Here is a 69,477-nt window from a genome sequence, read left to right on the forward strand (position 1 = left end):
CAGGTCATCTGATGCAGCACTCCATCACTCTCCTTCTTGGTCAAATAGCCCTTACACAGCCTGGAGGTGTGTTGGGTCATTGTCCTGTTGAAAAATAAATGATAGTCCCACTAAGCGCAAACCAGATGGGATGGCGTATCGCTGCAGAATGCTGTGGTAGCCATGCTGGTTAAGTGTGCCTTGAATTCTAAATAAATCACTGACAGTGTCACCAGCAAAGCACCCCCACACCATCACACCTCCTCCTCCATGCTTCACGGTAGGAACCACACACGTGGAGATCATCCGTTCACCTACTCTGCGTCTCACAAAGACACGGCGGTTGGAACCAAAAATCTCCAATTTGGACTCATCAGACCAAAGGACAGATTTCCACCGGTCTAATGTCCATTGCTTGTGTTTCTTGGCCCAAGCAAGTCTCTTCTTCTTATTGGTGTCCTTTAGTAGCGGTTTCTTTGCAGCAATTCGACCATGAAAGCCTGATTCACGCAGTCTCCTCTGAACAGTTGATGTAGAGATGTGTCTGTTACTTGAACTTTGTGAAATATTTTTTGGGGCTGAAATTTCTGAGGCTGGTAACTCTAATGAACTTATACTCTGCAGCAGAGGTAACTCTGGGTCTTCCTTTCCTGTGGCAGTCCTCATGAGAGCCAGTTTCATCATAGCGCTTGATGGTTTTTGCGACTGCACTTGAAGAAACGTTCAAAGTTCTTGAAATGTTCCGTATTGACTGACCTACATGTCTTAAAGTAATGATGGATTGTAGTTTCTCTTTGCTTATTTGAGCTGTTCTTGCCATAATATGGACTTGGTCTTTTACCAAATAGGGCTATCTTCTGTATACCAACCCTACCTTGTCACAACACAACTGATTAGCTCAAACGCATTAAGAAGAAAATAAATTCCACAAATTAACTTTTAAGAAGGCACACCTGTTAATTGAAACGCATTCCAGGTGACTACCTCATGACGCTGGTTGAGACAATGCCAAGAGTGTGCAAAGCTGTCATCAAGGCAAAGGGTGGCTACTTTGAAGAATCTCAAAAATACAATATAATTTGATTTGTTTAACAATTTTTTGGTTACTACATGATTCCATATGTGTTATTTCATGGTTTTGATGTCTTCACTATTATTCTACAACGTAGAAAATAGTAAAAATTAAGAAAAACCCTGCAATGAGTAGGTGTGTCCAAATTTTTGACTGGTACTGTACATTATAGGACTCTGAGAACAGACATTGGAAACTCACTGTGCTGTGCTGAGAACAGACAGTGTTCATTCCTTTTCAGCCTCTGCCCCCTAGTGTTGACTTGTTGTACTACAACACCTGTTCTCTATGTATATTTAGGGTTCATTAGGTGCCATATATATTTATTTGAAAGTGAAACACATACATTTAGTATTCTATACAGACATTATATGCTACAAGGCATAGACACTAACACAATAAAAGCAATGATAATGCCATCCTGAGTTACACAGTACAATGAGGGTCAAAGGTAAAATCATTCACTTTGTCCAGCATGAGACATTCCATCCAGCCGTTTTATATTATACTTTCTTTTGGGCACAACACACACATACAGCTTTCAGTGAGCATGTGCCAAGTTAAGATGGCATCCACAAAGATCAGAAGGTGTGTATGCAAGAGTGGCTGTTCATATTCACATGTTTTACTTCATGCCTCTCAGTGTTGTACAGTATCTCTCACCTTATTAAAGTCACAGAGCAGCCACCAGAGGGTTCTGCGAAGCCAGCATAGTGAAATTAGAGCCTTAGTACAAAGTAGTCAGAACCTATCCATGTGTATCTATCGCTCTGGGCATAGTCCCATTCCTGCCCCTACGGTGCGTTGGTCTTTCAGAGTCTAGAAGGTAACGGGAACATCGAGGTCACCAAGAAGTAATCTGGTCTGGATCCACCTATCAGTGAGCCCCGGTGTAACCTCTGAACTCTGACCCTCTAGGACTGGTTCAGGTTCAGGATCTGGTTCTGGTTGGAGTCAGAAGTTTTTGTCCCAGCCAGAGAACTCCTCATCGGCCTTAGTCTGGTCGAAGGGGAAGCGGTCAAAGTTGATGTAGCATGGACCCTGGAGGAAAAAGGGATGGGAAGAGATCAGATCAGTGGCTGTCTGGGAATGACATTGACACTGGATATGACACAGTGACTAAATGGCAACTACTTACAACTCAATCCGTACCCTGAATTTGTACTTGATCTTTACATATAAACTAATAATTGACCATTTGTAAAATACTTATCAAACCATTTATAAATCCTTTGAAGTATACCTTAAATTTAAAGAGTTACCTGCTTGAGCTTCACAAAGATAACAAAAAAAAGCTGTGTGCTGAGGCTAGACTGACCTTGCGTATGAGTCTGATTGTAGGAGCCTCCACCTGGCCCACACGAAGCTTCTGCCAGTTCATACTACTAAACCACCTGGAGGGGAATATAGGAGAGGGGGATGAATCCTCACAAAAGAAAGGTGACTGACAGAAATATTTACTGTACAGTGTATAGTACAACATTTGCAACAGTTCCAACACCAACAAACACACACCGGACAGTTGGGTCCTCATGGTTACCTGTGATTGCGGACATCTTTGATCCCATTCTTGGTGTTTCCCAGCCTCTGACCCGGCCGAGGTCTGTGGGCCACAACACAACACAAACCATCAATAACCAATCAAAACACGTATGAAAAAGAGTTATAACATCAAACTATATCCTGCACCTAACACATCATCTCTAACCTGCACAGTTTACTGATGAGAGACTTGGCCCCCTCGCCCATGTAAGGGGGGAACTTGAGCAACCCATCCAAAATTTTAGGGTAGATCTTCGCGGGCTCGGAACTGGAAAATGGAGGGCTGAAAGGCAAAACAGTCCGTTGGTAAAACAGTATTTTAGATAATCCTTTACTGAAATAAACAATTGTTTACTGAAATATCAAGCTGCTTTAACCCTTTCCGTGCTGATCTGTACAGTACCTCCCCACCAGCAGCTCATAGACCAGGATGCCCAGGGACCAGAAGTCAGCAGCGAAGTCGTGTCCCTGGTTCTGGATGATCTCTGGGGCCATGTACTCAGGAGTACCACAGAATGAGTAGGTCTTATTACCGTGCACTAACTCCTTAGCAAAACCAAAGTCTACCTACATGTAAAAACACACACATTCAAACATGCACAAATAAACACACAGAGAGTTATCTGAATGCATGAACTCTTTAGCATCGCTAATGTTATTATTAACGTACCACCCACCAGTTTGACGTAGCCCTTGGCATCCAGCATCAGATTCTCAGGCTTGAGGTCTCTGTACATGATGCCCTTCTTATGGAGGTAGGCATAGGCCTCTACTACACAGGCAGTGCAGAACACAGCAATGGGCTCATCGAAGTGACCACTGCCAAACACAGAGACAGAGCAGATAAAATAGTTTTGATCTTAATTAAATGTCTTGAAAAATCTTCAACCTCAGTTGTGTATATCTGAATTTATACAATGGGTGGTTCTAATCCTGAATGCTGATTGGTTAAAACCGCATTCCAGCCTGTGTCTATTCCACAAGTTACCACCGGCTAAATCTATGACGTTAAAATGCCTATTTACTCTGTTCCATCTGACTGCGCAATCCACTGTCTCATCAGCCCAGCCAGGCAATTTATAAACTTGATTTCCACTATAAAAAGCATCTAGACATTATCTCACATTTCTTTTAGACTAACAGTTAGTTTTCAACAGCGGAGATTTGTATAAACCTTGCTGTCTGTCTCTCCGACATTTGCAACATTGTTTCAATATTCAAATTCAATCTCCAGGTGTCCCATAGTAATGAACGTAGCGGGAGTTGGGACGAGACAGACAGGCAGGCAGCGTTTCTCAGCCAGTCGAAATCATGAATCAGCTGGCATTATTTTTATGGATGTATACAAAGAAATGTCAATTGAAAAAATATCAATTGAAACTATGTGCAGCTAGTTTGGTCCTCTGTAGCTCAGCTGGTAGAGCACGGCGCTTGTAACGCCAAGGTAGTGGGTTCGATCCCCGGGACCACCCATACATAAAAATGTATGCACGCATGACTGTAAGTCGCTTTGGATAAAAGCGTCTGCTAAATGGCATATTATTATTATTATTATTATTATTTCCAGCTTCAGTTTGAAGTGATTGTGTTAGCTTTGTTGTTGGCTAGCTCGTCTGAACAACAGTGTCCTGACAAGAGAGCACATTTTCTATGCCAGGCGAAATCGCGCATCATTAGCTCATTGTTATAGATGTATCCAAATAAATGTCACTAGAAAACCGCTTAAACAAATGCAAAGCCAGCTGCTGTTGATATTGTGGCTGCACTGTTTGACGTGACTGTAAGTTAGCCGTTGTTGACCAGCTAGCAAGCAAGGGATAAGAACATTGCCAGCCAGTATGGCAATGGAACATTTCGAACGAATGACTGGGTCGCGTCCATAGATATAGAACAAAAAGACTGAACTACTGGCTCGCATCTCTGGCAACCGAACCGATAGAACGAACGACCAGCTGGTTTGGGTAGCAACCCTAGATTTGTGTCGGGACACCTTCTTGTGGAAGGATAAAATAGTATGAATAAATTCAACAAATTAAAGTTTTTAATGAAAATATGTCAATCATTGTTTGAACATGTTGCTAACCCATTGTATAAAAGGGATAGTGCCCTTGAAGCCAGTGTTTGGAGGATATATTGGCACGGTTAACAACACCCATGCCGATATATCCTCCAAAACAACGGCTTCTTGGGCATTATCACTTAAAGGTAGACTTAGTCAGCCATGTTTCCTCACACTTCTTTGAGCTTTGTCCAGATCTCCCCTCCTACACAGAACTCCATAATCATGTAGATATAGCGAGTGTCTTTGAAGGCATAATGGAGCCTGAACAGCGAGAGAGAGATAACACAGGGTTAAATATGGTACAGTATCCTCAGTCCTCCTGGACCTTGAGGGCCAAAGCAGTGTCTGATGGTTTTCCCTTCTCCCTCGGTACTTTAGTGATTAATGAATACCATCGATTGATAAGGGGACAAAGAGGGTTAATGTGTTAATTTAGATGATGATGGTTGGACATTAAAGGTTAGAGGTCAGGGGTCACCTAGCCCCACAGTCTTAATGAATACCATCAATTGACAAAGGGACAAAGAGGGTTAAAGTGCTATCGTAGATGATGATGGTTGAAGGTTAAGGGAATACCTAGTCAGTTGCACAACTGAATGCATTCAACCAAAATGTGTCTTCCACATTTAACCCAACCCTTCTGAATCAAAGAGGTGCTGTGGGCTACCTTAATTGATGTTATTGGTGCAGTTGTTGTTGGGGGTTAACTGCCTTGCTCAACGGCAGATTTTTCCACCTTGCCGGCTCAGGGATTCGAAAGAGCAAGCTTTTGGTTACTGGCCCAACATTCTTAACCGCTAGGCCACCTGCCACCTAGCCCCACAGTCACCTGACGATGAAGTCACTCTGGATGGCTTTGAGGATCCTCTTCTCAAAGAGGACATGCTCCTCCTGTTGCTTAGCAACAATGTGCTTCTTACTGACCCGCTTCATGGCAAAGTACTTCCCATGGTGCAGCGTGGTCACCTGGGGAAAACAACAACAACAACAACAAAAACAATGATAAACTTGGGATCTAAAAAGAGCCATTTAACTTTGAATTTGGCTTTCAAGCACCTTAAAGGGGACAGTAAACTTTCATCAGTTAGCTTCAGCCACTAACTATCCCTATAAATAGCCAAACAGTACAACAACACCAAACACATGTACCAGTTCAACGCGACCAAATCCTCCCACTCCGAGGGTGACAGGTTCTCCCTGGTAGCGCCCCTCCTGGTACAGCACAGGGATCAGGTCCTTCAGCCTCAGAGAGGAACTAGGACTGGTCTTCTCTGGAGCATCTGGCTCCTCCAGAACCTTAGAGCTGATGGTGGACCACAGACTACAGTTAGACTGCTTGACTAGAGTGGTGAAGATAGAACTAAAAGGACTAGAGTGTCTTTATACTCACTCATCATGGAGCTCCAGGTGTTCAATGGGGATCGTCTCCTCAAATACCCTGGAGGGGGAACATAACAGACCATCAATCATTCCATAAACTAACCGATCAAGAAATAGAAATTGACTTGTTCAGACTCACTCCTTATCGATGGAGAAGCAGGTAACAGGGCCCAGAGCAGTGCAGGTTGCAGTCCTCAGGATCTCACTGTAGGTTATGTACAGATCCACACATATGAGCAGCCACACTAACTAACACTGTACACCAAGGCCATTTTATTGTACAACAGCAAGTCTCTTTATCGCCTTAGGTACCGTATGAGGGCCAATTCCCCGAAATGCTCCCCTTTGCCCATCCTGCGAATCTGTTTCTGCTGGCTGTTCACCTTCTTAGTCACCTGGACCTGAGGGCAGACACACACACATACACACACGTACAGACCCGCACACGCACACAGACTCGTTTTTGTCCTCAAGGCCAGATCCATCCGATAAGCGATTCAGCACCAGTATGACATTGAAAAAAGAGCTGTGCAAATAAAGTTCAACTGACACAGACGGGTCAAAAGGTTGACTCTGGCAATAAACAGATGGGTTGGTAAGCACAGGTAAGAGTATTGTAGACTCCAATCCTCCACTAGTGTAGTTAGTTGTTGTTCACTATGATCATCAAACAAATGGTGCACAGAAACAGTATGTTTTGGATCACAGTAGCCACCAAACATGTCGCCATTACTGTACCTCTCCTTTAAGGATGATGTAGAACGTGTTGCCCTCTGCCCCCTCACGCACAATGACGTCATTGTTCTGGTACTTCACCTTCAAGAAACAACACATTTTATATGGGATTTGTATGTTAATGCTCTGGAAAAGCGATCTAGCGTGGGTGAGGTGTGTAAAATGGCTGAGCACAAACCTCCTCCATGGAGTCAATGATCTTAGAGAGCTGAACATCATTCAGGGCCTTCAGAGTCTGAGACCTGATAGGTAAGCATATAAGAGCAGAATTAGCAGTGTGCATGGGTGTGTGACCAAGAGAGTGTATGTAAGTCATGAGGTTAAGTGTGTAAACTCACGTCTTTAAGAAGCCCATTATCTGTTCACGTTTCTTCTTGGACTTGTTGGTCATGATGGTTCTGTACGTCTGTCTCTCCAAACACCACAGACTCACCACTGTCTTAGCTAAGATGGGGAGTGAGGCGGACAATTCATTCATAACAACAAGCAATATTCAGTTCAGCGCACACGCACAGTACAGACAATAGGAAGGTACACATAGTTAGTTATTGTGTACCACTCAATAGCCAAGTTCTATAGCATCTCACCTTTGACTGTGGCGGTGCGTTTGCAGTTATACAGAATAGCCAACTCTCCAAAGACATCCCCACAGGTCAAGGTTCGAAGGTTACGACCTGCTTGACTGACATAGAGCTCACCCGCTGAAAGTAGCGAAGGAGGGGAGAGGGGGGACGGTTATCGTTTAATTGGGAATAATAAGCAGACATAGCAACACTGAGCAATGTTTGTTGGGAAATTCACACATACCTGCAACGATGTACATGCTGTCTCCCTCACTGCCCTCCTTGATGACATCATTTCCTGGTTTTAAGTCGATGGCCACTAGGAGCTCCACCATCATGGTGATCTGTTCGTCGTCAAGGCGACTCAGGAAGTCGTTCTTCTGGATGGCCATGACGATCAGACTTGTCTCACTGCGGAAGGAGGCATCACACCACCATACAGTACTGTTGTCACATAACTCATGATATTGTACATATGCTGCATGCATAGCCCTAGCCAATCACCTCACAGTCTTCTTGACTTTGGTCTTCATGATCTCCAGCTGCTCCTCTGGGATTAGCTCAGGGGCCATGACAGCCGCTCGGCTCTTCCTGACCTCCGGTTCCCCTTCATTACTGCTCATCTGAGCAGGGAACTCTGGGATATATAGACACCACACACAGGAAATTAGGGTTAATATACATGAAGTTCTATGGTTAGTGATCTGACACAAAATGCCCTTACCCAGGTCATGGTAATGACTGTGTAGCTCCTTCAGCAACTTCTCCTTCTCCTGCAGTCTTCTTTCTAGAGGTGACAGGAGAGCATGGTATTGGTTGGGATAGTTGTGTTTTAAGTCAAGGTTGATTTCATGGCTGCAGTCTTTGTTGTGGTCAAGACAATCATGTTCATGGTCTTGATCTAAGTTATGCTTGCGGTCATGGTAGTCATGGTCGTGATCGTACCTAGGTCCTTGTTGTGGTTCTGCAGCTCCTGGTTGATCAGGGTCTGTTTCTCCAGCTGTTGCCTCAGCTCCTCTAACTGGTCCTCCATGGCTGAAGGGAGGGGTGGAGGCGTGTGAGAGGAGTCACAGGAAGGTAAACACATAAACATGAAGGCATTTTTTTCATACACATTTAATTTAGCTGAAACGTTGATTTTGTAAGGAAAATCACTAACCGCTTACACTATGTGTTTCTAGAGATGCCAAGATATGTGGACTGAAGCCAATTTTCCAATGCTGCCTTTTACACAATGTTCAAAATAAGGAAGAGTATTCTTGACTTTTTTGTCTTCACACTCATACAAGCTGCACAAAACATGCACACATGCACACACACACACACACACACACACAGTATCCCCAGTATCTGTCATTAAATTGGCACACAGTCAGTTCTCAGCGAGAGGTCTGCACTGTCAACATGAATAATGAACACTAATGATGTGCTACCAACTAGGGGCACTATGAATAGTGAATACCACCCTGGGAAGACATCTTATATAGAAACTGGTATCACTAACCCAGGCCTTGTTGGTCATTTATTAATGGTCACTTCGTTTTTATGTTCACTACCACCTGCCAGTATTTTGTGACTCTAATATTTGCGTACCTCTGGTAGTCTCACAGGTCAGACAATTGTTTCCGGAATCGAAGCTACCTTTAGTGTATGTGTGCAGGCATGAACTTAAGCTGGTGCATGTCTTAAAAACACATCCACTCTCTCATGGTAGCACAAATTGTTTGTGTTTTCTTGAATTTGTGTGTCTGTGCATATACATGTAGCAACCCCCTCCAATACTACCCAACTGATGTTTCCATTGACCAGTATACAGTAGCATTGATTGTGAGGGGCTTCACAATTTTAATTTAGTAGTCAATTAAAAACTGTTTTGGTCTCTGTTGACAGAGCATACATTAACATCCATGCAAACAAAGCACATGGTTAGCCTAGCAATTAGCCTAGCACACACATCCACATCAATACAAACTGAGCCAGGGTTAGCCTAGCAATCAGTCTAGTGCCCGCTCTTCACGTGACCACAATTACCTCTCCTTCACCCTGAACATTGGACAGGGCAGAGATTAGGTGTGGTGTTACAGATTGTAAAGTTACCCAGCAAACAACTAACAACAATATAGGAGATAAAGTCTACATTTTCCACTCTGTAATTAAAGACAAAACTATTTAATTTCTAAATGGAAAGGTGAATGAATTGGTTTAATGTAAAGTGCATGTCAATCATGTTGCAACAAACTATTTGCTGATTTTCACTTCAGGCTCTTTTTACCCTTGACATTTAAGGTAAGGAAATTGTCTATAATATTGCTTTATAGGAGTGCAGCCATTCTACGAAAACACTCAAATGGGGCAGATTGGGATCATGACCTCCAATACCTGGGTTAACCATTGAGAAATTATTACCTCACATAACAATCGACTGGCCCCCAAGCCAGTCACTACAATCACAACTTGGCCCATTAAAACGACATGCATATTACTGCAACCAAACTCTGATATAGCTCCAACAGGTCTCATTTTTGCTCAAAGACATTGATTCTACAAGGGAAAAGACTTTAGTCAGACTCACCTGTACGCTGTGTAGAGAGGTGTGGTAGGAAGGAGGGTGAGTCTGTGTAGCTGCTACAGTTCCCACATGGATCGTCACATGAGGCTCAGGACCTTCCTCCAGCACTCCGTAAATCCACCGATACGGTAAAGTCTTGTAGGTCCTGTATCAGGTTGTCTCCACCTGAAAGGGAAATGTGATCTAAATGCTCCTAGGCCCCATGCAGAGTCCACTCATTTGTACAGACACAAACACACTGCCTCCAATCTCTGTTTCACTACAATTACCTAATCCTGTATCTTTCCTCTCCCTCACTCTCCTCTTTCTGACCTCACCTAGGTCCCTCTACGCCTCTATTCTTACTGCTCTCTCTCTCTCTCCCTTTCTCTCTCTCTCTCTCTCTCTCTCTCTCTCTCTCTCTCTCTCTCTCTCTCTCTCTCTCTCTCTCTCTCTCTCTCTCTCTCTCTCACTCTCTCTCTCTCCCTCTCTCACTCTCTCTCTCTCCCTCTCTTACTCCTTATCCGTCTGTCTGCTCAGCAGCTCAAGAGTGTTGGATCATTAACCAGACCCCCGAGGCTCCTCCTATTACATCAGGTAGAGGAAGACAGGGGAACCAAGGAGGAGGAGGAGGAAGAGGAGGGAGGAGGAGGGACGGGTGGGGAGGGACGGTTGGGGGTGGGGGGGAGTAGGGGTGGGTGGGGAGGGGGGGAGGAAGAGGGCAGAGACTCAGGGAGGTGGAAGTAAAGGGGGCAAGGGACAAAGAAGAGATGGAGGTGAAGGGGGGAAATTAGGGAGGGCAGAGGAATGTGGAACAGGGAGATTAAGGAGTGGGAGGAGAAATGGATACTCCTCATACTCCCTCAAAACACCCATGAATACACAGGCCTTGACACAGGGGAAGAGAGAGCGGTTCCCACATGAAAAAAATATATATAGTATACAGTAGTGTTTTTGTGGACTTTACTGTAGTATACTGAAGTATTTACAGGTAACTATAGTATAAATACTGTGGTAAAAGAAAACTGTAGTACTGTGTATACTATAGTAATTGATGTTGTGTTTTTGCGTATTGTAGTATACTGTAGTATTTATTGTCGTGTTTTTGCAGACTGTAGTATATTGTAGTATTTACTATAGTGTTTCTGCAGTATGAAAATGTATGCACTCACTAACTGTAAGTCGCTCTGAATAAGAGCGTCTGCTAAATGACAAAAATTTAAAATGTAAATGTAATGTGTTTACTATAGTGTTTTTGTTTTATTATCTTTGACATAGAAGTGGAGGGCTTTCATCCCACAACCCACTAGTGCCAATAGGCTGCCTAAGTATTGTCCCCAATCAGAGACAACGAGCGACAGCTGCATCTGATTGGGAACCACACCGGCCAACATAGATCTAGAACCCATAGAAAATCACACCCTGACTCAACAAATAAGAGTCCCCAGAGTCAGGGCGTGACAGTGGACTGGAACCGCTGACCGGAGCTGGACCGGGCACCGGTGGAGTGGACTGCTCAGGTTCCGGACTGGAGCCGCTGACCGGAGCTGGACTGGGCACCGGTGGAGCGGACTGCTCTGGCTCCGGAGTAGAGCCGCTGACCGGATCTGGACTGGACCCCGGTGGAGCGGACTGCTCTGGCTCCGGAGTGGAGCCGCTGACCGGAGCTGGATCAGGCACCGGTGGAGCGGACTGCTCTGGCTCCGGAGTGGAGCCGCTGACCGAGCTGGACTGGACCCCGGTGGAGTGGACTGCTCTGGCTCCGGAGTGGAGCAGCTGACCGGAGCTGGATCAGGCACCGGTGTAGCGGACTGCTCTGGCTCCGGACTGGAGCAGCTGACCGGAGCTGGATCAGGCACCGGTGGAGCGGACTGCTCTGGCTCCGGACTGGAGCTGCTGACTGGTGCCGGACCAGGCACCGGTGGAACGGGCACGGGCAGTGCCGGACTGGACACACTCACCACTGGTCTGGTGCGAGGAGCAGGCACGGGCCGAACCGGACTAGGAACATGCACCACTGGCTTGGTGCGAGGAGCAGGAACAGGCCGGGCCGGACTGGCAACCCGCACCACTGGCTTGGTGCGAGGAGCAGGAACAGGCCGGGCCGGGCTGGCGACACGCACCACTGGCTTGGTGCGAGGAGCAGGAACAGGCCGGGCCGGGCTGGCGACGGGCACCACTGGCTTGGTGCGAGGAGCAGGAACAGGCCGGGCCGGACTGTACAATGTTTCCTCCGACACATTGGTGCGGCTGGCTTCCAGGTTAAGCGAGGAGTGTGTCAATAAGCAGTGTGGATTGGCAGGGTCGTGTTTCGGAGGACGCATGGCTTTCGACCTTTGCCTCTCCAGAGTCCGTACGAGAGTTGCAGCGATGGGACAAGTCTGTAACTACCAATTGGATATCACGAAAAAGGGGTAAAAAGTACACACAAAACAAAAAGTGTATTGTTTTTGCGGACTGTAGTGTTTTTGCAGACATTACTGTAGTATTTACTACAATGATATTTTTGCGGATAATACTGTAGTATTTACAATAGCATTCTAGAGTATACTACAACATTCTATAGTAAGTACTACACATGATCGAGGGATACTACAGTGTGTAGCAAGAGCGAAATTGTGGTGTAGATATTGGGGGGGACAAACAGTAGATGGAGTTCCAGGGGGTCCTCCCCCGAAAATCGTTTTGACATTTTTCCTGCAATTCTACACAGTTTGACATGATTTATGATGCCTCTTGATGGATATTTTGAGGGGTATATGGAGGGGTATGTTGAAAACACAGTGTTAGTGGAACGATAAGTGGAATGACCACCAACCAGTGGTGGAAAAAGTACACAATTGTCATATTTGAGTAAAAGTAAAGATACCTTAATAGAAAATTACTAAAGTAAAAGTGAAAGTCACCCAGTAAAATACTACTAAAAGTATTTGGTTTTAAATATACATAAGTATCAAAAGTAAATGTAATTGCTAAAACATACTTAAGTATCAAAAGTCAAAGTCAAAGTATAAATAATTTCAAATTCCTTATATTACGATAACCAGATGGCACTATTCTTTTATTTTTATTTTTTTACGGATGGCCAGGGGCACACTCCATCACTCAGACATAATTTACAAATGAAGCATTTCGGTTTAGTGAGTCCGCCAGATCAGGGGCAATAGATGTTATCTTGATAAGTGTGTGAATTGGACCATTTTCTTGTCCTGCTAAGCATTCAAAGTGTAACAAGTACTTTTGGGTGTCAGGGAAAATGTATGGAGTAAAAAGTATATTATCTTTAAAGGATTTTTACTTAAGTACTTTACACCATATTCTGTTAACTCATACCCAAATAATGTTGTTGACTCATACTATACTTGTATTTGTGGCCAAAACATAAATTGGAGAAAAATCCCATAAATAAACCCACCAAACTTGTATCTCAAACAGACCGTTTCCAAAATGCTTGCTATCTCCTCACAGAGGATGATGTCTTCCTCCTGAGGACGATGAGCTGGCCAATCAACGGTCTACTCGCATTAATATTTTTTATGACCGGTATACAGTATGCCCACACCATTCTGTTGTTGGGGAATGCCCTCACCACTCCAACACAGAAAAACAGCTTTTTAACATACTTAAAGGAATATTCCACCCAAAAAATATATTTTGATATTTGTTTAATTAGTCCATTGTTGATATAGTCCCACATCTTTTTTGCATGTCAGCAATCAAGTTTTCAAGATATATAACTTTCACAATAGAGAAATAGAGCCGGTATGATGCAAAATGCAGCATTATGTGATGCAAATGCATCATACCAGCTGTATTTCTGTATTTTGAAAGTTATATATCTTGAAAACTTGATTGCTGACATGCAAAACTTTTAAGGACTATATCAACAATGGACTAATGAACCAAATATCAAAAGATAATTTTTGCGTGGAATTTTCCTTTAATTAAAATGTTTCGGATGGAAAACTATTTCACTCATTTTGTAATTAATTATAAGTCATATTTCAAAGTAATCTGTAAACACTGGACAGTGCTTACCGTTCTCAGCGTCCATCCAAAAATAAATCTGGTGAAATGACGTCAACACATACTGGAGGAGTTACTGGCTAGCTAGAAGTGGCTGGTTTAGCTGAACTGGCAACTGAGAAAGAGGAGGAATGCACGTTTTTCGTGCCCAAAGTCAACCTTTAAAGCTCATTTCCTGCAATTCTACACATTTTGCCATTGCCTATGACCTGTTCTAATGCTATCTGGGAGATCCCTGACCTCCAGGGACTTTTTATTTAATTAATAAATTATTGTCCCCCAACCCCGTGGCAATTTCACCTATGGTGTGTAGTATATTATTCTACAGTATACTACAGTTAACTATAGAATTCTATAGTAAGCACTGTAGTATTCTATAGTAAATTGTAATATTTCTTCATGTGGGCTAAGACAAAGAGATCAATACCCACATTGTATCAGCACTAAAATGTGCCAGAGCAGGTTTTAAAGATGGGAGTGATAGAAAATTAAGAGTAAAAGCTAGGGAAAACCAGAACAGTCCGCAACAGCACATTACGAAAAACACCACAAGTGACTTTCAACCACCAGTTTCAACCAGCAGAAACTAGCTTTTATAGTACAATAAACAGATTAGATCTATGCTGAGAGGAAAACAAGAGGTGGAAAAAACTCCCCCTACTTTATAAGGTGCTGTTTTTCCACACAAAGCCACTGCGAAGCCATTGGATCTTTTCCAGCCCAGCTCAACATCATTAAAGTAATCTAAATGAGGCTGAAGAGTTCACATTGTGAGTTGGGATTTTTATTGTCTTTAGTTAATTATTGATACCCATCCTGTTAATCAATATCTACATGTAACTACATTAAAGACCTGAGCATGGCTCCAGGATGAGAGGTGGAGCACCAAGCAATACCTGTGTTATTAGTTTTACCTCTGAGAGACTGACACAGTGCTATAATAAAGACAACCAAACAAACTAAGGTGAATTGCTGCTCTTATTTGCGATAAATACAGCAATGATTATTATAATGTCAGACGTGTCTAGGAAATTAAAGACGTGTCTAGGAAATTAATAATTAACATCTTTACCTGGGAAACACCCTAATTACAGTGGGGGAAAAAAGTATTTAGTCAGCCACCAATTGTGCAAGTTCTCCCACTTAAATAGATGAGAGAGGCCTGTAATTTTCATCATAGGTACACGTCAACTATGACAGACAAAATGAGGGGAAAAAATCCAGAAAATCACATTGTAGGATTTTTAATGAATTTATTTGCAAATTATGGTGGAAAATAAGTATTTGGTCAATAACAAAAGTTTCTCAATACTTTGTTATATACCCTTTGTTGGCAATGACACAGGTCAAACGTTTTCTGTAAGTCTTCACAAGGTTTTCACACACTGTTGCTGGTATTTTGGCCCATTCCTCCATGCAGATCTCCTCTAGAGCAGTGATGTTTTGGGGCTGTCGCTGGGCAACACGGACTTTCAACTCCCTCCAAAGATTTTCTATGGGGTTGAGATCTGGAGACTGGCTAGGCCACTCCAGGACCTTGAAATGCTTCTTACGAAGCCACTCCTTCGTTGCCCGGGCAGTGTGTTTGGGATCATTGTCATGCTGAAAGACCCAGCCACGTTTCATCTTCAATGCCCTTGCTGATGGAAGGAGGTTTTCACTCAAAATCTCACGATACATGGCCCCATTCATTCTTTCCTTTACACGGATCAGTCGTCCTGGTACCTTCGCAGAAAAACAGCCCCAAAGCATGATGTTTCCACCCCCATGCTTCACAGTGGGTATGGTGTTCTTTGGAGGCAACTCGGCATTCTTTGTCCTCCAAACAACGCGAGTTGAGTTTTTACCAAAAAGTTATATTTTGGTTTCATCTGACCATATGACATTCTCCCAATCCTCTTCTGGATCATCCAAATGCACTCTAGCAAACTTCAGACGGGCCTGGACATGTACTGGCTTAAGCAGGGGGACACGTCTGGCACTGCAGGATTTGAGTCCCTGGCGGCGTAGTGTGTTACTGATGGTAGGCTTTGTTACTTTGGTCCCAGCTCTCTGCAGGTCATTCACTAGGTCCCCGCGTGTGGTTCTGGGATTTTTGCTCACCGTTCTTGTGATCATTTTGACCCCACGGTGTGAGATCTTGCGTGGAGCCCCAGATCGAGGGAGATTATCAGTGGTCTTGTATGTCTTCCATTTCCTAATAATTGCTCCCACAGTTGATTTCTTCAAACCAAGCTGCTTACCTATTGCAGATTCAGTCTTCCCAGCCTGGTGCAGGTCTACAATTTTGTTTCTGGTGTCCTTTGACAGCTCTTTGGTCTTGGCCATAGTGGAGTTTGGAGTGTGACTGTTTGAGGTTGTGGACAGGTGTCTTTTATACTGATAACAAGTTCAAACAGGTGCCATTAATACAGGTAATGAATGGAGGACAGATGAGCCTCTTAAAGAAGAAGTTACAGGTCTGTGAGAGCCAGAAATCTTGCTTGTTTGTAGGTGACCAAATACTATTTTCCACCATAATTTGCAAATAAATTCATTAAAAATCCTACAATGTGATTTTCTGGAGAAAAAAAATCTCAATTTGTCTGTCATAGTTGACGTGTACCTGTGATGAAAATTACAGGCCTCTCTCATCTTTTTAAGTGGGAGAACTTGCACAATTGGTGGCTGACTAAATACTTTTTTCCTCCCACTGTATAACTGAATAACAGAATATTGACAGAAACAACAACTGTTACTTTGTGTTTTTATTAAGGAATACAGATTTAATATTTAAATTAGTGGCATGGTAACAACAGAAAAGGACAATGGAAGGTCTAGAAAAAAATTACAATAGATTATTATTGCCATCACATTGTCATTGCAGTGCAGCAGGTATAGTGGTCAGTCAGTGTATGTGGGGCCTTCCTCCCAAGTTCCAGGCCGTCTTGTGCCAGCGGATGTTATTACTGAGTAATAACACAAGTGTGTATAAGAGTTAATAGGGTGGGGATGGAAGAGGAGGGTACTACTGGTGATCGCCATGGCAGCATCATAAAAACATCACATCATCTTCCTGTTTTACCGTAACTGCTTTAGCCAGTGTCTCAGTGCAAGATAGACAAACAGACATAGTTGCTCCATTGTCATGACACGCATTGTGCAATATTACCTATATCTGTTACTTAACCACAAGACATTCTGTATAATATAGTCCATAATCATAAAACATATTTACTCAAACTTCCACAATTGTGTACAAATTTCAAACAAGTCAAAGCGGTAAACAATCTTCCAAAACTAAGAAATAAAAAAAGTCAAACGTGAGCTTTCCCTAGGTTTAAACCACTGAGTTGTCACACACCCTTGTGGGTGTCATTGAATTAAATGGTTTAGTCCTTGGGTAAGGTCAGAGCTCACAAGGCATCTTAAAATGTATCATAATTTAGGCCGTCTCAGAGCTTTGTGCATGTATCCTCCATTGAACAAAATACTGCAAATCAAATAAACAACCTCAAAATACTCATCAAAATCACATCTCACAATAATAATTATCAAACATAGGCTGGATTTAAAATAGCATAGCTAGTATAGTGGTACTGGTCCATATTAAACAATCAGGGGTTTTACACTTGTATTTGTAAACCAAGAGAGAAGGACAGCAAGCAGACATTTCTGATAGCAATTTGCACTCCTTTACATCCTTTAATTTAGCATGTCTAGCTTAATATGTGTACAGTACTTTACAGACAAATAAAGATATTGATTTTCTGGGTCATATCATGCACATGAACGTATGCAGGACTAAGCTATGTTGTGGAATGTGTGGGAAACCCCAAATTGTTTTGAAATGGAATTGTGAAAAACTTCAGCATAGGTTTGGATGTTGCAACAAAAAAAGTCAAAAACAATCTCCAACAATATTGATGATAAAAAAACTATTTTTTCAAACACATTTTCCTGGCCGAGATAGGACCAACGCTAAGGCAAGTCTTAGACAGCTTGCATTTTATACATTCTTCGATATAGCCTTTACACAGATAAATATACACAGTATGTATTACATAACATATTCCTTCATGTTCAATATATTTCATCTGTTCTCTTTGTGGTGGAATCAGATGAGGTCAATTTCAGTTCAGTCAAATCTGGATGTGAATCAAAATTCTAATTCAATGAAAAAATCCTAATTGAAAATAAATTGCACTTCAACTTTTTCACTGGAATTTCAATGATCTCCTAAATTGAAATGTAATTGACTACCAAATAATGATTAAGTGCAGTATGTTATACAAAGACATTTCCATTTATTTTATTGTGTATGCTAACCACTATTACAATCACATAACCATATTATATGAGAATAAAACCCAAGTACAGTGAGGGAAAAAAGTATTTGATCCCCTGCTGATTTTGTACGTTTGCCCACTGACAAAGAAATGATCAGTCTATAATTTTTATGGTAGGTTTATCTGAACAGTGAGAGACAGAATAACAACAAAAGAATCCAGAAAAACGCATGTCAAAAATGTTATAAATTGATTTGCATTTTAATGAGGGAAATAAGTATGACCCCCTCTCAATCAGAAAGAACACCATCCCCACCGTCAAACATGGAGGTGGAAACATTATGCTTTGGGGGTGTTTTTCTGCTAAGGGGACAGGACAACTTCACCGCATCAAAGGGACGATGGACGGGGCCATGTACCGTCAAATCTTGGGTGAGAACCTCCTTCCCTCAGCCAGGGCATTGAAAATGTGGATGGATGGATATATATCGTGGATGGCTATTCCAGCATGACAATGACCCAAAACACACGGCCAAGGCAACAAAGGAGTGGCTCAAGAAGAAGCACATTAAGGTCCTGGAGTGGCCTAGTCAGTCTCCAGACCTTAATCCCATAGAAAATATGTGGAGGGAGCTGAAGGTTCGAGTTGCCAAACGTCAGCCTCGAAACCTTAATGACTTGGAGAAGATCTGCAAAGAGGAGTGGGACAAAATCCCTCCTGAGATGTGTGCAAACCTGGTGGCCAACTACAAGAAACGTCTGACCTCTGATTGCCAACAAGGGTTTTGCCACAAAGTACTAAGTCATGTTTTGCAGAGGGGTCAAATACTTATTTCCCTCATTAAAATGCTAATCAATTTATAACATTTTTGACATGCGTTTTTTTCTGGATTTTTTTTGTTGTTATTCTGTCTCTCACTGTTAAAAATAAACCTACCATTACATTTATAGACTGATCATTTCTTTGTCAGTGGGCAAACGTACAAAATCAGCAGGGGATCAAATACTTTTTTCCCTCACTGTAGCTTAAAAACTAAATTAAAAGATACACTTTTCGTTCAAGTTTTTCCAATGTGTGTGTTGTGTGATAAGCTAAAGATATTCTTCAAACACACTCAGTTGCTTTAGTCATCATTAAACATTTTCAAGGGGAAATATTTTCAACGATCGCCCTAATACGTTACCCTTTCTTGTCTTTTTGACGACAGAATGTGAGTGATCTATTCACGTCCTTGTTTACCTCGTCTAAGCCAATGTGATTTATTTTGACAAAGGAAATAGTGGTGAAATTAAAAATTGTCAAATAGGGGGTGTTTATATTTGTCGTTTCACACATGTACAAGTGTGTAACCTGTACAGTGTGTGGTGAAATGGATGTGCCATATTGCATATCCCACTCCCCCTGAGACACCCTCGGAGAGTGGGGTGACGGTTTGTGTGCCAGATTAATTTCAACAGTAAGTCGTTTAAAACACTAAACTTTTCAAGTGTTCCTGGCTATAAGCCCAGATATTTCCTATATTAAAACCTACATTCTCAGTGTAGTAATATAAGGCATCCGTTTGTAAGTCCCTTCCTACCTACAGTGAGGGAAAAAAGTATTTGATCCCCTGCTGATTTTGTACGTTTGCCCACTGACAAAGAAATTATCAGTCTATAATTTTAATGGTAGGTTTATTTGAACAGTGAGAGACAGAATGACAACAAAAAATCCAGAAAAACGCATGTAAAAAATGTTATAAATTGATTTGCATTTTAATGAGGGAAATACCGGTAAGTATTTGACCCCCTCTCAATCAGAAAGATTTCTGGCTCCCAGGTGTCTTTTATACAGGTAACGAGCTGAGAATAGGAGCACACTCTTAAAGGGAGTGCTCCTAATCTCAGCTTGTTACCTGTATAAAAGACACCTGTCCACAGAAGCAATCAATCAATCAGATTCCAAACTCTCCACCATGGCCAAGACCAAAGAGCTCTCCAGGGATGTCAGGGACAAGATTGTAGACCTACACAAGGCTGGAATGGGCTACAAGACCATCGCCAAGCAGCTTGGTTAGAAGGTGACAACAGTTGGTGCGATTATTTGCAAATGGAAGAAACACAAAAGAACTGTCAATCTCCCTCGGCCTGGGGCTCCATGCAAGATCTCACCTCGTGGAGTTGCAATGATCATGAGAACGGTGAGGAATCAGCCCAGAACTACACAGGAGGATCTTGTCAATGATCTCAAGGCAGCTGGGACCATAGTCACCAAGAAAACAATTGGTAACACACTACGCCGTGAAGGACTGAAATCCTGCAGCGCCCGCAAGGTCCCCCTGCTCAAGAAAGCACATATACAGGCCCGTCTGAAGTTTGCCAATGAACATCTGAATGATTCAGAGGAGAACTGGGTGAAAGTGTTGTGGTCAGATGAGACCAAAATCGAGCTCTTTGGTATCAACTCAACTCCCCGTGTTTGGAGGAGGAATGCTGCCTATGACCCCAAGAACACCATCCCCACCGTCAAACATTACATTTACATTTTTGGAGGTGGAATCATTATGCTTTGGGGGTGTTTTTCTGCTAAGGGGACAGGACAACTTCACCGCATCAAAGGGACGATGGACGGGGCCATGTACCGTCAACTCTTGGGTGAGAACCTCCTTCCCTCAGCCAGGGCATTGAAAATGGGTAGCGGATGGGTATTCCAGCATGACAATGACCCAAAACACACGGCCAAAGCAACAAAGGAGTATCTCAAGAAGAAGCACATTAAGGTCCTGGAGTGGCCTAGCCAGTCTCCAGACCTTAATCCCATAGAAAATCTGTGGAGGGAGCTGAAGGTTCGAGTTGCCAAACGTCAGCCTCGAAACCATAATGACTTGGAGAAGACCTGCAAAGAGGAGTGGAACACAATCCCTCCTGAGATGTGTGCAAACCTGGTGGCCAACTACAAGAAACGTCTGACCTCTGTGATTGCCACCAAGTACTAAATCATGTTTTGCAGAGGGGTCAAATACTTATTTCCCTCATTAAAATGCAAATCAATTTATAACATTTTTGACATATGATGTCATAGTGTCTATTGCGTTAAGCTCTGTCTGATTGGTCGACGAATAAGCACCTGAGATTAAAAAGAAGAGGGGGTGCTGGTGAGGTTAATCGGTCAGTCCCAGATCACTCAGGACCTTATCACATGCCCAGGGTGTCTGAGGTCAATCCAGCAGGTCTTCCTTGATGCTGCAGGCCCCCTTGAGGTCCCCAGGGTGATCAAAGGCTGCCTGAATGAACTGGCCGAACAGGCGGTCCATGTAGCCCTCCCCACGTGGGTAAAGGCCCTCTAGGTAGCCTATGTGTCCGCCGTGGGATGTCACCAACAGGGCTACGTTAGGCAGGCGCTTGGCTAGGGCCACCGGGAGGGCTGGAGCGAGAAAGAGGGAGGGGAGCGAGAAAGAGGGAGGGGAGCGAGAAGGAGGGAGGGGAGAGAGAAAGAGGGAGGGGAGAGAGAAAGAGGGAGGGAGAGAGAAAGAGGGAGGGGAGAGAGAAAGAGGGGAGGGGAGAGAAAGATAGGGGAGAGCGAGAGAGAGAGAAAGAGAACAAGGGAGGGGACGGGAGAGAAAACGAGGGGAGAGAGAAAACGAGGGAGGGGAGAGAGAAAGAGGGGAGAGAGGAAGAGGGAGGGGAGAGAGAAAGAGGGAGGGGAGAGAGAAAGAGGGAGGGGAGAGAGAAAGGGAGGGGAGAGAGGGGAGAGAGAAAGGGTGGGGGGGGGGGGTAGAAGATGGAGAGGAAGGGAGTGACACCGAAGGAGGAAAATATCAGTTTGAAGCATTTAGATGAAGACCAACAATTGATCACTATATATACACAGTGCATTCGGAAAACTTTCAGACCCCTTGACTTTTTCCACATTTTGTTATGTTACAGCCTTGTTCAAAAATTGATTAAATTGTTGTATTTTCCTTCTCAATCTACACACAATACCCCATAACGACAAAGCAAAAACAGGTTTTTAGACATTTTAGCAAATGTATAAAAATAAAAGAAAACTGAAATATCACATTTACATAAGTATTCAGACCCTTTACTCAGTACTTTGTTGAAATACCTTTGGCAGCAATTACAGCCTCGAGTCATCTTGGGTATGACGCTACAAGCTTGGCACACCTGTATTTGGGGAGTTTCTCCAATCCTTCTCTGCAGATACTCTCAAGCTCTGTCAGGTTGGATGGGGAGCGTCGCTGCACAGCTATTGTCAGGTCACTCCAGAGATGTTCGATTGGGTTCTGGCAGGGCCACTCAAGGACATTCAGAGACTTGTCCCGAAGCCACTCCTGCGTTGTCTTGGCTGTGTGCTTAGGGTTGTTGTCCTGTTGGAAGGTGAACCTTCCAACATCCAGGCACTTGTCATCTCCCGTCTGGATTACTGCAACTCGCTGTTGGCTGGGCTCCCTGCCTGTGCCATTAAACCCCTACAACTCATCCAGAATGCCGCAGCCCGTCTGGTGTTCAACCTTCCCAAGTTCTCTCACGTCACCCCGTTCCTCCGCACACTCCACTGGCTTCCAGTTGAAGCTCGCATCTGTTACAAGACCATGGTGCTTGCCTATGGAGCTGTGAAGGGAACGGCACCTCCGTACCTTCAGGCTCTGATCAGTCCCTACACCCAAACGAGGGCATTGCGTTCATCCACCTCTGGCCTGCTGGCTCCCCTTCCTCTGCGGAAGCATAGTTCCCGCTCAGCCCAGTCAAAACTGTTCGCTGCTCTGGCACCCCAATGGTGGAACAAGCTCCCTCACGACGCCAGGACAGCGGAGTCACTCACCACCTTCTGGAGACATTTGAAACCCCACCTCTTTAAGGAATACCTGGGATAGGATAAAGTAATCCTTCTTCCCCCCTCCCCCCCCAAAAAATAAATAAATAAATAGTAAGGTGGTTATCCCACTGGCTATAGGGTGAATGCACCAATTTGTAAGTCGCTCTGGATAAGAGCGTCTGCTAAATGACATAAATGTAATGTAAATGTTCCAGTCTGAGGTCCTGAGCAGGTTTTCATCAAGGATCTCGCTGTACTTTGCTCCGCTCATCTTTCCCTCGATCCTGACTGGTCTACCAGTCCCTGCCCCTGCCATTGAAAAACATAATAATATAATAAAAAAACATCTTCACAGCATGATGCTGCCACTACCATGCTTCACCGTAGGAATGGTGCCAGGTTTCCTCCAGACATGACGCATGGCATTCAGGACAAAGAGTTCAACCTTGGTTTCATCAGACCAGAGAATCCTGTTTCTCATGGTCTGAGAGTCCTTTAGGTGCCTTTTGGCAAACTCCAAGCAGGCTGTCTTGCCTTTTACTGAGGAGTGGCTTCCGTCTGGCCACTCTACCATAAAGGCCTGATTGGTGGAGTGCTGCAGAGATGGTTGTCCTTCTGGAAGGTTCTCCCATCTCCACAGAGGAACTCGAGCTCTGTCAGAATGACCATCGGGTTCTTGGTCACCTCCCTGACAAAGGCCCTTCTCCCCCGATTGCTCAGTTTGGTTGGGCGGCCAGCTCTAGGAAGAGTCTTGGTGGTTCTAAACTTATTCCATTTAAGAATGATTGAGGCCACTTTCAATTCTGGCGAATTTTTTTGGTACCCTTCCCCAGATCTCTGCCTCGACACAATCCTGTCTCAGAGCTCTACGGACAATTCCTTCGACCTCATGGCTTGGTTTTTGCTTTGACATGCAATGTCAATTGTGGGACCTTATATAGACAGGTGTGTGCCTTTCCAAATCATGTCCAATCAATTGAATTTACCACAGGTGGACTCCAATCAAGTTGTAGAAACATCTCAAGGATGATCAATGGAAAGAGGATGCACCGGAGCTCAATTCCGAGTCTCATAGCAAAGGGTCTGAATACTTATGTAAATAAGGTATTTCTGTTTTTTTTACATTTGCTAAAATTTCAAAAACAAATCTGTTTTCGCTTTGTCATTATGGGGTATTGTGTGTAGATTGAAAAATGTAATTTAATAAATGTTAGAATAAGGCTGTAAGTAACAAAATGTGAAAATAGTCAAGGGGTCTGAATACTTTCTGAATGCACTGGGGACAATAAAAGGCTGAACACAATTGCATTTTATCGATGGCAATTTGAATGCACAGAAATACCGTGACGAGATCCTGAGGCCCATTGTGAGGCACATTTCTTTTATGGTATCTGTGACTAACAGATGCATATCTGTATTCCCAGTCATGTGAAATCCATCGATTAGGGCCTAATTTATTTATTTAAATTGACTGATTTCCTATGAACTGTAACTCAGTAAAATCTTTGAAACAGCTCATTCAAAAATCATGGGCATTAATATGGAGTTGGTCCCCCCTTTGCTGCTATAACAGCATCCACTCTTCTGGGAAGGGTTTCCACTAGATGTTGTAACATTGCTTCCATTCAGCCACAAGAACACTAGTGTGGTCGGGCACTGATGTTGGGCGATTAGGCCTGGCTCACAGTCGGCGTTCCACTTCAAAAGGTGTTCGATGGGGTTGAGGTCAGGGCTCTGTGCAGGCCAGTCAAGTTCTTCCACACTGATCTCAACAAATCATTTCTGTATGGACCTCGCTTTGTGCACAGGAAAACTCATTTCATAAAGCTCCCGACGAACAGCTCTTGTGCTGACATTGCTTCCAGAGACAGTTTGAAACTCTGTAGTGAGTGTTGTAACTGAGGACAGACGATTTTTACACGCTACGCGCTTCAGCACTCGCCTGTCCCGTTCTGTGAGCTTGTGTAGCCTACCACTTCGCGGCTGAGCCGTTGTTGCTCCTAGACTTTTCCACTTACAGTTGACCGGGGCAGCTTTAGCAGGGCAGAAATTTGACGAACTGACTTGTTTGAAAGGTGGCATCCTATGACGGTGCCACGTTGAAAGTCACTGAGCTCTTCAGTAAGGCCATTCTACTGCCAATGTTTGTCTATGGAGACTGCATGGCTGTGTTCTCAATTTTATACACCTGTCAGCAATAGCCAAATCCACTAATTTGAAGGGGTGTCCACATACTTTTGTACATATGACAAACGTTGAGGGCTGCTTCCAAAATCTAAATAAGAACCATCTATACCCCAGGCACTATCCCAGGCAGTACCCACCATGTTTGGGGGAGAAGGGGTCATCGGCAGCATTGAGGCAGAGAATGGGCACTGTCGTCCTGGGAAGCTTGTAGTTTGGGCTGGCCTCCTGGTAGTAGTCCAGACAGGACTTATAGCCAAACATGACCGACGTGTAGCGCTCGTCAAACTCCCGGATAGTACGTGCCTGAGAGGGTAAACACAAAGGGGCGTAGGGAGAGAGTTAGATTTAAAAAAGGGCACCAGCGCAACAACTAATACACTCATTCTACACACAACAGGATGGCACCTCATAGATAAACCATATGAAACTGGTTCTTACCTTTAGTACATGGTCCACATCCACCACAGTCTCCAACATCTTCCTGTGTCTGACAGAACGCAAGAGAGAGACAGATATGTGGGTTGCAATCACACCAAGGCTAGTAATGACAGGTCTTGTTCCATTTTGAAAGGCCAATAACCATGGCAACAACATTCACAGCAACACGTACATGGAAACCACAACCACAGCGACTAAACAAGTCAGTCTTACCTGTTAATGGCTCGGCACAGGCTGCTGGCGAGGTGTCGGTTGAAGATCAGGCGGTTGATTGGTTGTTCCAGCGAGGCACAGGACTCCAGTGTGTCCCAGCTGACAGACATGGTGAGGCCGGCAACGAGCCCTGCCTCACTACCCTTACGAGCCAGGTAGTTCAACAAGAGCATGCTGGGATACATACGGGAATAGGAGGGAAGGTGAGGGAGAAGACAGGAGAGGAGCGAAAGAGAAGAGAAAGATAGAAGATGGGGAAAGAAGAGTGTTTAGAGAGGGGTAGAAGGGAAGAAAAAAACAAATCGTCACAAAATGTGCTATGAACAGACTTAAGCAGTTATAACCTCTATGTATTTTTATTTATTTATAAGCACTTACCCTCCCAGAGACACGCCGGTGCCCAGCAGAGGGGCTTGTGGGAAGAGTTCCCTGACATGGAGGACCACCCGTTCCAGGTCTGAGGTGTCCGCCGCACAGAAGGTCAGAGGGGTCTGGGGGAGAGAGAGGGGGGTGGGTGTAGGTTACTGGGGTAGGACTGGGATCATCAGAGTCTACTGGGAGAGAAGACAGGTGCTGACAAGGTGATGAGACTACTAGGCTCAAGCACTGCATAGACCATATGTTACATTATTGATGTTTGTATACAATGTCAGCTTTGAACAGTAGTATAATGTCTTATCAAACTGCTTGTAAAATTGCATTGTGTCAGACCCTGATGGAATATGCATGATAGTGCACTTAAAAGGCATTCAGTCACTCCCTGAATTTACCAGTAGTTCTTCTCCTCCAAACCCTCTATTGTTGAAGACCACACATCTGGGAAAACAGAGAGACAAAGATCTAATCTCAGATTCCAAACCTCAGCACAGTGACAAAGAGCCCCATTTCGGTGTTTCTCAACTCCAGTTGACAGAGTCAAGCTACCATACTGCACTGTTTGACCAATCTAGTCCAATCCAGAACCAACAAGAAACTGTTTGAGATTTTTCCAAGGACTCCATATAGCATGACAGGTAAAGTGAAAGGTGAGAGGTCATGGCCTCTCAGGCTGACCTGTATCCGCGGCGTGTGGCTTGGCTGACGGCATGGAGGACGTAGGTCTGGCGACTGTTCCCTGTGAGGCCCGGCAGGATGAGCACTGTGGGACGAGAGTAGCATTCTGGGTAGGCGGCGCTGGCCCCGTTATCTACCCAGTCCAGAGAGATCTGACCTCCGTCAGCTGTCCTGATCAACTCACTGAGGAGAGTGGAGGAGACAGGAGGGTTAGTATTAACAGAATACCCTTTCAAATGGTATACATTAAGTGGGCCCAATATGCAGATGACTAGAGAGGTTACAGGTAGAGAGGAGGGAAGGAAGTTGTGGGTTCTGGGTTGTCTTACTTCCTGTAGTCAACCTGGGGGCTGGACTTGATGAGCACTCTGACCAGTGTCTGCAGCCGGCCGCCCCAGCACCAGGGAGTAGGGCTGAAGCGCTCAGCCACCACGGGACAGTGCCTCTGCAGGAACACACGGAATGCATCGCTACACACCAAGACCGGTGTCTGAGGGTGAAGGCGAGAGAGAGAGAGAGAGAGAGAGGACATGGGTATGTGAGCATGTGTGTATGAGCAAAGGGGACTAAACAAAGGTGTGCACAGGTGTAAGTGTGGGTGTGAGAGAGAGACAGAGGGAGAACAAAAGAGAAGATAGAAATGGGTGAAAACAGAGTAGAATAAGCAGAGGCAAACAAACAGACACTGTGGGCCATATGTTCTGCTAGCTGTGGTGGTTGGGCAATGGAACAAAATCTACATATGAGTAAAAGGTGATAACAATGAGGATGGAGAACACTGGATGATAGCATATCTTACAGGGTACATGCCTAATTTATATCCGATAGGCCTATCAAGTCCAAGATCAATACAATATTGGGTGATAACTTATTTGGTTCCTATAGCCTGCTCTAAAAACTAAGGTGAGGGATGGACATAATGCGAGTGCCCGCAGATAGAGGTATGAAGCACTCAAGAGTAAAAAACTAGATGGTAAATGGGACAGGGGCGCAGAGGCACATGCTCTCAAAGCCAGGAGACAGTACCCCGAAGGCAGCTAGTCTCGGGCCGAGGGACTGACCTGGCCCTCACGGCCCCAGAGGTAGTACAGGGCAGCGGTGATGGTGGCGAGGACCACCGTGCAGGGTCTGGAGATGTACTCCAAACTGACTTTCCATAGGTCGGAGTGAGACAGCAGCATGACAGTGCTGCGATGACACACGGATGCAAACTCACTCGTCTGGTGGGATTTGTGGAGGCAGGATGTCAACGTCCAGAGGTCCGAGGGCGTTTAGAATCTTACTAGCTACAGAGTGCCTATTAATGAAGAGTTAAGCCTAGTTAAAATAAATAAATAAAGTGAAACGTTGTCACAGCAGTTACAGAACAAAAATGTACACTGTTTCGTGTAAATAAGATGCCAATCTGACTACAAAGTAACCGTGTCTGCGTTTTTGACAGAAGCGCAATAATGTTTCAAGTGTCAATCAAAAGTGGGGAAGTTAGGCTGAGATTCTTAAACACTGATAGCCTACTGACCGTGCAAAAATGTTGAAAAAAGTAGCAACTCTGGCCTGCTTTGTCAAGGTGATCCTGGGGGGAAACCTTGTTGGTGTAGCCTACAGCCAGATAAACTTGTTCACTACTCCCAGTAGACGCAAATCGTGGACGAATACACAAACACAAAAACATTAAACGTTAACAATAACATACAGTCGGTCGGCATCACTCTTAACAATTACATAGCCTAGCTAGCTAATGTCATTGGGGACCCTCCAAGTAATATAGCTGTCCGCAAACCTGCCTTGACAAGAAACATCTAAAGATGCGCCTTTCGGGTGTTCTCTTCTCCTCTATTCGTGTCAATCGTGCTTGCTCGTCAAACTCGGTGATTCTGCTACGAATTTTTTAATTTTTTTATTGAATCAACCCATCGAATAAAAGGCAACAACTCAATTCCGGGTCGGCACCGTTATTTTATACGTCTGGTCTACGCATCAGTTCTTCTTCTTTGGCATAATGTTGCAGCTCAGCAGTTAGCTAGATAATGCAATATCTCCAACTGTTGGGCTGGGGTGGGATGGGGATTGAGAGACAGGCCTTTTCTCAATAAGCTTAGCTCTTCTTCCTCTTCTTCTTCTTCTTCTTACATTTTACATTTACATTTTAGTCATTTAGCAGACGCTCTTATCCAGAGCGACTTACAGTTAGTGAGTGCATACATTTTTTTTCATACTGGTCCCCCGTGGGAAACGAACCCACAACACTGGCGTAGCAAACGCCATGCTCTACCAACTGAGCTACACGGGACTATAGCACATACATGTAGGAACTAAAATCTGCACACACAGGGGACCGCTATTGGCCGACAAACAGCCCAGTCCCCACTCCATGGGCTACAACAGAGTTCCCCAACTGGCAGGCCGAGTTTTCGGAGCAAAATAAAACAATTATATATACTTTTTTACATTTTCATTGTTGGACATAGGACTGTAAAATTATTCCCACGCATAATAAAGAGACACGTGATCGTATACAAATGTAAGCAAGGTTTGAAATTATTATGTTTTAGTCAAACATATCTGTTTGGACTTCTTGCAGTGAATTTGCAGACTACAAATTATTTGTAATTATAAACTGGGTGGTTCAAGCCCTGAATGCTGATTGCCAGCAGGCTAGTATATCAGACTGTATACCACGGGTATGACAAAACATTTCTTGTTACTGCTCTAATTAAGTTGGTAACTAGTTTAGAATAGCAATAAGGCACCTCGGGGGTTTGTGGTATATGGACAACATACCACGGCTAAGGGCTGTATGCAGGCACTCTTCTTCTTCTTCGATGAGGTTTAACGGCGGTTGGCATCCAATAAATGTTACATTACTGCCACCCACTAGACTGGAGTATAACTCCCTTATACTTTGCTAAAAAAATAAAATAAACATTAATAAATGATAATAATAATACTAATACCCTACCATCTAACACTACACTCACAAAACATAACAAATAATAATAAATACCATACTCCACTATTTCAATCTATTTAGTCCTACTTCAGGACAACAGCCTGAAAGAATGGGAAACCCTGTAACTCTTCTGATTGGTCAAGTCTCGCACACCCAAATACCTCTCTGCAGCTGCCACCATAACCTCTATTTTCTGCAACTTATGTTCCATCCCTGCAGTACAGTTGATAACCATTGCTATAAATGCCAAAAATCAAATCTTACCGAAACATATATCACTTATTGGTTTATCCCTCTGTACTGGTACAGATCTACTACTCACACCATTCCTCTCAGGATCCCTCCCGCTTGACCCATCTTCCTCTACTTTCTTCACTGTCTCAGCATATGACAACTTCTGCACTACTCTAACCCTGGGAACCTCAACCTGCCTCTCTCGCACAGGACATTTCTGATCCCCAGCCCCATTGGCACCCCTACAATTAACACATACCACTACTTTCCCCAATGCTACATATTCCTTTGTCTCATGCCCTTCTGCACATTTCTCACACCTAGGAACCTCCCTCCTACACACTGCTGCCACATGCCCATAAGCTTGACACCTGTAACAACGTAATGTAATTGGCACAAAAGCTCGTACAGTATAACTTATATATCTTAACATCACTTTGTCGGGCAAAGACTCAACATCAAAACTCAAAAGAACAGACAATGACTATTCTGTTTCTCCACTCACGCCACCCTGCCTGCGTTGCACCAAACGACGAGCATCACAAACACTGTGAATCTTCCCCTTCAGTTGGTCAGCTTTCACATTTATCGCTACTCCAGTAATCACTCCTTTCAATGGCGCCCTTTTCTTGAGAGCAAAACAATTCACATCTCTTGCCCCCATTCGTTTAACACAGAGCACCTGCTCCCTCTGACCAGCAGAAACACAAACAATTATCACAAGACCACTTCTGGTTACCCTCACCGATTCCAAGGCACCCACCCTGAAACCACAAATGGATCAGCCAAAAGGCAAGGGTCCACTTTTTCCAAAAACTTCACTCCTATTGTCACAGACTTTATCCTGACCCTCGGTGCAAGCCTTGGGCACTGAGAACTTCACCACACCTACCACCTCCGCCTCTCTCCTCCGTCCTCGCTCACCTCCTTTTGAAAAAGGTCAAAGATAATTGAGGAGAGGAGGTGATTGGGACGAAGGGGCGAGAGGTCGAAAATGGCGGCGAGTAGTGCGAACGAAATGGAGGAAATTGAGAAAATGTTGGTGAAGCAACAGCTGTGCTGGAATGCGAACAATATGGGTGTCAGTTTTGATGGTATGGAGCAGGATGATGAGGGTCAAGGATGGGAATGGTCGGTAGTGGAAAGACAGGAAGAAGAGAGATCATGATACAGAAAGCAGTGGAGCGTCTAGTAAAGAAAGAGGGCCAAGGTAGGAAGGAAGAGTAGTGATGTGTTGGAGTGGAAAGTGGTGATAGTGTTTGATGAGACCACAGGGCCTCACTTACACCCTATTCGACTAACTAATGCCATAGAGAAAGAGGTAGGTGAAGTGAAATTAGCTCGGTTCATTGGAAATGGTAGATTGTTAATATTGTGTGACAGCCAGGCTCAGCAAGAGAAGATTCTGAAAATGGAAAAGCTTAATGGGAAGAAGATTAAAAGCCATGTCCCTGGTGTGTATGCTACATTGAGGGGAGTCATCACTGGGGTCCCAATATCTATGTCCACAGATGAAATTAAAGAAAATGTGAAGGGAGGCAGAGTGATTGAGGCCAATAGGTTGATCAGTAGGAAAGAGGGTCAAAGAAGTGAAAGCTTATTAGTGATACTGAGGTTTGAGAAAGTCTTGCCGGGAAAAGTACAGATAGGATTCCTTAGTTTCAATGTTAGAGAATTTGTCCCATATGCACTGCAGTGTTTTAAATGACAAAGAATGGGACATGTAGCTGCTCAGTGTAAAGGAAAGAAAATATGTGCCAAGTGTGGAGGGGCACATGATTACGGTGAATGTGGTTAAATGCTGTAATTGTGGGGGAGAACACAGTGAAGCATTTGGTAGATGCCAGGTACAGAGAGAGGCTAGAGAGGCTCAGAGATATAGGATCAGTCATGATGTATCATATGCAGAGGCCGTAAAACAGATTGATAGAACTACAATGCAGACTGATGGAGCTTACATGGATGTACCTGTAGTAAGTGGATCTACTGTCGGGGCTGGTGCTTCTGGGTGAAGGTAGGGATTTATTTGGTTTTGAATTTTATTTCCATGGTAGTACAGAATTGGGCAGATCATGATTGATTGTACATTCCAGCACAGTAGGTGGCAGCATGCACTTGAGAGAAAGAGAAAGACTGGTACTTCCTGTTTGAGTTTTTGCTTGTAAGCAGGAATCAGGAGGATAGAGTTATAGTCAGATTTGCCAAATACAGGGCTTTGTAAGCGTTTCTGTGTCTGGAATTAAGGTGATTTAGAGTTTTTCTTCGCCTCTAGTTCCACAGGTGACATGCTGATAAAAATGAGGTAAGCCTGAGTTCAGTTTCCCTGCATTAAAATCACTGGCCACTAGGAGCGCTGCCTAAGGATGTACATTTTCTTGTTTGCTTATGGCGCTATAGAGCTCCTTGAGTGCAGTCAGTGCCAGCATTGGTTTGTGGCGGTAAATAGACAACTACAAAACATATATTTAAATCTGTCTTGGTAAATAGTATGGTCTGCAGCTTATCGTGGGGTATTCTAACTCAGGTGAGTTAGAGTACCACAGCATGAGTCATAGTACCCATAAACCCTAGCGGTCAAACAAGGAAATGGTTCTAATCGTTTTTTCCACCATAACATTTTCCCATAGTGGATTTTAGAAACACTTAAAATAAGGGCTGTGTTTCGTGTAGGCTTACCCTGGCGTGACCGTTTGATAACCATGTAAACCATAACTTCCCTGTTTGACTGCTAGGTTTTATGGGTATTATGACACCTCCACTGTGGGGCTCTATGTGGCAGACTGAAGAGGGAGAGGCCATGACCTATCCCAGAATGCATTGCCACTAATGACCCTCAATCAGTATTGAGCACAATAAAAGTATCGATCAGAGAGAAGACACATATGAAGATTTTCATGCAGGTGCAATTACAACGGACATTTTGAGTAATGTTACTCAACTGAAGCTCTATTAAAACAGCCAGTGTGAATCCCCCTATGTGGGCCATCCATATCATCCTGCTGTATCCTGGCAGGATCAGGGGCTCAGGCCTCTCTGTGCTCCAAAGCAGCCCGAGAGCTTCAAGTTCCTCGATATCCACATCACTAAGGAATTATCATGGTCCACACATACCACCACAGGAGAGTTTTGATATCTGCCCATAGAGAATGATAGAGATAACATTGTATCGGTCGCATTATGGCGTCTGTGAGTGCATGGGCACAGGGTCATGTTTAGATGGGATCCAGCTTTTGTCAAATTTACTTAAAGTTCCTTTTTATTATTCTTTTTTAGCTAACCCTAACCCTTTTCCTAACTTTAGCCTACTACATTTACCTACATATTGAACTTCCATCCTCTCAGGCCAGAGGCACAATATATGCATTTCTGGTTGGATCAGAATCGCCGTTATAATCATTGGCCAGTACTTAGAATTAAGTGAAACCACAAGTCCAAATCCCTATCTCCGTCCATGGCTAATTTAGGAAAGGGCCAATTTTAGCTAGCTACCTAGCCACCGGAGGACAACAGCACAACAAGTTGCAACAATTCATGTTCTGTCAATGACGTTTGGCTTGATGTGATGTGATGTGATTGGTGTGAAGCCATATCCAAACTGGCTTCCCTTGACACTTTTTTTTGGTGTGCCAGAACCATTCACAGTTGAGCTCACTCAGTTTAGCTCAACGCTGATAGGCTATTATTGTATAAAAATATATAAAGGGAGGACACATTTTCGCTGGATTCCCTTGCATTTAATGCTACTGGCGGCAACATTATCATACTCTTTTTGACCAAACAGCATCAGACAAATTCATCGCTCTGATTTTTTCTCCGGTGAGATAGATTCAGCCTCTTGCGAATTGAAGGAAAATTATGAAACACAGAGACGAAAGATAAATAATTGTGTATGTTTTTTTGTACATTTTCTAGAGAACCCCTGGCATCCATGAATACACGCCACTGTTTCAAAGTATACAATAGGCCAACATAAAAATCTAACAGACATTGTCATCTTCTCATTGGTTTATTGTACAAAAACAAATTCATCCCACCGTGTAGCTCAGTTGGTAGAGCATGGCGCTTGCAACGCCAGGGTTGTGGGTTCGATTCGCACGGGGGGGCAGTATGAAAATGTATGCACTCACTAACTGTAAGTCGCTCTGGATAAGAGCGTCTGCTAAATTACTAAAATGTAATACTTTGTATCACTTGAATTAATTTATTATTTTTAAGCCTAATAGCATACAACACGTAGGTTCCAACATCTGGAACAAAATTAAACACCCAAAAGAAAACAAAAAACATTATCCAATCACAATAAAAAAAACTGCAAATGATTTCTCACCAATGGTTACTCGTCAAATATTAAAAGGTTACTGGGCTTATGGTGGAATTCTGCAAATGTGGAGGTTCTTTACTGGAAGCACATAGGACACTGGCAAAACCACCACCTCTGCTGCCTTCTGCAACTGTGGCATAGCAGAAAATATGATAGATAGAAAATAGATTGCAAATAAAACTTTAAAAATACTGTTTCATCATATTATAGAGTGAATCTAAATTGATTAAAACATTTGAATTATTTAACCTACCTTCTCCTGTAGGATCCTTATAGAGTAGACAAGCGTCACATCCTCTTGGACGGCATGACACACCTTGTCCACATGGGTCAACAGAACCACCTGGGGGATGTCTGGAGAGGATGGTGTCGTGTGTGTGTGTGTGTGTGTGTGTGTGTGTGTGTGTGAGGGAGTGTGAGAGAGAGAGAGAGAAATCAGTTAGGTATATCTATGATCAACTGATATCAAAATTGCTCTCTGAAGTTTTGGGATGAGCTCACCCAGATATGCGATCTCAGCTTGAAGTGTCCTCAGTGTCTCTGTAAGGTCCTCACTGGTGGAAATGACTTGGCAGGCATTCAGAACGAACATCGCACAATGGATTTGGTCATTTATCGATAGATCAGGTCTGTAACCTGGTCTCACGCTTTGAACACGCCGACTGAGTCGTTGTGCAAAATAGTATGCAGCATCATCTAGATATGTGTGCAACAAAAGTTCAACATTCACCTTCTGCTACCATTTCTGTCAACCCGTTTAAGCATACAGTTTGACAAATACATTCGATAAATCCAAAGTACGCACCACACAGAATGCACTGCAACTGCCTCTGCAATGCAATGCTGCAAGGCAAACGCAGCGTTCCATTGGAAATTAATGTACTTCTGGTGTACCAAAACGCAATGACAGTCGGTGTGTTCAAAGCGTCAGCTTTGATGGGCGCATAACTTTGAAACTATTGTGTTGGGGAATCATTTTATTGATGAGAAGCAAACAAAACAGATACTGTACATTAGTATATATACAGTGAGGGAAAAAAGTATTTGATCCCCTGCTGATTTTGTACGTTTGCCCTCTGACAAAGAAATGATCAGTCTATCATTTTAATGGTAGGTTTATTTGAACAGTGAGAGACAGAATGACAACAACAAAAAATCCAGAAAAACGCATGTCAAAAATGTTATAAATGTATTTGCCTATTAATGAGGGAAATAAGTATTTGACCCCCTCTCAATCAGAAAGATTTCTGTCTCACAGGTGTCTTTTATAAAGGTAACGAGCTGAGATTAGGAGCTTAAAGGGAGTGCTCCTAATCTCAGTTTGTTACCTGTATAAAAGACACCTGTCCACAGAAGCAATCAATCAATCAGATTCCAAACTCTCCACCATGGCCAAGACCAAAGAGCTCTCCAAGGATGTCAGGGACAAGATTGTAGACCTACACAAGGCTGGAATGGGCTACAAGACCATCGCCAAGCAGCTTGGTGAGAAGGTGACAACAGTTGGTGCGATTATTCGCAAATGGAAGAAACACAAAATAACTGTCAATCTCCCTTGGCCTGGGGCTCCATGCAAGATCTCACCTCGTGGAGTTGCAATGATCATGAGAACGGTGAGGAATCAGCCCAGAACTACACGGGAGGATCTTGTCAATGATCTCAAGGCAGCTGGGACCATAGTCACCAAGAAAACAATTGGTAACATACTACGCCGTGTAGGACTGAAATCCTGCAGCGCCCGCAAGGTCCCCCTGCTCAAGAAAGCACATATACAGGCCCGTCTGAAGTTTGCCAATGACAACTCGCCGTGTTTGGAGGAGTAGGAATGCTGCCTATGACCCCAAGAACACCATCCCCACAGTCAAACATGGAGGTGGAAACATTATGCTTTGGGGGTGTTTTTCTGCTAAAGGGACAGGACAACTTCACCGCATCAAAGGGACGATGGACGGGGCCATGTACCGTCAAATCTTGGGTGAGAACCTCCTTCCCTCAGCCAGGGCATTGAAAATGGGTCGTGGATGGGTATTCCAGCATGACAATGACCCAAAAAACACAGCCAAGGCAACAAAGGAGTGGCTCAAGAAGAAGCACATTAAGGTCCTGGAGTGGCCTAGACAGTCTCCAGACCTTAATCCCATAGAAAATATGTGGAGGGAGCTGAAGGTTCGAGTTGCCAAACGTCAGCCTCGAAACCTTAATGACTTGGAGAAGATCTGCAAAGAGGAGTGGAACAAAATCCCTCCTGAGATGTGTGCAAACCTGGTGGCCAACTACAAGAAACGTCTGACCTCTGTGATTGCCAACAAGGGTTTTGCCACCAAGTACTAAGTCATGTTTTGCAGAGGGGTCAAATTTTGCAGCATGTCAATTTATAACATTTTTGACATGCGTTTTTCTGGATTTTTGTTGTTGTTATTCTGTCTCTCACTGTTCAAATAAACCTACCATTAAAATTATAGACTGATAATTTCTTTGTCAGTGGGAAAACGTACAAAATCAGCAGGGGATCAAATACTTTTTTCCCTCACTGTGTATATATATATATATATATATATATATATATATATCAAAGTTGGTTATAACAATAAAATAAATAAAAAAAGTAGGCCAACAAGTTTGCATGTGTCAAATGTGGACAAGAGCATAGCAAGCAATTTGGCCCATCTCTTCTGATATTTATCCTCAGTAAGACTGAGGGGTTTGAACATCTTGAAAAGGTAATAATATACATCATGTCCCTCGGGAGCGTGTCCCTTGATAACAGCCAGTAAGTCTGTGAGGGTCAGGCCAGTCGTCTCACCGTCCCCCAGAGCCAACACATCACACAGGGTCAGAGCTGTGGGCTTCCCCCCGCTCTCTGACCGGATGTCATACGACTTCAGCTGGTAGATAAGAGAGAGGAGACAGTGTTTTGCGAGTAAATTCTTTAGACAAACTCAGACGACTGCTAAAGAGACAGACATACAGAACACCCATTCCCTCCCACCACCCACCCTCAGGTCGAGTCCTCACACTCATAAACACATTGATATGGCAGTCCAGATGTTCCCAAGCATCAAGAATGTCTCTGTCTGTTACAAATTATACTCCTTGGATTTCTATCTCAGTCAAGGCATTATCTACAGTATCTTAACGTTGCTAGTGAAAGTCTACACACCCCTTGCACAGTCTTCACATTTTGCTGCCTTAAAATGTAATATTAAAAGGGATTCAATTAGATTTTTTTCCCCTACAGATGTACACAACCTATACCATATTTTCAAAGTGAAAGTTAGACATTTTTCAAAATTAATTCAAAATAAAAGAATTAAGTTGTCTCAATTGTGTCTTCACACCTTAGAGTTAATACTTGGTGGGAGCACATTTGGCAGCCATTACAGCTGTAAATCATTTTGAATAATATTCTAACAACCTTGCACAACTCTTAGGGCAACATACAGTGCCTTCAGAACGTATTCACACCCCTTGACTTTTCCCCACATTTTGTTGTGTTACAGCCTGAATTTACACACACAATCCCCCGTAATGTAAAAGTGGAATTATGTTTTTAGAAATGTTTACTAATTCATTAAAAATGAAAATCTGAAATGTCTTGAATCAATAAGTATGTAACCCCTTTGTAATGCAAGCCTAAATAAGTTCAGGAATAAAAATGTGCTTAACAAGTAACATGTTGCATGGACTCACTCTGTGTGCAATAATAGTGTTTAACATACTTTTTTAATGACTACCTCATCTCTGTACCCCACACATACAGATAATTGTACGGTCCCTCAGTCGGGCAGTGAATTCCAATGCTTCACAAAAAAGTGCACCTATTGGTAGATGGGTAAAAATGTAAAAAGCAGACATTGAATATCCCTTTGAGTATGGTGAAGTTATTAATTGCACAGATACAGGCGTCCTTCCTAACTCAGTTGCTGGAGAGGAAGGAAACCGCTCATGAGGCCAGTGGTGACTTTAAAACAGTTAGAGTTGAATGGCTGTGATAGGAAAAAACTGAGGATGGATCAAAAACATTGTAGTTACTCCACAGTACTAACTTAAATGACAGAGTGAAAAGAATGGAAAATATGCATCCTGTTTGCAATAAGGCACTAAAGTAAAACTGCAAAAAATGTGCCAAAGAAATTAACATTATGTCCTTTATTGCAAATACAACACAACACATCACGGAGTACCAGTCTTCATATTTTCAAGCATGGTGGTGGCTGCATCATGTTATGGGTCTGCTTGTCATTGGCAAGGACTAGTCAGTAAAAAGAAACAGAATAAAGCACAGGCAACATCCTAGAAGAAAACCTAGCTTAGTCTGCTTTCCAACAGACACTGGGAGACAAATTCACCTAAACACAAGGCCAAATATACATTGGAGTTGCTTACCAAGACGACATTGAATGTTCCTGAGTCGCCTAGTTACAGTTTTGACTTAAATCGGCTTGATAATCTATGACTTGAAAATGGCTGTCTAGCAATGATCAACAACCAACTTGACAGAGTTTGAAGAATTTTAAGAATAATGTGCAAATATTGTACAATCCAGGTGTGCAAAGTTCTTAGAGACTTACCCAGCAAGACTCACAGCTGTAATCGCTGCCAAAGGGGATTCTAACATATATTGACTCAGGGATGTGAATACTTACAGTGCATTCGGAAAGTATTCAGACCCCTTGACTTTTTCCACATTTTGTTACGTTACAGCCTTATTCTAAAATGGATTTAAAAATATATATATATCCTCATCAATCTATACACAATACCTCATAATGACAAAGCAAAAATACGTTTTTAGAATTTTTTGCAAATGTATAAAAACATAATAAAACATTACATAACTATTCAGACCTTTTGCTATGAGAATCAAAATTGAGCTCAGGTGAATCCTGTTTCCATTGATAATCCTTGAGATGTTTCTACAACTTGATTGGAGTCCACCTCTGGTAAATTCAATTGATTGGACATGATTTGGAAAGGCACACCTGTCTATATAAGGTCCCACAGTTGACAGTGCATGTCAGAGCAAAAACCAAGCCATGAGGTCGAAGGAATTGTCTGTAGAGCGCAGAGACAGGATTGTGTCGGGGCACAGATCTGGGGAAAGGTACCAAAAAATGTCTGCAGCATTGAAGGTCCCCAAGAACACAGTGGCCTCAATCATTCTTAAATGGAAGAAGTTTAGAACCACCAAGACTCTTCCTAGAGCTGGCCGCCTGGCCAAACTGAGCAATCAGGGGAGAAGGGCCTTGGTCAGAGCGGTAACCAAGAACCCAATGGTCACTCTGACAGAGCTCCAGAGTTCCTCTGTGGAGATGGGAGAACCTTCCAGAAGGACAACCATCTCTGCAGCACTCCACCAATCAGGCCTTTATGGTAGAGAGGCCAGACGGAAGCCACTCCTCAGTAAAAAGGCACATGACAGCCCTCTTGGAGTTTGCCAAAAGCCACCTAAAGGACTCTCAGACAATGAGAGACAAGATTCTCTGGTCTGATGAAACCAAGATTGAACTCTTTGGTCTGAATGCCAAGCTTCACGTCTAGAGGAAACCAGGCACCATCCCTGAAGCATGGTGGTGGCAGCATCATGCTGTGGGGATGTTTTTCAGTGGCAGGGACTGGGAGACTAGTCAGGATCGAGGGAAAGATGAATGGAGCAAAGTACAGAGAGCTACTTGATGAAAACCTGCTCCAGAGCACTCATGACCTGACTGGGGTGAAGGTTCACCTTCCAACAGGACAACCGCCCTAAGCACACAGCCAAGACAACGCAGGAGTAACTTTGGGACAAGTCTCTGAATGTCCTTGAGGCCCAGCCAGAGCCGGACTTGAACCCGATCGAACATCTCTGGAGACCTGAAAATAGCTGTGCAGTGACGCTCCCCATCCAACCTGACAGAGCTTGAGAGGATCTGCAGAGAAGAATGGGAGAAGCTCCCCAAATACAGGTGTGCCAAGCTTGCAGCGTCATACCCAAGAAGACTCGAGGCTGTAATCGCTGCCAAAGGTGCTTCAACAAAGTACTGAGTAATGGGTCTGAATACTTATGTAAATTTAATATTTCTGAATTTCATTTTCAATAAATTAGCAAAAATGTCTAAAAACATGTTTTCAATGTGTGTGTGTAGATGGGGGAGAAAGAAATACAGTTAATCAATTTTAAATTTAGGCTGTAACACAACAAAATATGGAATAAGTCAAGGGGTATGAATACTTTCTGAAGGCACTGTATGTCCATTGTTTTTGTCAAAATTGCTCAAGCTCAGTGAATTTGGTTGGGAATCATTGATGGACAGCAATATGCAAACTTTGTCTCTGATTGTCAAGCAAATTTAAGTCAGGACTGAGACTAGACCACTCAGGAACACTCACCACATCTTGGAAAGCCATTCTGGTTTGTCTTTGGCATAACAATATGTGTCTCGCTGAAAATAAAACTATCCCAGGGTTAGGTTTTCAGAAGACAATGGCAGGTGTTCCTTGAACTTTTTGCCTGGGCTTTGATTCTTTCATATTTCTTTTGATTCTGACAAACTCCCCAGTCCCTGCAGATGACAAGCATACCCATAACATGATGCCACTACAAGGTTGATGTAATGATTCACAGATGTAAAGGCTGCCAAAGGTGCTTCCACCAAGTATTAACTCTGGGGTGTGAAGACATAAGCAATCAATGCATCCTCATTTTGTATTTCTTAGTAATTTGGGAAATTATAATGAACAAAAATATAAACGTAACATGAAACAATTAACGATTTTAGTGAGTTACAGTTCATATAAGGAAATCAGTCAATTTAAATAAATGAAATTAGGCCCTAATCTATGGATTTCACATGAATGGGCAGGGGCACAGCCATGGGTGGGCCTGGGAGGGCATAGGCCCACCCACTTGGGGGCCAGGCACACCCCCTGGGGAGCCAGGCACGCCCACTGGGGAGCCAGGCCCAGCCAGTCAGAATCCGTTTTTCCCCACAAAAGGGCTTTATTACAGACAGAAATACTCCTCAGTTTCATCAACTGTCCGGGAGGCTGGTCTCAGACCATCCCGCAGGTGAACAAGCCAGATGTGGAGGTCCTGGGCTGGCGTGGTTATAAGTGGTCGGCGGTTGTGAGGCCGGTTGGACATAATACCAAATTCTCTAAAACAACGATTGAGGCGGTTTATGGTAGAGAAATGAACATTACATTATTTGCCAACAGCTCTGGTGGACATTCATGCAGTCAGCATTCCAATTGCATGCTCCCTCAAAACTTGAGACATCTGTGGCATTGTGTTGTGGGACAAAACTGCACATTTTAGAGTGGCCTTTTATTGTCCCAAGCACAAGTTGCACCTGTTTAATGATCATGCTGTTTAATCAGCTTCTTGATATGCCACATCTTTCAGGTGGATGGATTTTCTTGGCAAAGGAGAAATGCTCGCTGACAGGGATGTAAACAAATTTGTACACAAAATTTGAGAGATATCAGCTTTTTGTGCGTATGGAACATTTCTGAGATATTTTATTTCAGCTAATGAAACGTGGGATAAACACTTTTTATATTTTAGTTCAGTATAAAACTGTGGACTAGGTTGTGTAGATCGACAGGAAAAAAAATAATTTGATCCCTTTTTAGATTACATTTTAAGGCAGTAAATGTGAAGACTGTGCAAGGGGTGTGTAGACCTTCACTAGGCACTGTATGTATCATGCTAAATACTCCTTCTTACAGATTCTTTACTCTATACCTTCTTGATGAAGCCCTTTGTTGCAGTGCCAATAAAAGGCAGGAGAAGGACTCTGCCGAACATCACAGATCTGACAGAGTTAATGAAGCTGGATTTTCCTGACCCAGCAGGACCCATCAGCAGAACCCTGACCCGGTTCAGAGACTGGCAGGCCGGTTTGAAGGAGACCAGATTCTTCTTCAGTGACCCTCTCCCTCTGGTGAAATGGAATAGCACAGAAATAGACATACTATTACATCAGACCAGACCTGGGTTCAATTAAGTGCTGTCAGAGTTAATCAGATAACTCGAGTTAACATTTTGTAATTAAGTGCAATCTTAATTGTCTGAAAGCATTGGAAATACTCTAAACATCCAAAATAGATAATCTATACAGCTCAAATCAACAATGCCATGTAAAAACAAGTTGACATTGAGGTTAAAGGGGGTGTGCTTTCTCAATTTACCTAATTTGGTAAATGTTACTTTAGACAACATCAAGATGTCAGTATAAATAACAGATCAATTTGAGCAAATACGGTATTTACCATTAATCACGATTAAATCACAGCAAAACCTGCGATTATCTTGATATCATTTTTTGGGGACAGCCCTAGTTCAAAGACATGCTTATTTAAGTATTTGTATTTTAATTACTTATTGTCTATGTATTTGCAAATAATTTGGTCGAATCAACTAATTCTATTTGTAGTATTTGAAAGTATTTGCAAATAATTTCCTATAATTACTATTTGAATCTATTTTCAAATAGTCTACTTGTTTCCAAATATATTTCAAATACCCCTACCACCAAACATACCCGGGTTCAACTACAAATGTGTCTTTGAAAATACACTTGTCAATGTATGAGTATTTTCAAATACATTACAATACTTTCCAAGTGTATTTCCAAATACCTTTCCAAGCTTGTATTTCCGAAGAAATGTTGTCCTAAAACGTACTTTGAAATGTAGCCTATGTTTAAGTAATTGAAAAAACCTTCAATAGTATTTGAACCCAGGTCTGCATCAGACAACCTTCAAATAGTGTTTCTAGACTACCAAGTACAGTCATAGCAGAAGCAGACTGCTGAAAGTTAATGTGTGATACTCCTGATGAATTCCGTAAATTAATTCACAATGTGACCTATTCCTCAGTTCATGACAGCTCCCTCCAAGCACCTTGAATATAAAATGAATAGTGCATAATCAGAACAATTAACAGTACAATAAATAGATTTACTTCCAACTCGATACAGCTCAACATCCAGGTACTGCGGCCCCGTCCAACTCTGGTGATATATCATATCCAACGATTTCACGCACATTTCTCTATTCTTGGTGTACAACTTTAGACATTTCCCAAACTTCAAGCAACCATTAGACCAAGAGGTTGAAAAACGTGTCGCCTTAGAGTCATCCAGAACAGGGAAGTGTGTTCCTTCTTGATGGTTTATTTCGAAGGCAAACGCGTCTTGGTCCTCACTCTCAGACGATTTACGCAGGTAACCCCCCCTTTACATCCCCAGATTTGAAATACACTATTACAACGAATCTTCCTTCTTTGTCAAATTTAGATCTCAACGTATGCATGTAGAACCTATGGTGGCTTCCCTTGTTGAGCAGGTGAAGTTGGGCAGGTTCGGGAAGGAGCTTCAACAAATACGTCTCTTGCTCGAAGCTCAATGCAGGTACTACTGAAGACATTAAAACATTTGATGTCACAAGACTTCACGAAAGCTACTACTGCTATGCAAATGAAATAATTCCAAGTTTCTGAGTGGTGTTAGTGGATAGCCTACGAACACGCACCATATCAATAGTAGGCCTAGAGTGTTTCAGAGAAACTAAACTTGTTACTACTCATAAAATATTAGGCTACCAGGAAAATAGAATAGCTGTTTGCGCATTGCTCACCGCCCCAATGCCATCATGTCCGGTCCTTTACGTGCAGCTTTTTTTGTGGACAGTGAGTGGGCTGGTCTACAATAAGTTTCGTTTTTCTGGAACATTTCACTTTCGATAGGCTGTTAATTAGGCATATGTGGATATGGCCATTCCACAGTCAGAACATTATTGATTCCGGTGCGGACATTAGGTTGCTTTTGGAAATAGGCGCACATATTGTGTTTCCATTCGTAGCAGGCTAGTGATCTCCGCTTGATTTCTTCATGGCCGTATCTGCACTGGATTTGGGGAGAGAGAAACAGTTGTTAAAGTTTTTTCCCGAACCTGTCCGACTTCACCTGCTCTATACGGCGCGCCACCATGGATTTAAGATGTCTGATTTGATTTCTAAATTCGATAAAGTGGGAAGATTCGTTGTAATCGTTTATTTGGAATCAGGCACGATGAAGGGGGGCTATCTGAGTGAACGACCTGATTCCTATTTCCAAGAGGACAAAGGGGCATTTGTCTTCGAAATAGACCATCAAAAAGCAAACGTCTTTCCTGTCGTGAAGCACCGCGATTCGATCATTTTTAATAATCAGTATAATAATGAAAACTTGGCCTTTGGGCATTGCCTAAACATTTACAACAATAAGGACAAAACACTTTGTGTCGATGTGAAGGAAGATGATACCTACACACCCACTGGTTGGAGTGAAGAGTTGGAGGTGCCCTTCATGGATGTGGAGTTGCATCGCATTCAAAGTAATTCTGCCCCAATACAATGTGATTAATTAAATGTACTCTCTGAAAATGAAGTCTAGGCCTAGTGTAATTTTTTGTTCTTATTATGTTCAAGGTGTTGGAGGTGTGCTGCTGAACCCTTGGAGGGAGCTGTCATGGACTGAGAAGTAGGTCACATTGGAAATGAATTTCCTGAATCTGTTCTACAGCAGTAGAGGCTAGTCTGTGGCTTAATATTGGTGGCCTAAAAGCAGTCTGCAGGCTGCCTGATGTAATATTATGGCTCTTTCTGTGCTATCTCATTTTACCAGAGAGAGGGGGTCACTGAGGAAGAATCTGGTCTCCTTCAAACCGGCCTGCCAGTCTCTGAACCGAGTCAGGGTTCTTTTGATGGGTCCTCCTGGGTCAGGAAAATCCAGCTTCATCAACTCTGTCAGATCTGTGATGTTCGGAAGAGTCCTTCTCCTGCCTTTTATTGGCACTGCAACAAAGGGCTTCATCAAGAAGGTATAGCGTCTGTAACAAAGAGTTTTTAGCATATAAGATTGATAATGCCTTGACTGAGATAGAAAGCTAAGGAGTAACATTTGGACCGCCATATCAATGTGTCCCTGAATGTGAGGACCTGCCCTGTGGGTGGGTGCGAGGGAAGGGATATATACTAAAGATACTCCCCTTTCATCTATGGATATACTGTATGTCTGTCTTTTTGGTGGTCGTTGTCTGAGTTTGTCTCTAACAAAACTCGATAACAAAACACTGTCTCCTCTCTTTATCTACCAAGCTGAAGTCGTATGACATCCGGTCAGAGAGAGGGGGGAAGCCCACAGCTCTGACCCTGTGTGATGTGTTGGCTCTGGGGGAAGGTGAGACGACTGGCCTGACCCTCACAGACGCACTGACTGTCATCAAGGGACACGCCCCAGAGGGACACAAGGTAGGCGGCATTTGTTTTCTTTCTGTGAGTAGCAATTTCTTCATGATGATTCCTAGCCTTGCTTGGGATAAAGATCAAAGGAACCTCCATGTAACATTTTACTGAACATGTTATATTATTAACATGTTATGCATATGATTCACTTTGTAACCAACATACACACATTGTAGCTAACAGAGGGACAGGGCCACGAACCCAGGTTCAAACATCCTATGCATTGCGTCAATAGGGTTAACCCACTTGGTGGGAATTATAACGTGGCTCATTACTGGATCGCAACAATATTAATTAATTTGTTCTGTTTGCTTCTAATGGCAACACAATGATGTTGTCCTACTCAATAGTTTCAAAGTGATGTGCCCATCAAAGCTGAGACTTCAGGTTACAGACCTAATTCATCGGTAAATGACCAAATCCATTGTGCGGTGTTCGTTCTGAATGCCTGCCAAGTTATGACCACCAGTGAGGACCTTACAAGGACATTGAGGACACTTCAAGCTGAAATCTCAGGCCTAGGTGAATTCAGACACACACACACACATTGACTACTGTATACATATGTTGGATCTTAATTTGAGCCAGTTTGCTACAGCAGGAAATGTAAATTATTATGTGGATTATAATTCATGCACATTTTTGTAGGGCTTGATACATTTTTTGTTAGGGCAAATCAAGTCTGAAATTTCAAAGTGGAAATTACCAAATTTAGAACCCTTTTTAAAACTCAAATACACTACAGGTTTGCATTCTCAGCAGCAAAAGAGTGATCAAATTAAGATCCTACATCTGTATGACCCTGTCCATCCAGATATCCCCCAGGTGGTTCTGTTGACCCATGTGGACCAGGTGTGTCATGCTGTACAAGAGGATGTGAAGTTTGTCTACTCCAGCCGGATCCTACAGGAGAAGGTAGGCCTACTATAAAAGATTAGGTGTAGTTTAACGTGTTGTAATACCATTATATCTGCAATCTATCTTCTATCTTATGTTCTGCTGTGCCACAGATGCAGAAGGCAGCAGAGGTGGTGGGTTTGCCACTGTCCTATGTGCTTCCAGTGAAGAACTACTCCAGTGAGCTGTCTGTGAGCTGCAACACTGACATCCTGCTGCTGAGTGCAGTTCATCACATTCTCCAAGCTGTTGACGACACTTATGAGGAATACTGCCCTCCAACCCCTGCAGATGCCAGTCCAGTGACTGTTTAATGTTTGATAAGTAACTGGGTGGAAAGGTATCTTGCTGTAATGCATGTGTCATTACAGCAGAATTAGTTTACTTGAAAAAGTAATATTACATATTACTTGTTACATATAACAAAAGTAACTTGTTACTTTACAATATTACTTTGCATGAAAGTAACACGTTATATTACTTTGCGTTGCATTCATGAAAAATCTAAAAACCTCAGTTTGTTTAACTTTCTGAGCCTCTGAGGGAGCGAGGTGAACCACGCACGCTCTACCAAAGATAGGCTCATCTAATTCATAAAAAAATTACCTTCAACCCGATCAGGAATATCTTGGTCACAACTATTTCCTAAATGGTGTAGGCTGATGTATTCACTGATGTATTTATGTCTGAATTTTGCAGTACATTTGCGGTGAAGATTATACCAGTGTAGGTAGCCTCTCATTCAAGACAACCTTTTATGCATTGTGAGATGCACAGGAGGGTGGTGGCACCTTAATTGGGGGTGACAGGCTCGTGGTAATGGCTGGAGCAGAGTAAGTGGAATGGTATCATATACATCAAACACATGGTTTCCATGCCATTTCATTCGCGCCATTCCAGCCATTACTATGAGGAGTCCTCCCCTCAGCAGCCTCCACTGGTGAGATGTAGGCTAAGCACTGTTGTTTTCATCAATTTACGAGACAAGAAAATATCGCCCTACCTTTCTGTAAATTCAACCATCTAAATCAATAATTCCATGTGTCCTCCTTTGGCTTGATAGAAAACAAGTTGTACCAAATGATAATCCACAAACTGCAGCCATTTTCCAGCGCACTGATCATAAAATTGAAAGCCTGTCTCTAAACAATGTGCAATGGTAATTTATCATCTATATGCATAGGTAATAGGTATACATACAAAACTAGGGAGTAGAGAAGACTATTTGATGAATAATTTCATGAAGATGGATCATTTGGAACAGGGAAATGATTTTCAGAGGGTCTGCTGTCAGACAAATTCCCTCGCATTGGGAAAGTTAAACTAATGAAAAATAAAGGTAGAAAAATAGAATGCAAATATGCAAGTAACCATTTCACTGTATCGTTTACACCTTCTGTTTCCTGTGCATGTGACAAATCAACTTTAATTTTATTTGATATAGTGTGTGTTTACCAGAGAAGGTAATGTGAAGAACAACATGACTTGCACCAAAGTCAGATATAGGCCAAGGGTTAATTAGGATATTAGGATATAGGCCAAGGGCTAGATAAAGTGTATTTTTACCTGGAGTTTTTCCTTATTGTAGGCTACTGTCACCACTTTTAGTCTTGAAATCTTTGGTTGTTTACTATACTACCTTACCTGTTTAGCACATGGCCTCACATGTGAATCCTTAAAGAGATGGGTGGGGCTTAAGAGGGTGTGAATTATGCTAAATAGGTGTAGAGAAAGAAGAGCTCTCCAGTAGGTCTACCAAACATTCAAGGGCCATTTTCTCAAAAGTGGGGTTACAAGTTTATCAAATTTAAAAGCAGAATTAATTTCCCATTGTTCCTTAACTGCAGTGTATGATATACCATTTTGTAGCTCTGAGTTTCTACTTTTATCCTATGTAAAAAGTAAATAAAAACATCTAATTTTAGTACATGGACCGAATCGAGGTGGTCGGTCACATTTGCTAATCATACTTGCAACCACAAACTCACATAGTTCTGTCATCATTCCAGTCCCATACAACTAACTGCACAATGAACTTGAATACCTTTAAAACAGTGAAATACAATGTAAAACCCATATAATGCTGTACCATACACCTATACAATTGCAGGGCATACAAACGATGCACTGAGGGGACATTATGCTATACAAATACAGGGTTAAATGTCCAAAATGATGACAACCAAAACAGAGCTAGCCAGCTCACAGTAGCAGTTTACGCATAAATTACTAATTAGCATAACCATAAAATGACATTATCGTCGCAGAGTGCATCTTCAGACATAAACACCTGAAATATATTAAATATGTACTTACATACAATGCATTCGGAGAATATTCAGACCCCTCGAGTTTTTCCACATTTTGTTACGTTACAGCCTTCTTTTTAAATTAATTAAGTAGTTTTTTCCCCTCATCAATCTACACACAATACCCCATAATGACAAAGCAAAAACAGTTTAAAAAAAAATAATTCTGACCCTTACTCAGTACTTTGTTGAAGCACCTTTGGCAGCGATTACAGCCTCGAGTCTTATTGGGTATGACACTCCAAGCTTGGCACACCTGTATTTGGGGAGTTTCTCCCATTCTTCTCTGCAGATCCTCTCAAGCTCTGTCAGGTTGGATGGGGAGGGTCGCTCCACAGCTATTTTCAGGTCTCTCCAGAGATGTTCGATCGGGTTCAAATCCGGACTCTGGCTGGGCCACTCAAGGACATTCAGAGACTTGTCCCAAAGCCACTCCTGCGTTGTCTTGGCTGTGTGCTTAGGGTCGTTGTCCTGTTGGAAGAATGTGAAATGTCAGAATAATAGTAGAGAGAATTATTTATTTCAGCTTTTTTTCTTTCATCACATTCCCAGTGGGTCAGAAGTTTACATACACTCAATTAGTATTTGGTAGCATCGCCTTTAAATTGTTTAACTTGAGTCAAACGTTTCGGGTAGCCTTCCACAAGCTTCCCACAATAAGTTGGGTGAATGTTGGCCCATTCCTCCTGACAGAGCTGGTGTAACTGAGTCAGGTTTGTAGGCCTCCTTGCTCGCACACGCTTTTTCAGTTATGCCCACATATTTTCTATAGGATTGAGGTCAGGGCTTTGTGATGGCGACTCCAATACCTTGACTTTGTTGTCCTTAAGCCATTTTGCCACAACTTTGGAAGTATGCTTGGGGTCATTGTCCATTTGGAAGACCCATTTGCGACCAAGCTTTAACTTCGTGACTGATGTCTTGAGATGTTGCTTCAATATATCCACATAATTTTCCATCCTCATGATGCCATCTATTTTGTGTACCAGTCCCTCCTGCAGCAAAGCACCCCCAAAGCATAATGCTGCCACCCCCGTGCTTCACGGTTCAGATGGTTTTCTTCGGCTTGCAAGTACCCCCTTTTTCCTCCAAACATAACAATGGACATTATGGCCAAACAGTTCTATTTTTGTTTCATCAGACCAGAGGAAATTTCTCCAAAAAGTACGATCTTTGTCCCAATGTGTAGTTCCAAACCGTAGTCTGTCTATTTTATGGCGGATTTGGAGCAGTGGCTTCTTCCTTGCTGAGCGGCCTTTCAGGTTATGTCGATATAGGACTCGTTTTACTGTGGATATAGATACTTTTGTACCTGTTTCCTCCAGCATCTTCACAAGGTCCTTTGCTGTTGTTCTGGGATTGATTTGCATGTTTCGCACCAAAGTACGTTCATCTCTAGGAGACAGAACGCCTCTCCTTCCTGAGCGGTATGACGGCTGCGTGGTCCCATGGTGTTTATACTTGCATACTATTGTTTGTACAGATGAACGTGGTACCTTCAGGCGTTTGGAAATTGCTCCCAAGGATGAACCAGACTTGTGGAGGTCTACAATTTTTTTCTAAGGTCTTGGCTGATTTCTTTTGATTTTCCCATGATGTCAAGCAAAGAGGCACTGAGTTTGAAGGTAGGCCTTGAAATACATCCATAGGAACACCTCCAATTGACTCAAATGATGTCAATTAGCCTATCAGAAGCTTCTAAAGCCATGACATCATTTTCTGGAATTTTCCAAGCTGTTTAAAGGCACAGTCAACTTAGTGTATTTAAACGTCTGACCCACTGGAATTGTGATACAGTGAATTATAAGTGAAATAATCTGTCTGTAATAAATTGTTGGAAACATTACTTGTGTCGTGCACAAAGTAGATGTCCTAATCGACTTGCCAAAACTATAGTTTGTTAACAAGAAATTGGTTTTTAAAAATGTGGAGTGGTTGAAAAGCGAGTTTTAATGACTCCAACCTAAGTGAATGTAAACTTCCGACTTACATTTTAGTCATTTAGCAGACGCTCTTATCCAGAGCGACTTACAGGAGCAATTAGGGATAAGTGCCTTGCTCAAGGGCACATCGCAGATTTTTCACCTAGTCGGCTCGGGGATTAGAACCAGCGACCTTTCGGTTACTGGCACAACACTCTTAACCACTAAGCTACCTGCCGCCCTGTCGACTTCAACTGTACATACACTCAACAACGTATGTATTTGGAGTGTGAAGCGAACATTTTAAATGTGGCTCTATACTCAAGCATTTTGATTTGAGATCAAATGTTTTATGAGTGTCACCTTTTATTTGAGGGTATTTTCATACATATCTCTTTTACCGTTTAGAAATGAAAGCATTTTATGTATATAGTCCCTCCATTTTGAAGTCCTAAGTATTTCACCAAATTAAATTGTGTATTAATGTAGTCTAAAGTTAATATCGCAAACGGACATGGCAGTTTTAGGATTATTTTAGAAATGTTCAGAAACACTTAGAAAGAAAATGCCTCCATTCATCATTCACCATTCAGTTCCTATTGGACAAAATGTTTGCCATCGAAGGAGTTTGTAGAATCACAAGCTTGATGAAGTCATTTCATGCTAGGAATATGGGACCAAATACTAAACCTTTGACTATTTTAATGCATTATTATTGAATTTGTCCCAATACTTATGACTTCTTCTAATGGGGGCACTAGATACATAATGTGCTTTCATTTCTAAACGGTAAAACATATGTATGAAAATATCCTAAAATAAAAAATACGAAACATTTGATTTGAAATCCAAAATGCTAGAGCATAGATACACATTTAAAAATGTAGCTTCACTGTCCAAATACATATGGTGTTGAGTGGACAAAACATTAGGAACACCTTCCTAATATTGAGTTGCACCCTCCCCTTTTGCCCTCGGAACAGCCTCAATTCGTCGGTGCATGAACTCTACAAGGTGTCGAAAGCATTCCACAGGGATGCTGGCCCATGTTGACTCCAATGCTTCCCACAGTTGTGTCAAGTTGTCTGGATGTCCTTTAGGTGGTGGACCATTCTTAAAACACACAGGAAACTGTTGAGCATAAAAGACCCAGCAGTGTTGCAGTTCTTGACACACTCAAACTGGTGCGCCTGGCACCTACTAAACTTTTATCTTGCCCATTCACCCTCTGAATGGCACACATACACAATCCATGTCTCAATTGTCTCAAGGCTTAAAAATCCTTCTTTAACCTGTCTCCTCCCATTCATCTACACTGATTGAAGTGGATTTAACAAGTGACATCAATAAGGGATCAAAGCTTTCACCTGGATTCACCTGGTCAATCTGTCATGGAAAGAGCAGGTGTTCTGAATGTTTTGTATACTCAGTGTCTATGCTCAATCTTACATTTCTGTCTTTTCAAAATGTAAACATTGTATTATGATAATTGCTTTATCTAATTAGTGCAATATAATGCTGGGTTTTTCTTCCTCAGTCATACCGTAATTGGTAGTGGGATCAATTGGGTGAGGAATTGGTGATGGCAGGTAATTGCTCCCCCAACTGTTTGGCTTAAGGGTCAAATCAGGATTTGAGGCCCTGATTTGTATTTCCTGTGTTAATGACATGAACAACATATTAAATTGTTGTGTATTCTACACTTTTTATGAATGCTTCTCATTGAAGAAATACCCAAGTTGAATATTGCACCAGTAAATATAGAGAAAGCAGTGAAAATGACGACTTTAAGGCGGAATTCAACAACATGAGCAGTTTATTAGTAACTTTTAAATATTACAGTCATAGAAGGCTGGTTTCACATACACAGATTAAGCCTAGTAAAAAGCATGGTTAATGTAGAATCTCCATTGAAATAGCCTTTTAGTCCAGGACTAGTTGTAAACTGAGTCTGGGAAACCAACCCTAAGAGCATAGAATTAATCTACAATTTAAAACGGATCATTTATGAAAGCCAGACATCCATACTGAGGATCATGCAGGACACCCTCGCTTTGAATTGAATTGGGAGGCAGGGTGGTGGATAGGCCATAGAGAGGACCCTCTGAACACAGCCATAAAATATTACTCTAAAGCCGGGGTATCCCCGCCACTATTTCTGATTCGATGCCACACTCATCCTTTCCCCGCAGGATCTTGAAGAACCCTTCAAAGAGAACCAATACAGATCATACATTAGGCCTACAGTATCATAGCATAACATTATACAGCATGTCACATCAACAGTATTACACATGAAGATATTAAAATGTCCATCTATACAAAGCAAAAGAAGAATATTGAGTCACAATGGCAGTGGTACGCAATGGTGTCTGCTGTTTGGTACCCTCACCATTGTCACCCCAGTCTGTGTTCCAGGAGTTGGCAACCAGCCAGTAGGGGGTGTTGTTCTCCTTCCCCCAGCCCAGGATCTTGATGGCATGACCCCCTAGCATCTGTCCAGTCACATGCTGGTACACACCTGGCAACATAAGACAGGGATAAAGTGACCCCTTGGGCATGTACAACCTGTCAGAACTTGTCAGATCTGTGAGTGCATGCATATTCTATGGAGTGTGTGTGGGTGTGTGTGTGTCTGTGCTTGCGCCTCTGTGTGGATATGTGTGAGAGAGCGAAAGAGAGTCTCGCCTGTCTTGTAAAGGAGGAAGTCCTCATAGACAGAGAAGGCTGCCTCCACCGGGCCGTTCTTATAGAGCTCAGTCATGATCTGCTGTTCCTTTGAGGGAACGCTGTACGTTTGCTTTCCTACAGGGGGCGACAGATTGGTCAGCACCAACACCACCAACACACTGAGGTGGTACACAGTTGAGAAGTGGTGTAAAGTCCATGTTAAAAATACTTTAAAGTACTGCTTACTTCACTACATTCCCATTTTCCCTGACACAAAAAGTACTTGTTACAATTTGAAGGCTTAGCAGGACAGGAAAATTGTCCAATTCACACACTTATAAAGAGAACATCCTTGGTCATCCCTACTGCCTCTGATCTGGCAGACTCACTAAACCCAAATGCTTCATTTGTAAATTATGTCTGAGTGTTGGAGTGTGCCCTAGGCTATCTGTAAATTTAAAAAACAAGAAAATGGTGCCATCTGGTTTGCTTAATATAAGGAATTTGAAATTATTTATACTTTTATTTTTGATACGTAAGTAGATTGAAAACGAAATACTTTAAAACTTTTAGTCAAATAGTATTTTACTGGGTGACTTTCACTTTTACTTGAGTCATTTTCTATTAAGGTTTCTTTACTTTTACTCAAGTTTGACAATTGGGTACTTTTTCCACCATTGCAGTTGAGGCCAAGAACATAGCTGAAGGCTATTGCGCTAATTCATGGACAATTACGCGAGGTTATGATCATGTGACAGACCAGATTTAGCTTGGAAGTCATTTATATACAATCGTACAACATTGTGTAAGTCTGAGGTGCTATTTGACAGTGGTACACAGTGAGGTCTCTTACCGAAGCGTTTGTCCTTCACGTAGGAGGGGGTGTATCCAGCGTTGCACTCAGACACACACTTAGGGGTGTCCCCCTCACCTGTGCAGGGGGGGCGGGTTCCGTTCACGTGATGCTCACACGGAGCGATGCTATAAGGTCTGCAGCCTGTATGAGACACACAGAGTCAATAAGGACGTAATTTAATCCTCTAGAAAGCCAGAAATACTGCTGACATTTATATTGCATCCATATTGTAGGTTTCACAGTACCAGAGCCATCCAGAACTCACCTATATTGGAGCCGTAGAGCCCCCCTGTAACCAGCCCAGACTCAGCCCAGTAGTCCCAGGCAGCTGATGGGAAGCCCCCCATACACCTACACACACACACACACCTCAGACATGGCCATGTGAGCTTGCTTACAATGTCATGATATCATGAGCTATTGCACACACTGAGTGTACAAAACCTTAAGAACACCTGCTCTTTCCATGACATAGACTGACCAGGTGAATCCAGGAGAAAGCTATGATCCTTTATTGATGTCACTTGTTAAACCCACTTCAATCAGTGTAGATGAAGGGGAGGAGACAGGTTAAAGTAGGATTTCTAAGCCTTGAGACAATTGAGACATGGATTGTGTATGTGTGCCATTCAGAGGGTGAATGGGCAAGAAACAGGGTATGGTAGTAGGTGCCAAGCGCACCAGTTTGACTGTGTCAAGAACTGCAACACTGCTGGGTTTTTCACGCTCAACAGTTTCCCATGTGTATAAAGAATGGTCCACCACTCAAAGGACATTCAGCCAACTTGACACAGCTGTGGGAAGCATTGGAGTCAACATGGGCCAGCATCCCTGTGGAATGCTTTCGACACCTTGTAGAGTCCATGCCCCAACGAATTGAGGCTGTTCTGTGGGAAAAAGGGGAGGGGTGCAAGTGCAACTCAATATTAGGAAGGTGTCCTTAATGTTTTGTACACTCAGTGTATAATGAGAATAGGCTAAACCTGCTATGCTAAAAGCCAAACACACACTCACCCCATGCCACAGGCATCACAGCATGACAACAGGTCCTCAGCTGAGATCTCCACGGAGACCTTGCCATTGCTATGGATACAATACCTGTCGGAGATGGCCTCAGCTGCCCCAAAGGCCTGTGGTTTGAAAACGCATGGTAGAGAAGGTTTAGGAGGGCACAGCTACTCAGTCATAGCTACTAGGCAAATCCTCATAGAGCTTTCAGATTAGTTATTTTCCTCTATCCCTGTCTCCTATCGCACTAACACAGTGGTTAGGCCCCTTTTATAGGCTACTATTCTCCTCCTTACTCCTCTTTTTCCCTAATATTTTCCTCCATTCCTCTCTCTATCCATCCACTGTCTTACCCAACAGGAGCCACAGGATCCCTGGTCTCTGATCTCTTTGATGGTGGGGCAGTTGGGCCACTGCAGCCGTGCGTCAAAGCTGTCTGGCAGACTCATGTCCTCATCAGACTGCACCCTGTGGAGGGAGAAGGGGAACAAGCTGGGAAGTAAACCAGGGAGCAAGTTATAGGTGAATATTACATTGATTGGGCTTTGATAACTTGAGTTGGCCTGCATGTGTAGAGAGGCATTAATATGAGAAAGGTATGAATTAGTTCAATTTCGGTCAATCCATACAGACAGACACACACACACAAACACACACACACACTCACAGCTCTGGCAGCCTGGGTCCCTTCAGCAGGGTTCCACACAAACTCTTCACATAACTGATGTCAATGTTGTGGAAGTTCTGGCCAGCCTGGAGAGATATATATTTAAAAAAAGGAAAGAGTCAATAGGGATATAGAGGAGTGAGAGAATATGGAGAAATTAAGATAGGTGTAAAGATTTCAGAGAGAACATTTGCTTAGACTGCGGTTATTCATTATATTTGAATGAGCTTGATTATTACAATCTATCTATAATTAGAACATTATATCATCTGCTATCTGCTATAACAGTAGGGACTGGTAGGCCTTACCGCAGTGGCGGCTGGCCGATAGAGGGCGCTAGGGCGCCGCCCCCTTAAATAAAATTATTTAAAAAAATAAAATAAAAAATAAATAAAAATAATAATAATAATAATAAAAACATCAGTATGTCAATATTTGTGTGTTTGAAATATGGAATGCACACAGTAATATGTGTAAGATATGATAGAAAATCATATTCGCAACCTTTCCTCTGCCTGTCAAACGCCTCGTCAGCTCTGGGCGATACAGAAAGTGCCCCGAGGAGTGCCCCATTTTTACTAGACGACAATGGCGAGCGCAAACGTTACTCCTCCAAGACCCAACCCTAACTCGGTGAAATCTCTCCTCCAAGATCCGTTTGAGAGGAGAACTTTGTCAGAGAAAGTTCGGGTGAAAGAGCTGGGCCCAGATCAACCTGACCTCTCAATCAGACAGCAGGCTAGCGAGAAAGGGAAGCAGTATATGCGCGGCTTCTCCCGTAGCTGGTACACCAGGAAGGCTTGGCTAGCTGGGTGCACTGATGCTAATGCTTTATTTTGCTTTCCGTGCTTGCTTTTTAAAACGACGGGGTCAGATTCAGCATGGACAGGTACCGGAGTGAGGGATATGAAGCACCTGTCAGAGAAGGTAAAGAAACATGAGAACACCAGGGCACACATGGACAACTCTGTAAAGCTAGCTGTATTAGGAAGGGTGAACATTGCTACGCAGCTGGATGACGGCCACAGGATTGCGGTGAGGAAACACAATGAGGAGGTGGATAAAAACAGGCACATTCTATCCAAAATTATCGATTGTGTGAAGTTCTGTGGGGCTTTTGAGTTGGCCTTCGTGGGCACGAGGAGACTGACTCCTCGGACAACCCCGGCATTTTCCGGGGCTTAGTGGATTTTGTTGCCTCCCTCGACAGTGTGCTGGAGGAGCACCTGAAGACAGCTACCGTTTTTAAGGGCACGTCAAAGACGATACAGAACGAGCTGTTGGACTGTATGCTGTCAGTGTAAGGATTACATCCTGGAGGAAGTAAAGAGTGCTGATTTTATCGCCATTCAAGCTGACGAGACGACTGACGTTTCCACCCACTGCCAGTTGGTGCTTGTGATACGCTACATCGATGCTAAAAGTAACGTCCAAGAGCGTTTTTTCGAGTTCATTTTGATCGAGAATGCAACCGCCGACACCATCGCTACAGCGCTGCTGGAGAGGCTCAGCACCATACTCTCACATGGACAAAAGGCCAAACTTATTGCCCAGGCTTACGACGGAGCAAGTGTGATGAGGGGAGCCACCGGCGGAGTGCAGCGTAAAATAGTGGATGTGTACGAAAATGCGCACTACGTCCACTGCTATGCACATCAGCTGAACCTCATCATGCAGCAGGCTACTTCACGCATCCCCAGGATCGGCACTTTCTTTTCCGACCTTGCAGGATTTTCTGCTTTCTTCTCCAGGTCTCCCAAGCGAACCACCGTGCTTGACGAAGTGGTTGCGCATAGACTCCCAGAGCCTCTACAACACGGTGGAACTTCCACAGTCGCGCTGTAAACACTGTGTACGAGTACAGGGATGACCTCCTAACGTGTTTCCAGACCATCAGAGACTCTGGGAACTTTGATGCCCCGACTGTCAGAGAGGCGGGGGGGCTTTGTGAGGATGCTCGAAGACGAGGCTTTCTGTTTTTTCCTGGCACTGTTCCACAAGATCATGCCAAATGTGGACATGCTTTTCAGCCAGCTGCAGAAGAGGAACATCGACCCTGTCTTCATTAAAGCACTTGTCCAGAGGTTCACAGACAGCATGCTAACAATCAGGTAAATAACTATATTTACTATTGGCTGATAAAGATGTTGTTAGAAAGATGAATAGTTCACTTACAACAGTTTAAAAGCCTAAATGTGTCTCGTCATCAAAGTGAGTGATTATCATAGAGCCGTCACAATTATATTTGTTTTAGTATTTTAAAAGGAAAGAGAAGACACAATCAGACGTTGATAACAATGCAGGAAAGTACTACACAGTTTGTAATAATTATTCAGGTGTCCACCAGGTCAATTTCTAGAAGAGGCCTAGTTGTTATTGAAGATTAACTTTATTGCTAAGTGCACAGCAGAACAAAATGATGTTGCATCCCTCTCACAAATGTAATAGAAAAAGGCTTTAAAACGTAATAACATCAGTTAATTATGTACATCACAGGTTAAAAGCAGTTACTAGACATAGTTTGTGTGTATATACACACTATCTGTCTGTCTGTCTGTCTGTCTGTCTATATATATATATATATATATATATAAAAGTCACTGGTTGTGTGTTGAGGGGGAATTACAGTGAGTTAAGAAGTCTGATTGCAAGTTATCAAATTAAACTTTATTTTTTGGACCCAGGGCCTCAATTCCCTCTTTGTGTGGGGACAGCGCATCTGACGAGCAGCAACAGCCCATCAAGCGACGGAGGATGCTGGGACCAGGAGAACAACAGAGGTTGGCTATAGAGGTAAGTTGTGATGTAATTGTCAGTGTTTCCCCCTAGAACTTTTTCAGGCCTGGTAGTATGTAGCCAAAACCCTGAACAATCAGCACCTTGGTAATCATATACTTGAGTTGGACATAGGCATGTGTCAGTCAGGATCACTTGCATCAAAATAGCTTAATTGCAAATTAAAGCTGATGATGTATCTTTTACAGGTATGTGATACCATCCTGAGTCATGCCAAAGAGAGGTTCTCCTTCACCCAGCACCTCATCAGCGCAACACTATTGCACGGAGAGTTGTTCCCACAACACAGTGTGAAGTTCCCCGATACAGCGCTTGAAACAACCGTGGAGGCGTACCCCATGTTGAACAAGGCCAAGCTCAAAACCCGAACTGTCCCTCATCTATGAGAACAGTGAGTTCAAGGCTTGTAGTGGTGCAGTGCCCCTGTACCAGTTCTTCATGGAGAACAACCTTCAGAGCACTTTCACAGAGACTGCCAGCTTCCTCAAGATCCTCATCACCACACCCATGACAACTGCTGAGTCAGAAAGGTGCTTCTCTACACTGAAAAGGATCAAGACCTTCCTGAGAAACAGCATGACACAGGATCGCCTGAACGCTCTGGCCATGCTCTCCATGGAGAAGAAACTTGTCAGGGACATTCCTGACTTTAATCAAAGGGTCATTGAGAGGTTTGCCACTCAGAAGGACAGACGGGCAAAATTCCTGTACAAATAAGATGACAGACACACACACACAGAGCAGCTCTGGCCGCATGTTTCTTTGTATATAGTTGACCTTAGCATAAAAAATCCAGTTATATATGGTACTCTAGAAAGTCTTAATAGTGTCTTTGCTAATATTACTGTATATATGTTGTTTTGTATCAATTAATTGTTGCAGTTCTGGAGCACATTAACAATTAGTCACATTTAGTATGATCATAAAATACTGTATGCTATTCTTCCAGTCAAAGGTTTGAGTTCATCCACTTGATATCCATTTCTATATTATACATCCTTTTATACAGTGTAAGATTTCCTATAAACTTTATAATAATTTCATGTTATTGTCCACTTTCCACTCTGTTCTGACAGCATGCCTGTTGCGTTGCCTGTTTACTACCAATGGTGAAAAGTTCACTTTAAATGCAAATGAAAGGCTTGGGTTTGTGTAATATGTTTTTGTGTAAGAATGCCTCAACTTTTTAATATTGGCATTAAATAATTACTGAATGTTTCACTGAGCACTGCTGTCCTGCAGTTTGTGTTAAAATATATCGCGATGGTTACAGGAAAAAAAAAGTATGGCACAGCCCCACCGAGAATATTTTTCACCAGCCGCCACTGCCTTACCGTCCATGTGGTGTCTACGTTATTGATGTACTGAACCATCTCAGGAGACAGCAGAGGGAGGCGGGGCTTAGCCCAGCTGACAGACAGGGCCGAGAGCAGACACAGGAGGGACAGACGACACATCCTGGAGGTGGACAGGAGACAACATGCCTTAACTTTAGTATTCTTTCTTCGGTAAAATTAGGAAAATATCAGTTACTGGTTTTCAACCCGTGATGTAGGCTACTCTTTGTCTACTGAGTAAGAATAGAGTTTGAGGTTACAGCTCAGCACCTGACACAAGGCAGCCTCCTCCCAGTAGACCACTAGAGCTTCAGAGGTGGAAGTGAGAATGAAAATGTACCTCGAGCTCCATGGTTACTTATTAACAAGAGCTTTAAATGAGTGGCCTTACTGCAGGCTATTTAAGCAATAAGGACTGAAGGGGGCATGGCCGGACAACCGCATTTGGGGCCCCAGGGCACCGACCTCCATGGTGCAGAGAGAAAAATGTGCAGTTTAAAGCAAATTTGGCCAAAGTGGAGTGCCTGGATACAGCCCTTACTATGGCTGACCCTGTAAAAAAAAAACATTTCACTGCACCTATCCAATGTGTGTGACAATGAAAACATATATATATATAAATATATTTTTTACCAGATTTATAATTAAGCAATTAGGCCCGAGGGAGTGTGGTATATGGTCAATATACCATGGCTAAGGGCTGTTCTTTGGCACAACGTAACTCAGAGCAACAGCTAATACTGTTTTTATCACATCATATAATAGGGCCTACAGTATCAATCAATCAATCAAATGTATTCATAAAGCCCTTTTTACATCAGCAGTATACTTAGAAAATGTAAGTCAAAATGTTAAAGTTTATTTCTTGAAAGTAGGTTGTATTAAGAGTAAAAAATATTATTTTGACATGTTATACACAGTATTTGTTAGTAATAAGTACACTTGACAGATACTACAGTATAAACTGTATCATTCCTCTGACGTCAAATGAACACTCTTTAAAACCTTCATGTGTCGCTATTGCAAATAATAGAGTTAATAATAGCACATCAATGCAAAAACCCTCCCTCTTCTTTCAGTGATAGGCTCTGGCAAATAAACTATGGCTCGTTCTTTCATACCAATACAAGTCTACCTCACAAATATTTGCACCTAGAGAGAAATACCCAGTTAAAATAACAAACCAGAACAAACCCTTATAGCTACCTGTATGGTTTGTGTGGTAGAAGATCCTCAGACAGTCAATCAGTCAGTCTGTCAGTTCTTCTCTTATTCGGAATATCTGCAGACTCTCCTGTTTTAAAGGAGCCTGGATTACTTTCACATGACCAGTCCAGTCTATTGCCCTGGCATAAATGTCACATGATTGTGGCGAGGACTATTTCCAAAGGTTGATAACAAGTGCCCTAAAAGTTATGATTGTAAAATGTTTTCCTTGGTTTGATACCATTTATGAAAGTCAAAGTTAATGAGCATCAGGTACTCACTGGAATTATGTCTGCATTGAACCAATGTTGGAAAACTGTAAGAAAAAAGCATTCACCTTCTTCCATTCAATTTGAGTTATGAAATGTTTGAAATAGAATGTACAGTGTAACATAAATGGGTTGTGGTTACAAAATAACTCAAATCAACATATAAAACAAACCAAAAACCTAAATGAGGAAGGGAGATGTGCCAGATGCCGTGTGTATCTGACGTGAGTATGATGTGTGTTTGAAAATAATGTAACGGAAAGTAAGACTACTGTAAATCACTATCAAACACAATAAGACAACCCTGCTACCAGTGACTCCCATAGTACAGGCCTCTACAGACCACCACAGGTGAGTTAAACAGGACAGGTGAATGTGAGGCTAAGATTCCTCCAGGGGAGAGGGAGAACCAGTCCTCAGGAGAGAGGGGAGCATCTCAGTCTGTGCACCGCATGCAGGGTGTGGGCTCAATGGCCCTGCATGTCGGCAGTGCCTGGAGGTTGTCCAGCTGTAGTGCTCAGGTATCGCCAGCTGAGGGCAGCGAGGAACATGGCAGCGGAGAGCTACATGGGGGAGAGAGGTGGGCAGTCCGGGAGGCCAGGGAGAGAGTCCTCTCCTGGATCGCACCCAGGATACACTGGGTTTTTCCCGGGACGGATCTGTCAGGGACACCCTCTGTAACAGGGCTCTTTCCAAGGTTGATAACAAGTTCCCTGAAAGTTATGATTGTAAAATGTTTTCCTTGGATTGATACCATTTATGAAAGTCAAAGTAAATGAGCATCAGGTACTCACTGGAATTATGTCTGCATTGAACCAATGTTGGAAAACTGTAAGAAAAAAGCATTCACCTTCTTCCATTCAATTTGAGTTATGAAATATTTGAAATAAAATGTACAGTCTTACATAAATGAAAACTGTTTTAGCTGTCTTTTCCCCCAGGACTTTGAACTAGCATGACTTGAGCTCGTCTTTAATGAGTGTACAATTTCATTGTTTGTAAACTATAAAACTATCATCCATTGTCTTGTCAGCAAAGTCAATCTCCAAAAAAACAGGGTTAACTTACCAACATTGATCTTTGTGACACTGATGAGGCAGAAAAGTAAACATTCATAAACACTTAATTTTTTGTCTTTTATTATTTTTTTCAATTATATACAAATGAAAATCTCACATTACATAGAAATATGCATAAGTCTCTTTTGGTTGTGTACAAGAATACACCACACTAGCCTTCCTACTCACCAAAGCTCTGTGTTAAGGACACTTAGCAGCCTGCTACTATGTGCACTGCCGCAGTCCCGCTTCTACCAGTCTCTGTATCATCTTACACTGGGCATGTCTCAAAAGACAAAATATGGCTTCCTCTCCTTGTCCCCTTTCCTTTGTCCACAATGAGAAAGACACAGACATATAGATGAAAGCTAAGCTAGCCTTCTGTCATATTGTTTCATATTTGCTATTATGTCTTTTCAGATCAGTGCAGTTGAGGTAGAGAAGACGAGGTGAGGAGGCAACTTTAGACTATTGAGATGTGCCAGTTCTATGATTGAATGTGACAACAGTATCGATATGTAGCTATACTGTACATAAACAGAGTACAGCCATCTTAGTTCCTGCTATGGAGACAGACAGACACTCATAATACACATCAAACAGAACCATTGTGTTGTCATTACAGTTGCTATTGAAAATAACATTATAAACCAAGACAAAAGAAACAACAAAGAACCGACTATAAGAAATGCACAATGGTTTAGTTGATGTTTGTTCATCTCAATGTCCTGTTCGTGTGTGTGAGCTGTGTGCTTTAAGTTTGTGTGATGGGTCCAAGACTTTACTCAATCCTATTCACATTTCAAATGAATGTTGAAAAAAAATTTGAAATAGAAATCCATTATAGCTCTATTGGTATTCTCCCTTTCAAAACATGTTGAAAAAATTTAACAAACAAAACCAGGGTTGTGGTTACAAAATAACAAAAATCAACATTCAAACAAGCCAAAAAAACGACTGAGGAAGGGAGATGTGCCAGATGCCGTGTGTTTCTGACGTGAGTATGATGGGTGTTTGAAAATAATGTAACGGAAAGTAAGACTACTGTAAATCACTATCAAACACAATAAGACAACCCTGCTACCAGTGACTCCCATAGTACAGGCCTCTACAGACCACCACAGGTGAGTTAAACAGGACAGGTGAATGGGAGGGTAAGATTCCTCCAGGGGAGAGGGAGAACCAGGCCTCAGGAGAGAGGGGGCCATCTCAGTCGTGCACCCCATGCAGGGTGAGGGTTAGTGGGGGTGGAGTGGGCTCAATGGCCCTGCATGTCAGCAGTGCCTGGAGGTTGTCCGGCTGTAGTGCTTAGGTACTGCCAGCTGAGGGCGGCGAGGATCATGGCAGCGGAGAGGTACATGGGGGAGAGGTGGGCAGTCCGGGAGGCCAGGGTGGCTTGGGAGAGAGTCCTCTCCTGGATCGCACCCAGGATACACAGGGTTTTGTCCCGGGATGGATCTGTCAGGGACACCCTCTGTAGCATCTGGAGAGAGAGAGAGAGAGAGAGAGAAAGAGAAAGAGAGCAAGAGATGGAGAGGGGGAGAGATCAGAAAACACACAAACATAAAGTAAGAACACACACTCAGATGCACAATAACACAAACAAACACATTTGAATACATGACACACACACACACACACACCTCCTGGCTGTACTGGGCCATGATGCTTTGCACGGCGCCCATGTTGGTGGCTTGCATCATGAGGGTGACGGCCTGACCCTTCCTGATTTTCACCACGCCCTGGAATACCTGAGGGTTGTTGTAACAGGCTGAGAGGGTCGCTATCGCCATCACCTGGACAGGAGGGGGACAACATTGAGACATACAGTACAGCAAAATAAAATACTTCCTGAGGATCCTGACTCAAACAACCAGGAATGAAAACATGTTATATGAAATGTAACTAGCAGCTTTCTCCAGTGGGAATGTACTTTGAAACGTAACATTTCAATGGTAACATTTACCTGTGGTATGGCGCAGAAGTTGAAGACGCTCTGGTTGCGTAGGCGTGCCAGGTAGGTGATTACATCAGGGACGTGGCGCAGGGCGTCTGTCACCAGCAGGTTGAGACAGGACAGGGCTGAGGTCAGCTGATCAGGCTCTGCCAGGTCCTCCAGACGACACGCAAACTGACTCCATGCCTTCAGAGGGACATGCAACACACACATTAACCACACACACACACACACACACACACACACACACAGTGTGTAATTACCTCTTGTGGCCAGAAGGCCCTGGCCACCTGTATGTCCTCCAGGTAGTCTCTGATGATGTTGGTCTTCTGGAGGAATAAGCCCATGGAGTTGGCCAGCTCTGTGTCTCTGCCCACCTCTGGGTCCTCCAGCTGGGAGGCAGAGAACAGCTGGGACAGACCTATACCCACCAGCCCTGCCACATAATGACAGTACTGCACAGTGAGAGAGGAGGGGGGTGGGGGGGGTAATGTTAATACACATGTATTCAGCACTCAAAAATATATTACAGACTGGTGTGAAGTGAAGAAATCAGTGGGTTTAAGTGACTTTCATGTAGCATCAAGCTATCATTTGTCATTAGATACACCTCAGGCTACCACTAGGCTATAGTGATGGGGGGGGGGCGGGGATCGATACAGTTACAGATCGGGAGATTATTTGACAATATATCGTATCCTATCGTTTTGACAATATCACACAATATTATTTTTGCGCTAGTTGGCTGTACCTGCACCAAAACTCCAGTATTTTTCCTTCATAGCTTGTTCTCCATCTTTTTAAATAGGGAGCAAATTTGTTTTGTTTTGTTTACACTTTTATTTCCATGACAGATGAAATGCTATCTCGTCTCTGCAGCAGACATTTGGTGAGCAATGTTTGGAACATCGAATCGCAATTAAATCACAGTATCAAATCTCAATACATATAGAATCGTGAGAATCGCAATACATTTCGTATCGCCACCTAAGTATCGTAATAATATCGTATTGTGAGGTCCCTGGGAATTCCCAGCCCTACTAGGTTACTAACCAGCTAATGTGGAGCTGTTAGTCTAACACTTGTATAATGCTTGCCTAATGTTAAGGTAACATTTACCTGGTCCCACTCCTTCATGGAGCCCACTTTCTTCTCCAGAAACTCAGCCATTCCGACTCCCATGCGGTGGCAGATATCTGAGATTACATCCTGGTATGCCTGACCCAGGTTCCTGAACTCCAAGGAAATCTGAACAGAAAATAGATTAATTTAAATACACACACAAAGCATGATGATGCCCATTGTATGATGTCTGTTACATATTTCATTGTTATGACAGTGTTATGTAATCCTTATGTAAAAAAGGCAGGCTCATTCAACCGGACTGGCCTGTAGCCCTGTCAATCACCCTTCAGACCTCTATTCATCCAACCAATCAGGGAGCTTCGATGCACTGCAGGACACTGGCTCCGCTCACCTTTAGTTAGTGCATGTTTTTCCATTGCAAAAGAAGAAGCAAATAGTTGTGTTGCTGACAGACTTTCACATGCTGTTCCTATCTGAGGTGTTGTGCATCCATTGACAAGTAAGTGTTGGAAATGCTATTGGGTGTAATATACACTGAGCATACAAAACATTAAGAACACCTGCTGTTTCCTTGACATAGACTGACCAGGTGAATCCAGGTGAAAGCTATGATCCCTTATTGATGTCACTTGTTAAATTCACTTCAGGTCAGTGTAGATGAAGGGGCAGAGACAGGTTAAAGAAGGATTTCTGAGCCATGAGACAATTAAGACATGGATTGTGTATGTGTGCCATTCAGAGGGTGAATGGGCAAGATAAAAGGTTTAAGTGCCTTTGAACAGGGTATGGTAGTAGGTGCCAAGCACACAAGTTTGAGTGTGTCATGATCTGCAATGCTGCTGGGTTTTTCACGCTCAACAGTTTTCCATGTGTATTCGGGAATGGTCCACCCCCCAAAGGACATCCAGCCAACTTAACATAACTGTGGGAAGCATTGGAGTCAACATGGGCCAGCATTCCTGTGGAACGCTTTAGACACCTTGTAGAGTTCATGCCCTGACGAATCCAGGTTGTTCTGAGGGCAAAAGGGGGAGGTTCAACTCAATATTAGGAAGGTGTTCCTAATGTTTGGTATACTCAGTGTAAGTGAGTTATGGTTACCTTATCGTGCAGTGTAACTTTGTAGATAAGATAAGTTAGTGTTGTTTTCTAGCCTTCAGCTGCTAGCTCTACTGTTGGTTTGGATTAGAGAGGAATGTTTGTATGCACACCGTGCATGCTATTTTCTATCAGTGTGGTTTTCATTGCTATGTGCTTTTATAGAATGCCAATAGGCCTGGTCCTTATTGTATTGCCAGTGTGTATTGTTGTATGCTATCGCTGCAATGTTTATAGCCTACATACTGCTGTAGTGATTTGCGCAAGTCAGTATAGAGATTCTGGAAGCATCTAGAAGGTTCCAGTCCCTTCTGGGCACCCACGCATGCAGTGATTATTTATGATAGTGCCACCAAAGGCCTGCTAAATAAGATTTAGCACTAGTGTGTAAATATCCCTGTTAATATCATTGCAATCACCAGTATGCTTATATTATGTCATGTTTACACATCTCTCTACCTTTGTATATTATTGCATGTGTGTTTATCTTAGTTTCTTGTAATGGGTCCTCAAGATTGTAGTGTTTCTCCCTTTTTAGAACCACATAAAATACCTCTAATGGAAGCAGCTGTGTCCGCATGTGGTGGTGAAAAAGTCTAAAGTAATGGGCCTCAACATAATGTTCTAACCAGACAACACTATAGTTTGCAGATCTAACTGAATCAGTTTTAAGTAACTAGTGGTGACAACTCAGAAGCCAACCCCTCAGACGAGCTCCAGATAGCCGTTTATACATGTTCCTAGTCTTTGACGGATTTAGCGACCAACAGTTTTTTACACTTTATGTAGGGTTATATAGTACGCAGTGGTGTCAGGGGTTCCACTGACCGTTGGGAAGTCTTCCAGGACCTGCCTGTCCTTCTCGTGGCTCTCAGTGAAACACCAGTTGGCCTGGTAAAGGTAGGTGTGGAAGTCATTCAGCATTGGCACCTTCTTCTCCAGAGGGATGGTCATATCATCTTCCACCGTGTCAAGGGCCCGTAGGACCAGGTAGAAGATACAAACCGCATGCCTGGACAAAAAGAAGGGACAGGGGAAGAATTCACTTCTTTGAGAAGATTAGGACCTTCTCACTGAAAACCTAACCGTTACAGAGTGAGCAGGCAAGGGCTGACACCAACCCTGGGCATGCAGGAAGGAGCTGACAGACACCAATATTGAACTTTAATGTAACACTTGACATGTGATGTTTGGTATGAAGTTTAATTAAAATAAAATTAAAATAAATTGGTCATTTAGCAGACGCTCTTATCCAGAGCGACTTACAGTAATTCATTTTACTGCAGGGACTTGTGTGTGAACTAGCTACTGTAGGTCCTCTGTGTAGGGAAACGGCATGCCATTTGAATGGCATCTGTAAAAACCTGTGTCACTTCTGTAAACTGAACGGTGGGATTAGACTTAATGTTGCTGCATGGGAATACGACTGGCTGTAATACAAGCAGTTTACATTGAATTCCAACACCAACAAATCAGTTCACTTACCGCAGGCCTGCCCTAAAACTTGCCTACAGCTTGTGCACTTGCAGTCTATACTGTATGTTTGTTACTTGTAGTTTAGGCTATTTTACTGTCATATCAAAATCTGTTTGTTTTCAAGATTTAAAGCGGTAAAGAAGTGAACTCAAGGTCAAAACTGATCACATGTTCCAGGGTCAATAATAAAAATAACCTAAAATCCTCCAAGTTCCAATATCTAATTTTGTCTGACATGTGCCAAAGTGCTGCCATTCAGCTGTCATTGGTGTCATGATTCCTTACTTCGACAGGCTGGAGAGTCCCCACTTACTAGGGACGTCAAAGGTTCACGTCGCCCCTTACTAGGGACGTCAAAGGTTCAGGTTGCTTCTTTTTTTTACACTGCTGCTACTCGCTGTTTATTATCTATGCATAGTCACTTTACCCCTACCTACATGTACCTATTACCTCAATTACCTCGACTAACCTGTACCCCCGCACATTCGGTACCAGTACCCCCTGTTATTGTTACTTTTAAATTGTATTTAGTAAATCTTTTCTTAACCCTTTTTTTTTTTACTGCATTGTTGGTTAAGGGCTTGTAAGTAAGCATTTCACGGTAAGGTCTACTACACCTGTTGTATTCAGCGCATGTGACAGATAAAATGTGATTTGATTTGAAGCTCTAGTCTAGAGCGCTCGGTGAAATTGTGTTTAGGAGTATTTTTTAACTCTCTCCATGGTTAAAGTAGTAAGAAATGTATGTAAAAATCTATGAGTGTGCTTAATTTACTATCATCCTAAATCGAAATATTGAATTAGTTTGACATATTGAATTATTTTATATTACGCTAATTTCCCTATGGTGGACAGAACGTGTTACTACATTACACAGACTAAGATTTTCACCACACAATATTTACAGGAAATAAACATCCTTTTCACCTCAGATTGGTGATGATAGTATAAATGTTTACAGTAATCACAATTACACAACATCGATTGCTTGCCTGTCAGTGGCAGGTCTTTTTTTTTTTTTTGGGGGGGGGGAATGGATCAGCTTAATATTGCAGATAGATTGTAACTTCTATCAATGTAATTGTCTGCATCACTTCCAATCCCCCATGTTAATATATATATATACATACACACACATATCCTTTAAAAAAATATATATATTCCCCTTTATTACTTTCCAACCCCGCCACCCGTTCCCCACTTGAAGTAAACTAGTGAACAACAACG

The 69,477-nt window shown here is 42.8% G+C and overlaps 6 protein-coding genes across 10 annotated transcripts in view; 1 reads left to right on the top strand and 5 right to left on the bottom strand.

Moving 5' to 3' along the window:
- Positions 1-1,346: 1,346 nt before the first annotated feature.
- prkg3 (protein kinase cGMP-dependent 3) lies at positions 1,347-10,245 on the bottom strand. Its single transcript, XM_041860408.2, has 21 exons — positions 9,906-10,245; positions 8,279-8,368; positions 8,058-8,120; positions 7,838-7,970; positions 7,578-7,744; positions 7,358-7,471; positions 7,109-7,214; positions 6,949-7,012; positions 6,774-6,851; positions 6,348-6,436; positions 6,175-6,240; positions 6,046-6,093; positions 5,805-5,958; positions 5,485-5,621; positions 4,827-4,916; positions 3,271-3,412; positions 2,997-3,160; positions 2,760-2,876; positions 2,592-2,654; positions 2,370-2,445; positions 1,347-2,092 (listed from the first exon to the last, which is right to left on the bottom strand). The coding sequence occupies exons 2-21, from the start codon at positions 8,364-8,366 to the stop codon at positions 2,006-2,008; spliced, it is 2,046 nt and encodes a 681-aa protein (XP_041716342.2). The 5' UTR covers positions 8,367-8,368; positions 9,906-10,245; the 3' UTR covers positions 1,347-2,005.
- A 10,913-nt stretch (positions 10,246-21,158) lies between these two features.
- On the bottom strand, positions 21,159-35,424 carry LOC121548818 (phospholipase ABHD3). 2 transcript variants are annotated; one of them, XM_041860409.2, is made up of 10 exons: positions 34,871-35,424; positions 34,623-34,723; positions 27,194-27,354; positions 26,865-27,047; positions 26,582-26,627; positions 26,190-26,302; positions 25,812-25,985; positions 25,599-25,647; positions 25,298-25,463; positions 21,159-21,578 (listed from the first exon to the last, which is right to left on the bottom strand). In XM_041860409.2, the coding sequence occupies exons 1-10, from the start codon at positions 34,959-34,961 to the stop codon at positions 21,373-21,375; spliced, it is 1,290 nt and encodes a 429-aa protein (XP_041716343.2). In that variant the 5' UTR covers positions 34,962-35,424; the 3' UTR covers positions 21,159-21,372. The 2 variants fall into 2 exon arrangements, with proteins under 2 accessions (XP_041716343.2, XP_041716345.1); XM_041860411.2 differs by lacking the exons at positions 34,623-34,723; positions 34,871-35,424 and adding exons at positions 27,926-28,161; positions 28,384-28,921.
- A 1,502-nt stretch (positions 35,425-36,926) lies between these two features.
- On the bottom strand, positions 36,927-44,085 carry LOC123482458 (interferon-induced protein 44-like). Of its 2 annotated transcripts, none has more exons than XR_006657731.1 (3): positions 43,317-43,982; positions 42,096-42,291; positions 36,927-37,254 (listed from the first exon to the last, which is right to left on the bottom strand). XR_006657731.1 is itself a non-coding variant. In XM_045210216.1 (3 exons), exons 1-3 carry the CDS (start codon positions 44,083-44,085, stop codon positions 36,949-36,951), a joined length of 597 nt encoding a protein of 198 aa, XP_045066151.1. In that variant the 3' UTR covers positions 36,927-36,948. The 2 variants fall into 2 exon arrangements, 1 of the variants encoding a protein (XP_045066151.1); XM_045210216.1 differs by lacking the exon at positions 43,317-43,982 and adding an exon at positions 43,991-44,085.
- Positions 44,069-47,393, top strand: LOC121548706 (interferon-induced protein 44-like). Its single transcript, XM_041860238.2, has 7 exons — positions 44,069-44,728; positions 44,823-44,874; positions 45,019-45,214; positions 45,492-45,644; positions 45,989-46,160; positions 46,453-46,553; positions 46,649-47,393. Exons 1-7 carry the CDS (start codon positions 44,245-44,247, stop codon positions 46,847-46,849), a joined length of 1,359 nt encoding a protein of 452 aa, XP_041716172.2. The 5' UTR covers positions 44,069-44,244; the 3' UTR covers positions 46,850-47,393.
- Positions 47,394-52,564: 5,171 nt separating this feature from the next.
- LOC121566268 (cathepsin B-like) lies at positions 52,565-61,406 on the bottom strand. 2 transcript variants are annotated; one of them, XM_045210217.1, is made up of 10 exons: positions 61,307-61,406; positions 60,098-60,221; positions 55,968-56,053; positions 55,654-55,768; positions 55,307-55,422; positions 54,558-54,643; positions 54,290-54,433; positions 53,455-53,571; positions 53,159-53,287; positions 52,565-52,972 (listed from the first exon to the last, which is right to left on the bottom strand). In XM_045210217.1, exons 2-10 carry the CDS (start codon positions 60,218-60,220, stop codon positions 52,896-52,898), a joined length of 993 nt encoding a protein of 330 aa, XP_045066152.1. In that variant the 5' UTR covers position 60,221; positions 61,307-61,406; the 3' UTR covers positions 52,565-52,895. The 2 variants fall into 2 exon arrangements, with proteins under 2 accessions (XP_045066152.1, XP_045066153.1); XM_045210218.1 differs by lacking the exon at positions 61,307-61,406 and adding an exon at positions 60,371-60,407.
- A 1,286-nt stretch (positions 61,407-62,692) lies between these two features.
- The window catches only part of fdft1 (farnesyl-diphosphate farnesyltransferase 1), a 13,613-nt gene continuing 6,828 nt past the window's right edge, over positions 62,693-69,477 (bottom strand). For both annotated transcript variants that reach the window (XM_041860414.2, XM_041860412.2), the window contains 6 exons: positions 67,603-67,786; positions 65,710-65,838; positions 64,854-65,045; positions 64,600-64,776; positions 64,277-64,429; positions 62,693-64,116 (listed from right to left, as the gene is read on the bottom strand). In XM_041860414.2, the coding sequence (XP_041716348.1) occupies positions 63,892-64,116; positions 64,277-64,429; positions 64,600-64,776; positions 64,854-65,045; positions 65,710-65,838; positions 67,603-67,786 (1,060 nt within the window). In that variant the 3' untranslated portion in view covers positions 62,693-63,891. The remainder of the gene's footprint in view (positions 64,117-64,276; positions 64,430-64,599; positions 64,777-64,853; positions 65,046-65,709; positions 65,839-67,602; positions 67,787-69,477) is intronic.

This window comes from Coregonus clupeaformis, chromosome 33 (genome assembly GCF_020615455.1).
Source record: "Coregonus clupeaformis isolate EN_2021a chromosome 33, ASM2061545v1, whole genome shotgun sequence".
NCBI lineage: Eukaryota > Metazoa > Chordata > Actinopteri > Salmoniformes > Salmonidae > Coregonus > Coregonus clupeaformis.

What these genes read in the sequence shown, in the direction of transcription:
- LOC123482458 (XM_045210216.1), bottom strand. Translation starts at nt 44,085, where the DNA reads ATGTTCCAGAAAAACGAAACTTATTGTAGACCAGCCCACTCACTGTCC. An exon ending in GACATGATGGCATTGGGGCG is followed by an intron (nt 42,292 to 43,990) that starts GTGAGCAATGCG and finishes CCATTTCACCAG; the next exon opens with AGGGAGAGGGTCACTGAAGA. An exon ending in CAAAGGGCTTCATCAAGAAG is followed by an intron (nt 37,255 to 42,095) that starts GTATAGAGTAAA and finishes CTTATCTACCAG; the next exon opens with CTGAAGTCGTATGACATCCG.
- prkg3 (XM_041860408.2), bottom strand. Translation starts at nt 8,366, where the DNA reads ATGGAGGACCAGTTAGAGGAGCTGAGGCAACAGCTGGAGAAACAGACC. An exon ending in GATTTGGTCGCGTTGAACTG is followed by an intron (nt 5,622 to 5,804) that starts GTACATGTGTTT and finishes TGTTTTCCCCAG; the next exon opens with GTGACCACGCTGCACCATGG. An exon ending in CCAAGGGCTACGTCAAACTG is followed by an intron (nt 3,161 to 3,270) that starts GTGGGTGGTACG and finishes TTTTACATGTAG; the next exon opens with GTAGACTTTGGTTTTGCTAA.
- LOC121548818 (XM_041860409.2), bottom strand. Translation starts at nt 34,961, where the DNA reads ATGTTCGTTCTGAATGCCTGCCAAGTCATTTCCACCAGTGAGGACCTT. An exon ending in ACCGGCGTGTCTCTGGGAGG is followed by an intron (nt 25,986 to 26,189) that starts GTAAGTGCTTAT and finishes TATGTATCCCAG; the next exon opens with CATGCTCTTGTTGAACTACC. An exon ending in ATGTGGACCATGTACTAAAG is followed by an intron (nt 25,464 to 25,598) that starts GTAAGAACCAGT and finishes TTACCCTCTCAG; the next exon opens with GCACGTACTATCCGGGAGTT.
- LOC121548706 (XM_041860238.2), top strand. Translation starts at nt 44,245, where the DNA reads ATGGCCGTATCTGCACTGGATTTGGGGAGAGAGAAACAGTTGTTAAAG. An exon ending in AGCTGAAATCTCAGGCCTAG is followed by an intron (nt 46,161 to 46,452) that starts GTGAATTCAGAC and finishes CTGTCCATCCAG; the next exon opens with ATATCCCCCAGGTGGTTCTG. An exon ending in GCCGGATCCTACAGGAGAAG is followed by an intron (nt 46,554 to 46,648) that starts GTAGGCCTACTA and finishes GCTGTGCCACAG; the next exon opens with ATGCAGAAGGCAGCAGAGGT.
- LOC121566268 (XM_045210217.1), bottom strand. Translation starts at nt 60,220, where the DNA reads ATGTGTCGTCTGTCCCTCCTGTGTCTGCTCTCGGCCCTGTCTGTCAGC. An exon ending in CGTGAAGGACAAACGCTTCG is followed by an intron (nt 53,572 to 54,289) that starts GTAAGAGACCTC and finishes CGCCCCCTGTAG; the next exon opens with GAAAGCAAACGTACAGCGTT. An exon ending in CACAGACTGGGGTGACAATG is followed by an intron (nt 52,973 to 53,158) that starts GTGAGGGTACCA and finishes TTCTCTTTGAAG; the next exon opens with GGTTCTTCAAGATCCTGCGG.